Below are 72,089 nucleotides of genomic sequence, written 5' to 3'. Positions count from 1 at the left end.
CTAGCAATAATAAAGCATCTGTTTTGGCCACAACATTTCAAGATAGGTCCAATGTTTTGGCACTTTCAGAAGAGATTGCCTCCAACCAACCAGTAAAATTGTTCAGGGAAAATATTTCTACAACTTACCTAGCGAATAGATGAACTGCAATTCACACAGTTCTGTTTTGTGAGTGTATGTTCACGGAACCTGTTTAAGTGTCCTACCCTTCTAGCAGTTCCATAGAGGACAGTTTTCCTTGCCGCATGAAAACCTAGTTCTGGTATACAGTCAACAATAAAAGTAATAGAAAGCAGTACTGGTTCTGAAACCTGATATGCTGTTCCACTAATATAACGTACTAAAATTGCATCAAATCCATTTTATTGGTTTCCTTCTGCAGAAAATTACTTGCTCGTTCTACCATTACATCTTGCCTAAGAATTCAAAAAATTGCTCAATGAATATCTGCAACTGTGTTAACTTAGATGCAACTGTATTACCTCAATTTAAGGCATGATCACTGTACAATGCCACTTTTACAGAACCAGACGATACTGTAACATAAATTTTCTAGTATAAATGAATATACATTTCCTAGGTGAATAAAGATATATATCTATGTGTGTGTGAAAACATGAAAACGAAGAAACTTAGGAATTCAGATATAGTTCTAAACCCTAGTTGATTAAAAAGCCAGTTGATTAAAAGAAGGTATACTCTTCTGGCAGAACATGTTCTTTGTGTAACCCTTGGCATCAATGATTAGAAGAGAATTTTCAATGCAGAAGTCTGCATAAGCTTCTCTTCTACATAGTTCTGTTCTTTTTTCCATTCTGTTTTCCCTTATCCCTTTCTCTGCCATAATCACTGTAGTAGCTGAGAATCACACTGATTCTGTCATACATGTAGTCTCACTCTTTCCCTGGTGACAAAATATATACAATGCAATGCACTGGATTTAAAAAAAAAAAAAAAAAAAAAAAAAAGACATATACTTTATGTTTGTTTCTGTTATAGGAGGCAAGATCAATCTGAGGTGGAAAGGTTAAATTTTAATGATGATCTTAATTTACTTAGAGTCTTCATGCTAGTTAGTACCTCAATAAAATGTAAGAAGACATTGCATACATGAGCGATGTTTTCTGTTTTCATATAATTTTGTCTTAAACCACAAACCCAAACAAAAACATCAACACAAAATAAAACAAAAAACATATTGCTAGTTTTCTTCACCCTTGCCATTTTAGTCAGTCCTAAGAATTAAAGGCTAGACTACTGAGCTTCTTGAAGATTAAGCCGAAGATTTTGAAATTATTTTAATCTCTCTATCATATTTAGGCAACAGAGAATAAGTATGACACAATCCCTGTATGCACCTATTTGGTCAGGTTCCAATTACTTGTTTCTTTAGTCCTTTGGCTAAAGGACTCATCATCCTTTATATATAGTTACTAAACTTAACATCACCCTTTATATATAGTTACTAAACTTTCATATGTTCTTTCATATGTTCAAACATTTGTATGTACTTACTAAAAATACCAAAGGAAAGTATATCTAAATAAACCAGACAAATTAATACTTTAAAAGTGTTACTAAAAGCCTGAAAATAAATAAATTTAAGAAAGCTCAAACTCAAAAGTGCTAAGTAGGTGTAAGGTAAATCTAAGATATATATACTATAGTTACAACCCAAGTATGTCAGAAACAAAAGGAACAGAAGGCTAGATGGCTAAATGTGTTGTCCTTGGGTATAGGACCCCAAGAAGTATTAACCTTCTTTTCTTATGTTAAGTAATGTTCATATTATTATTTAACAATATATGATATATAGGATCCTTAATAAAGTAGGAATACTATAATCTACTAGTTACTATAGCTTCAAGAACATGTACATCATGGTTATGTTTACTGAATATCGTATTTTGCTATCAAAAGAAGCTACTAGTTTATAACATTCTGACTTGCATATTCACACTACTTTATGTAAACCCAGTCTTGCTAACTTCTTTTCTGTTACAAATACTGATTTTGTTTTGTTTGTGTGATTAAAACAGAAATTTAACTTGAATTGATTTCAGGACTTGCCTCTTCTGGCACATCCTGTTCTCTGGTTAGGAGAAAACCAGTAACTTGTAATTCCCATTTGTTCCTAGTAGAAGTTGAACATTTTATTTTGTCAAACTTACTTATTATTGTTATTACTGGAATACTTACTTTTCCTTTAATTATAATCTAGCCAGACAATATTAAGACAAGAGGACAGATCAGAACTTTTTGAGCATGAATAGCATGAATGCTTCTGGTCACATATATCAGAACTTGCTATGTTCCATCTGAATAGCGGCAAAAGTGTAAGTAATTGACTACAGTCAAAGAGGGAATTGAATGGGATTGTCTCTTGCAGGTAGGGATCTTAAAGAAGGCTGACCTACTTTGTACAACCTTCAGGATATTTCCCTCTTCTTACAAGCCTATTTTCTGTGTAATATGAAAATAGCATCAGTTAGCTATTCATCAATTCATCATCTTTGGAAAGATCTTGTAAAGATTCAGGACAAGTTGATGAAAGTAATATACTCCTATGTATTAAAAAAGAGACGTAGTTTTCTGTCTTCTGCAGTTGCCTGGCATTTAGGTCTCTTCTAAATCATTAATTATTTAGGTAAATACTAAGCAGCATCAAAGTTAAAATTGTTCTGACACTCTACAGTTAAAAAGTCTTTTAGAAGAAGCATGCTTTCTATTCCAAGGTACCGAATGTTTCTTTGAAAGTGTTAACATTCATTCCTGTTTTCTTGCTGTGTAACCCATGTGAGAACAAGTTAGTTTATGATTGATAATGCTTAGTTGGTTGGAGAGATTCAGGAAGATAAGAATGTACACCTTTCCTAAATTTGCGGACGTAAGTCAATCAGCCTGCAGCATGCTAATACTATTTCAAATAGACATCCACACTAGATTTAGATTCTTATGGGGTATGCTACTTCTTTTCTATTAGAAGAGCATGAAGGTTCCCTTTGATTTGCTTCTTTATGGCCATGTTCAAAAATGGAACATTAGATACTGGATTGTACATGGTTAGAGCTAATAATTTAGGCAGTGTGAGTTTGAACTATTATATGCTTGGTTGTAACTTCTTTGTTGATGCCATTGTTGTCTTTATCAACTGGAATGTCAGAGGATTCAACAATTAACCAGAAGATTTGTGAAGACCCATATCTGACCAAAACATATTAATAACTGTGTATTGAGGTAGAATTCCTCTCTCTATTTAGACTGTTATGGCTACAGCAATGACCATAACTGCTGACAGCAATTTTGACAACAGAAAAATAGTAGGGAAAAAAACTTAAAAGGATGTAAATGAGCCAGGACAAATCACTATGCGTATAGTTATCTTATGAAATCTAATCTTAAAATAGAGTCAATGCTGTTACAAAAATGGTGTGGCCAGCTCAAGCAAGAGACAAAAAGTTCTTCAGATTTATTGTGTGAATAGCCTGTCATCTTCTGAAATGCAGCCACACCCACATTAAAAATCCGAATCAAGAAAAAGAAAAGAAAAAATAATAGAATTAATTTGTCAATGTATATGCAGTGATTGCTTCAATAATTGGTTGTTTATATGAATCAAAGGTTCAACATGACAATTCACTATTTACTATTTTGTATAGCTCTGTTTTGTAAAATTTCCCAATGAAATGTCAACAGCACTCAGAAAAACTGGTAATTGAGAGTGCCACAGAAAATTGAAAATTATTCTCTTACAGTAAAAGCTATCCAGCCTCTCACAGACAGGCCTTAACAGCCTAAACAGCAGAACACCAAGCACTACATTACCTGAAAGTGCAAAAGGTGATACACCATGGCTGTAACAAATGATGTAGTCTTAAAAGCACTTAAAAGCACAAAAGGGCTTGCTTGGACATGAAAAATAGATGTCCTCTTCTGAAGAACCATGTATTTCAAAATGTATAACCTACAAGGCAAAGTTTCGGCATTTTTTGTCCCTTAGCTTTTAAAAGGAAGTTAATTGAAATATCCCTGATATTTCAAATCAGTATTGCTTATTTTAAATGCTTTGTTTCAGGTCCAGTTCAAGTATGACAGATTCAGATATGCTGTCCTTTTTACACAGCAGATCATTTGCAAGAAAACCTGTTCAGTAAAAATAACTTCAAAGAACCTGAATGCATTGTAAGCAAAATGTTCTTGTGTAGAAGAAATATGTTTGTTAACGGGTACACACTCAAAATTTTATTTAACTGAGCCATACACCAAGTTAAACACATTATTGTTTTATATTATACTGCCAAGCTCTATAACACATAGATAAACATAGTTTCTTTGAGCCCTTTCATGCATTAAAGACATTTCATCTGGCAACGCATACATTCTTCCACTTTTGTGCTTGCAGGAAAAGGGGAATAGCTGGTCGGAGGGTGAAAAAGCAACAGTGGAATAAATGTCCAGTTATTTGTACCCTAAATGTGTCTTAATGGATGTGCCACCCCTGAGATGTCCTCATAAACGGGATAGTACAGTTCACTGATTAAAATCAGTAAAAATATATTCTCTGAGAATTTCATGGAATGTACATTTTAAGTGCAACTGATTAAATCAATTTCTGTCTTGAAGAGATTAGTTTGTACATTACCAGCCCAGCCTCTGTTATGATTTGCATGAGTCAAAGGAGCCAGGAACTGGAAAAATCTCCTCAGCTGGCTACCATGTCCCTGTCCTTCATTCATAGTTTCAGTACGAAGGAACAGGAAGGATCATTGCTGAAGTGCTACTATTTTCTGGTTAAGATTAACTGAAGAAATGTTTTTTGACTCATAATACTTCTAAAGTAGCAGAAGTAAAGTGCTAACATTTAAGCTTGCTGTAAGGATGCTTGTCTGCATATAAATTCTTTGCCTAAAAGATCTTCTGCCCTTGTACAACTGGCAGGATAGTCCCTCTGAAACTCCAAGTTGGGTTTCTGAATCTGGTAGCATGATGTAAAGTTTCTGTACCAATGTCCTTAGGTTCAGCAAGTACAAGGTTCCTAATAGACACATACGGATGCACAAAAAATATACACACATGACTGGGCTACATGAATTAGCACAGGCAGAGAACAGGGTCTTACCAACACACCCATAAATACATAGCACTCAACAAACACGAATGTCATGGTTGGCCTGTTCCTGTTCCTGTTTTCCAGCTGATCAGGGTTGGAGTCTGCTGGGGGAATGTATCCACACAATATGGAGCACAACTATGGATCTAACCAGTAGCTGGTCCCAAGATGCTGTAGTCTCCCACGTTACTGGCTCCTGGACATATGAACCCCAGAGGTTTACAGTTCCACTGCAGTTGCTACACTTAGACCTCTTAGGCTATTTGCCATCTGTTCCAGCTTGAACTAGCATTGACATGTTTCCATTCAGAACAGAGTAGATATCCACACAGTAGATAGTCAGTAATGGAACTTGATAAAAACATAGATTACGTAGGGTTCATTGAAACAAGCATGCCAACTAACAACACTCAGCCAGCCCCTTTTTATACCCTTATCCCTCCATTTTCCCAATCTTGTTTGTCCCTGATGCACCTCAGTCTCTTCCTTTACTTGTCTTTCCTCTTTACCCAAAACATCCTATAAGTCTTCTACATTCCCACAATGTCCTTAAAACATTCCCCAGTAATTTTTACATAATTCTCAAATGTTATTCCTCCTGTACACTGTAAGTCTGGAACTTTTGTAGGCAATAATACCTCTAGTCTGCAAAGAGTTCTGGGAAGAAAATCTTTTTGGTTGACTAATCCTGTGAGGTTTCACATTGTTGCAGATTATCTTAAAATTTGACTGAATCTTTCTATATTTTGTGTTTATGTAACAGTTAGTTAAAAGAGCGTTTTGATTTTAAGGAGTTAACCTCCATGTTAGAATTGTGTTAGCATTTATTAACTAATGATGTATGAATTGCTGTGCTGCGTGTTATCTGAGACTGTTACTACAGACTTACATAAAACATCAATACAGAAACCAGTAAGCTATCAAAAGGCAATTTCTGCACTGTTTTGCTCTTCAGCTTTTCTTTTGGATCATGTACAAATACAGCGTAACACAGCTTTTGACAGAGTACTGTGGAAAGACAGACTAACTGGCTAAGTAGCAGCTCTGCTGAGAAGGATCTTGGAATCCTGGTGGACAGTATGTTAGACAAGAATCAAAGGTGTGCCTTGGTGGTCATGAAGGAGCAGCATGCCAAGCTGTGACAGCAGAACAAAGGAAATTAGTATTGCCCCTTCTTTGGCACTCATTAGCTGCATTGAGAATACTGCAACCAGCTTTGGATTTACCAATACAAGAAGGATGTTGGTCACCTGCAATGAATTCATTGGAGAGCCACCCACATGGTTAGGGGTTGGAGCACTTGTACAGTGAGGAAATACTACTAAGGGATAAGGCTTAATCTGGAGAAAAGAAGGCTTTGAGAAAACCAGAGAGCAGCTTCCCAGTGTGTAAAAGAAGGTTACTGACAATGCCAGCCTCTTTACTGAAATGCATGGTAAGAGAACAAGAGGCAGTGCCCATAAATTGAAACAGGAGGTTGTCAACGGTTATACTGGGGGGAAAAAAATAAATATCTGTGTGAAGATCATTAAGCACTGGAAAAAGAAGGAGCCTAGCTGAGGCTGGAGGTATAGGTGGGAGAAAATGTTGTTTTAATTTTGAGGGGTTATTTATTTTAATTTATAATAATTTCAATTATTTACCCCAATTTAAGTCTGTTTTGCCTGTGACAGTAATTGGTAAGCAATCTCCCTGTCTTTATGTTTACCCACAAGCTTTTCCATCTTATTTTATCCCCCTGTCCTGTTGAGGAGAGGGAGTGATTAAATGGTGGGTGGCGATCTGGCAGCTGTCCAAGGCTAACCCACCGCATTACATTACATAATTAAAATAGAGAAGTCTGTTTTCCTTACCTCTGCTCACTACTACATTAGATGCTTTCTCTATTGAGTTGGGGGGGGCGGGGGAGGGGGAAGTAAAAGTGGAAAAAACCAAACAAAAACAGGGAAGAAGAAAAATTAATTAAAAAAAAAAAAGTATCACCAAAGTGTTTAGGTGAGGTTGTATCTCTCTTAGGCACATGCATTCATTCTCATTTGTTTTTCAGGGGCTCAAAGGCTATTTTTAACATATTTAAACAAACTTCAATAATTTTTCTCTGAAATCTTTTGATTTAATTGTATGATATTTCTGTCTCACCTGAGACAAAATTACCACAGTCAACCTCTGTCTTTTCTTCAGGACAATCTATCCATGATTTATGTAAATACTTTGGTCTTTGAACAATGACAACTGAGTGCTTTATTGGGAGAGTGCCATGCTGAACGATTGCCAATGTCTAAACTATATGATATTGGAGGGAAGTAGATTGTTCACTTACCTGATGGCTAGCTTATAAAATTTTCAATAGTAACTGTGTTACATGTGAGGGGAATAATCTTTTCCATCACCATTGTTATGCTGACAAATTGAAAATAATACTTGCAGCACTTTGCCTGCTTTTGGTGCTAAAGTAAGGGGGTTTCCTCCCTTTTTAAAGCATCATGAGTTGATTGACTGAGTACTGTGAATCCTTGTTGGTGTAGAAAGTTAGATTCCCTGAGTTCATTCAAATTTTGAACTAGAAGCAGATGATACTACCTCATTTCAGCTCTTGCAAGTTTATATACAGCCTCTGGATTTCGACAGGGCTATTTTTTCTAGTGATTAGTGCTAACTCATCACCAAATGAGAACTCTGGAGACTGGTCAAGACTATAAAAATGGAGAATTCAGAGATCTTCTTGTACCTGATGGGAAGGAACAGAGAAGACTGTGCCAGACTCTTCTGAGTAGTGCCCACTGGTAGGACAAGAAGCAATGAGCAAATATTGGAAAAAACATTAAATTCAATCCGAGTAGAAGTTACTATTTTTTTTTTCCTCTGAGAGTGACAGAGCAGTGGAACAGGCTATCCAGAGAGGCTGTGGAGTCTCTGTCCTTGGAGGAATGTAAAACCCAATTGGATATGGTCTGGGACAACCTGCTTTAGCTGCTCCTGCTCGAGCAGGTGCAATTGAATTAGGTAGTCTCAGGAGGTCACTCCCAGTCTCAATGTTTCTTTGATTCTGTGAATATAATTTTTTGTTACCTGCATACAATTCCTGGGGGAAGGAAGGTAAACAAACTCTTTGACATCTAAGTCAGTTAAATCACTAGGTAGCATCTTTAAATCAGTATTCTAACTTTGTGCTGAGTGAAATATAGATACATAATTTACATTCTGAATCTGGATTTTTATATTATACTGAAATGAAATTATCTATCTTCAAAAAAATTGATATAGAATACTGTCAGAGGAAAATACTGGATGGTATGTATCAAATACTTTGTCTGGGAAAGTCCATTTAAGAATTCACTTCTAGTGAAGCCTTGGAAAATGACAATGACAGAAACAAGTAGCTATTCAAAACGTCACCGTAATGATCATTCAAGTGTGCCACACACAAACCCCTTGTCAGTAATGTAATTATCATGGCCTAAACTGAACTCAAGCTCATACCAAAACTTTTATAGCCTTTCAAATATGCGATTACAGCAAAAAGCAATACCCTGTCAATTAAGGCAAGAAAAAAGGTTTGAAAATATTGCTGGATGGTGAGAAAATATTACAGTATTGACAGGTTTTAATAATGACAATTGTCATAGGAACCAAATTGATTATATTGGCGACAGAGCAATAGTCATTTTTTAAAAAATCATTTGAAAATTTAATGGAGCAAATACTGCTAATGAATGTAGGTTGTTACTATCCTTGTAACTTTTAATAGGTGAAAAGCAATATTAATTTGACCTCAGTAATTTGACCTTCCAGTTGTATCAACTGGATATTAAGGCTGGATTTTATGTACTGGAAATTAACTTTTCTTCTAATCAATGTACTTGTACAGTACTATAGTTAATGGAAAATTGATGTCATTTTCAAAGTGAATCATTGCACAGAACTGCTCTACTTGCAGCTTCAGTATCTTACTCAATCTTATGTGAAGCTCATCAACTAAAGTGCTGGGAGATGAATTTTCTAATTAATACTGTAGTTTCACATATACTTAAAGAGGTTTTGGGTTTCTGGACAAATCTCCAAGTACTAACAGTTCTATTTCTAAATTTTATAATTATCAACTAACCTGTCCATTTTCTTCTTAAGATGGACATTTACATAACATTACCTAATTAAATCTTAGCTGACTGGTTCTTCCTTTCCACTGCCATTGGCTTAGCCTTCTCCAGCATCCCTGATCATACAATATTTATAGTCCTTAATGCCAAAACGGCACAGAGTAACTGCTCAGAGACCAGTTTTGTCTTTAAGCAGCAAAGGTATTTATTTCATGCAACGCTGGGGAGCTAGGTGGTTCACACCGGACAAAAGCTCCCAAGTTTTCATTGAAAAGTTAGGTATTTTATACAGCTTTTGTGAGAGGTTACAACTTCTTTACATACATATTCATTTGATTTTGAGACCTAATCATTCTATTCATAATAGGTGGGATCTAGGTGGAGTAGACCTTTCAGCTTTCTTTGTTCAACTATCTCCTGACTCAGGGTCTCCTTTTCTCTTTCAGGTGTCCACCTTATCTTTTATAATTATTCAGAGTACATTCCTTTACTTTGACATCATCAGAGGTACATTCTTTTAACATTGTCAGTGGAACATTTTCTAATTATTCAGGGTGCATTCCTTTCTCAACACAGAGCATCACCCAGAGCATTGTACCAAACTCATCCTGGCTAATTTTTTTAAGACCTTGTGCTGTGCAATGGAAAACATATTCAGCATTTTTTATGCCTCAACATTACATCTAACGTTTTATCTTCACTGTTATCAAGGAGTAAAATTATACTGGTAGTAAAGTAAGCTATATTTTCCTCTGCTTGAACTGTTTTCAGATGGAAGACCTTCCATTCATCTGGGGCATTTGTGTTTGCTTTCTTGAGTGTAACTTGAGTCTTGAGATAACTCTGAAATGTATTCTGGCTTTTCTGTATGGGATAAAATACTCTTACAGAGGTTATTGGTGTATACTGCATGGGACTGCATACAGATATGAGTCACAGCTTAGAGTCATATTTTATTTTCAGTTTTAAATTCAAGCCCCACCCCAAAATCTCAATAGGGCTTTAATGTTCTTGCTAAATTTTACATGTAACCAAACAGATTTACAGATTTTCAAAAGCATAGTTTGGATTTCTGAACAGTAGAGAGGCCTTAAGATTTACTTTTTTGTTTTGTGAGTATTTTCTGTTGCAGTCTTAATTTACTTCAGACTTTATCTTTTACATGACATTACCAAAATATTCTTTCTGAGGAATATTGGCAAATCACATGGTAATGCCCTTGTATGTATTCACACAATCTTATTCTTGCAGCCTGTGGGATGAACTCCTCAAATATTTACTTGCTTTGGCTCCATGTGCAGTCCCACCTATTTGCCCTTTTAAGCCAGTCATAATTTGTGTTCCTCTTTTCTCACAGTAACATGTTATGTGTGCCCCTTTTTCTCCCTGTCAATAAGTATCTGGTTCAGGATGATCATCTCATAACCTAAATCATTATAACATCATGAAATGTAATAGCAAAGATTTCACCCATGTTTATCTTACTATGCTTAACTTTTTCTTGGGTGTTTCTTCCATTTTTTTCTCTGAGAAGGTGTGAAGAAAGGACAAACATAATAAACAAAAATTAGCATACATGTTGTCTCTGGCTCATTGTAAATCAGCTGTTTCACATATAAGAATTTGCAAGAATACAGTGATTAGTTTGTGGCTTTGGCTCCATAGCCAATAAGGTGAATAATGTTAACAGGTCCCAGTGATGATATCATCTTTAGGAGTGTTTCCTATCTTTAAATTTTCAGTTTTGTATATTGAAAACCCCTTTGGGATGTTGAAATTGAGACCATACTAAGTTCAATAGTAAAATTCCCATGGAATTCACTGGAGGTCAGGCTTTTACTCTATGTATTACCTATTCAGGGATTTTTATAGGATATTTACTGATGCATCAAACTTAAAAATAAGGAGGATGAAACAGTCAGTATTTCTGTCCTAAAGTACTGCACATTGATCTGATATCTAGTTTTTCCAAGGAGTATATATGTCTGCTTTTTCCAGGTCAGATTAGGTTTGCAGGACTATTAGCATTTTTAAAATGCAGTTAAGTTCTTAGTCTCAATATCTTGAGCAAAGGAATTGCACAGACCAATGACAACCCTTAAAAATAATTTAAAAACATCAATAAGCTCTTATTGCAGATAGGTATTAAACACTGAATAAAGAACAAGCAAGTAAAGACTCTCTTTCAAGATATAAGGAAATGAGTTAATGTTTCTGTGGGGTTTTGTTCTCTTTCTCCAGAAGACTTAAATTTGATGATGTTCAGTAGAAAACACCTAGGATGTTAAGTAGTAAAGGACAAAAGAAATAAAGGAATTTTTTTAATTTATTTTTTGGTTTATATTAATTTCCAATATACATATTCATTTCTCAAAATAAGTCTACATATGAAATTTATGAACTTTTAATGAAACTAATTAAATGAAGGATGCAATAAGGAGTTGTTTGCATTCAAATTTGCCTAACTGTAAGATAAAACATGAGATTTAGAGCAAGACATTCTTGGCAATATATATGAGAGAACTGTTCTTAACATAGGGAAATTTGGCCTCCTTTCTCATGTTAGTTTTGTCCTGGAACTGTCAGAAGTCTGCAGAAAAAAAAATACTTTTAATGTGTTTTTTAAAAAAGTCTCAAAATCTAACTCTTTTCAGCTGCAGTGAAACTAGAGTTTTCTCCTCTGTAAAGAACAGTAAAGTTTCATTCAAACTGCCTTTAACTGCCATTAGCAAAAGTTATGCTTGTACTTCGGATTCTTGTCTTATTTTTTATAATACTGCTTCTTGTTAGACTTGTCTTTGACAGTAAAGGAAGCTAGTCAAAGCATACAATGTAAAAATAAAATATTCAGCTGTGAAAATTTCTTTTTGCAGCTTCCCCCCTTTGAATTACGTAGATCAAGTTCCCTAGATCAGATTCTTCTCTGCTTGCTTTATTTTTCTTGCTTGCTTTTTGAATATTCTCAAGCAAAGCCAACCCATAATAATAACAGTTACACATTACTACATCACAACTGTTTGACTTTATTCATCCTAACAAGGCAAAAAGAGTGAATACTAGCAAGGCAAAAAGAGTGAATAGTTTTTCCAAGTATTCATGCCCTCTCGATTAGTTTGTGTGTTGTACAACCGCAGTGTTGGTAGTACTAGTTCACTACTTATATTCTTTGCTAAGATCATTGTGGAGTCAACTCCCACAAAACAAACAAACAAACAAACAAAAAAAACCACCAAACAAAAAACCAACCAGAAACCAAACACACATGGTGAATATATACCTTTCTGCATGCTCATTCTGATGCTAGCAACTCAGTGGAATAAATATTTGTGATATTTGAATATATTATAAGAGCAGCAGAAACTTTCACACTAGTGTGAACCTTGGTGTTACATAAATGATTGTAGTAATTCCATTAGCAAAAATTCTAATTTTTCATAAACCAAGTTCTAAATTATGCAGTTTTAGCATAATCCCAGACGAAAGTGAGATCAGAGTTCCACAGATGACATTTACAGATTTGTTTCAGAGTGAGGGAAATGGGAAGTGAATAATTATCTTTCTTTTCAGTTTCTTTTATCTGGGAAGGGCTTGTCATCAAACAAAAGTTTTATTTTCATTCTGTTCCCTTTAGCCAGCATCAAGTCATGCAACATCAGGAAAATGTCATATCATAGGTGACTTAGTGAAAATTTCATATCTCATTGATCTGTACCAAATTAATGTGTTGCCATCACACATACACACATTCCATTTTATAATTCACTTACCTACATTAATCAAGATTTTTTTGTATTTTTTTTTTTTTTAAGAGTGGAAGATTTTACGAGACTCTTTATGCTCCATTGACTTTATATCTCCAATATATTTTTAAAGTAAATGCATAGGTGGTTCATACTCCTGCCTGGAAATCCTACAATACCATTGAATCAATTATTTTTACCGCAAAGTTTGTCAACTATAATTCAAATGGTCTTTCTTCCCTCATTTTACGTATTGTTATTTGATGTCTATTTACTTGAATACTGTCAGAAAACAATATATATGTGTTCCCTTGTGTGTCCACAGAAATAAAGCAAAAGATCAAAGGCAATGACACAATGACACAATTAGATGATTAATGCTTTTGTAGGAAGCAGGATATTCTACACTACTGTTGAAACTTGTTAACCTGGGAGCTGAAGTTATTGGTCTGAAGTGAAGACATCAAATTGTTATTTCAGGGCAAGCTCATTCATTAATTAATTGAGTGGGTTTTATTTACTCTCTCTCTCCTATTATCAAAACTTCTTATATATGGTAGCTCTGTTTATTACTATGTAGTAACAATTAGGCATAATGTTTTCTGAAAGGATTTTGGAATTTGTGAACAGCAAGGGACATCCAGTTCACTTGAACAGAAGGTAGAGTCACTAGAAACAGTTAAGTGGCTCTCAGTTATGACTGAATAATAATTTCTTTAAGAAGCAGCAAAATACACTTCATAATCTATTTCCTGTTTAGTAGTTCTGTGACATTATGAAGGAAGCATCTGTGGATTTATTTTATGGAATGGTTGCTGCCACCAGGAATTTCACTCACAGTGTTTTATGAACAAGTAGAGTTTCTGGAGTTCATTTGTTCACTTGAAACTGTAGAGCTTTTAGGAGAAATTAAACTAATGAATGCTGACTTATAAATATGTACTCAGATTTGCATAGATTAATAAAATTAGACATAGGAGAGTGATCATTTAGTTTTGAGCTTAGCAACTGTGTAAAATTTAGTATTACACAACAAGTCCCCAGTGTTTTTGATTCCTACAGTCAATTTTTGAGGTCAACATTTTTTTGGTTTATTGCTAGTAAATGATTTTTCCCAAAGGGTTGAATTTGAAAAGAGAATCATGTAATTAATTTAGATTTCTTTTTAAGTGATCAAATGATTCATTAGAATGCCAGGAAAAGCATTCTGAGTAAATTTGGAAAAAAAACCCAAACAAACAACAAAAAAAAATGACCCCTTGAACTATTAATAGTGATGGTGCAGTTTTCTCAGTTACAGGAGTGCAGTATGATTAAACAATCTATAAGTCATAGAATGAATGATAATTTTAAAACAGCAAAATTAATACTTAATTTAAAATACTTTTGAGCGTAATTTGAGATAATGAAGTTTTTATGTTAATACTAGATCATATCCAAAACTTTGTTCTAAATTTCAGCATCTCAATACTTGGAATTAGTAAGATGTGGTATTTTGGTTCAGACCATTATGAAGGCAGGGATCAGATCAAGAATATCATTAGGAGTCACCTGAGTTTTCAGTGGTTTTTATAAGGTCTATTTATTCCATCATTTGTCTTTGCATGCTTTTCTTGAATAAAATGGATTGAAAACAATTTTGATTTAACTCTTAGAAAATTACTTTGTGTTGGGAATATCTTTCAAAAATGTACTTTCATGTGAAAATGATGTTTGTGATGTGGTTTAACTAATACAGAGTCAAGGAAGACTGGAAACTCACTTCAGGAGAAATATTGCAGGTCTTAAATGCAGTGCATGTGTGGAATTACAGTCCATTACACAACACCCTGAATATTAAAATGTCTTGAACAGTTTTAAAATTCTGCAGTTACTCCTTTTGTGTCTGTGTGTGTTTTCTAGTATGCAGGTTAAATTCAAATGTTGCTTTTAAAATGTTCATGTTGATCAAAAGAAAACATAATTTAAAGTAGCTGATAAAAAAAAAAATCATACACTAAATAAATACAATCTGAAGCAGCACCAGTAAAGGACAATTTTATTGAAGATAGCAGAGCTCCCTTTAGTTTACAATACACAGCTAAGATCAGAATTTACCAGACACTCACAGTGATTTGTGATAACATCAAAGTTGGCAGTAATTTTTTCATGTAATTCTGGATTTCAGAGGAGTAGAGTGTAGTTTGGTTAGTGACAGCATAGTTAGATGGAAGGATCATAGAAGTAAAGAACTATTTCCTGTAAGAATTCAGTCACAAAATGGACACAATACACAGTAACACTAGAAAACTGTCAGATTCATATGGTTACGATACCAACATGGTCCTGCCCTCATTGTACCACTGTCAAGCTTAGAACCTATTTCAAACCTACTGTAAATATGTTTCAAATTCTGTTAAAGGAGGTCAAAAGAAGAGAAGAGATTTAAAAGTTTTTATATGAGGTGAACTTAAAGTGCAAAGAATACAATGTGTTTTTACTGCATCTGCTCGCATCTTCTTAAAACTCCCTTATGAATTACAAACTGTAATGCTAATGCAAACCTACTTGGTAGCAAAGCTAACTGAAACTGAAGAATGGAATTTGATCTGCACAAAAATAGCAATTTAGTAATCAGTTACATTTTATCTGAACTTTGAGCTCAAATGAATGGTTTGAATATACCTTTAAAAAATCTATCTCCCACAGCAGGCTGAACATTGTACCTTTCCTCAGATTGATATGGTTTAGGAGATTCCTAAAATGTTGTTAATGTTTGAAGAGCAGATAGAGAGAGCTGAATTTTTACTTGGCTATTTTTCTTTCTGCAGAATATTTAATTCTTTTGGAAGAATAGAAAGTTATAGGTTACCTCAAGAAGCTCGAGAGAGCTTCAAACTAAAATCAATGGGGGATGGGGATACCAACAGGATTGCAGTAGGTAAGCCAAAGGGTGGCAAGGCATTGTCCAAGGATGGCAATGCTAGTGGGAACATTTACACTGTTCCTGGGAGCACGGAGCGCTCAGGAGCATGTCGGAAATGCTTGTACACCACCCACAGAGTATGAGAAACAAACAGGAAGAGCTGGAAGAGTTGGTCAGCTCCCAGAGCTACAATATCATTAGTATTAGTAAGACATGGACTGAATCCCACGATTGCAGTGCTGGGATGGAGGACTACAGGATGTTCAGGAAGGATAGGCAGGGCAGGTGTGGTGGAGGTGTTGCACTATACTTAAGGGAGAGGTTTGACTATACAGCCCTTACAGTAAGTGATGACCTGGTTGAGAACCTCTAGGTGAGGATTAGGGGGATTTAAAACAAAAGATGCTGTAGTGGGTGTCTGCTACTGATCATCCAGCCAGGATGATAGCGCTGATAACTTATTCTATATGCAACTAGGAGGAATTTCAGGACTGGTAGCCCTTGTCCTTACGGGAGTTTTCAACTTTTCAGACATCATTTGGGAATATCATACCACTGAGATGAGCAGGTCTTGGAAACTCCTGAAGTCAGTAGAAGGCATTTAGTTCAGCTGCCTCTGCACTTACATCGTATTATCCCTGGTACTTTCTAAGATATCCAAGACATCCACACAGTACTGACAATATGATACAGGATCTAGAGCAGGGGCAGCTGCAGGTGAGGTGAAATGCCTTAGATTGTCTGGAATGGCACAAGATACTAAATCTATGCAAATATTCGAGCACAAGATTTATCTTGACTATTATGGGAGTTTAAATCTCAAGCACTGAATCAGGTGCTTAAACATAAGAGTCTGTTCACCTCTTACATATTCTAGGTTATCTGAGACAGCTTCAGCTATGTATAGCTGGAAGATAATATTACAGATGTTGTACAAGACATCTTAGTTCAGCTGAATATGCAGCCTGAGCTCAGATAGTACCGTATATCATCTGAAAAAAGCACTAGATGCCTACATTTAGGCGACTGAATAGGTCGCTCTGTATTTAGATGTGTGGGCTGAAATACATTTGTACATTCAAGCACTTAAATATAGGAGTCTTATAACTTAGAGATAAGCTCCATTTATGTTGATTTTGGTGGAATTGATAGTAGATGACCTGAAGCTTCCCAGTGTCAGGAGGAACACATTTCAGAATTTCAGACTTCCAGCATTCCTGTTTATTTCTTTACTTATGTAGCCAAATTCTGGATTTCTTAGACGCTTGTTTCAGGCATCTTAAGAACATGACCCAAACTGTATGAACAGCCTGTATACTAATTAACACCTGACTGAAGAAGTGACTGAATAAATACAATATTATAATATAATTCAGAACATAAGTGGAAATCAGTTTTGCTTGTTGACTCCTTTGTTTTCAACTATCATATCAATCATTAGTACTTCAGGGAGGCACATGACAAGTAATGGAAGTTATCAAAACAATGGTGAAATTGGAAGCATTAAAACATTAAGCAGATTAACCATTGCAACGACAGTATGGGATGGGAGAAGAGTGCTCAGCTGATAGAAAAAGTAACAGCCTTTGAGCGGAGTAGTGAAGTGCAGAACAACTAAGTGAAATCAGTTTTGTGTTTAATCTATGCAACTACTGATAAGCCAGATCCTACAGCTTCCAAGATACAATTAATTACAATTACAGATCTGATTAAAAAAGTCAATAATTGCTTGCTGAAACATTTGAACAATTGGTTTCTGTTTTTAGGACTTCCAGTAATCAATCTCTGTATCATGCTTCAGGGACATTTTTGCTGTTATGCCATGACACATGCTGGAACGCTTTTGCTGGTATCAACAGTACTATGTGGGCTGAATTCTAAGTTACTGCAGTGGTGAAAAAGGGCTCAAATATCTGTTTCATTGTCAGTGAAATAAAACAGTATCTCTGATGAGATGCTTAAAAAGAGAAAAACATTGTTTCCATCCTATTTGTACTGGATGAAAATATCAATAATGACTGCATAATACAATGGAGCAGGTAAGTTGAATGGTAGTCTTTTTAATTCCAGTCCTGAGAGGACCCATCATGGCTACACTCAAGACATGTCAGGAAGGGCCTTTCAAGCTTCCCAACACTTGCCTCCAGTGATTCTTCTGGAATTAAACCTAAGTGTGCAGCAGCATACAGTCATGGAGGAAGCTGAAGTGCTTTCTGTATTGTACCTACTCTATAATACTGTTGTCTGTGGGGCCTGGGCTCTAGGTGGCTTGGTGGTGAAAACCGTACTTAAATATAAACATAAGTATTGGGATCTAAGTTTCAGCCTTTCTTCTCCATCTCTACAGCTAAAGAAAAATAACTCTTCTAGAGTAAAAAGCAGTGATAAAGATGTCCTTTATGATTCTTCTGTGATATAAAGACAGAGAAAAATTATTCTAAATTTTCATGCAAGGCATAATATAAATTCTTGATTTTCTTTAAAATCAAAAAAAAATTGGCAGCTGTTTATCTGCAAAGGAATCCTATAGACTTTTCTCCTAATTCAGAAATCTGAATTAAGAAGTTATTGCAATTTCATAGTGCAAATGGACTGAATGAATTTGAGTTACTGGTCCTAGGTCTCTGTGAGTATACAGATCTATAGCCATACGGGTTTAGAAGTTGAAATAAAACAAATCCAGATTAGAATTACTTCTTCTAGTATCTCAACCACATTCTTAGTTGAGGTAAAAATAGATATCTCATTTATTTAATCATTACAGAATTAGGGTTTTGACCAACATTACAAGACAAGAACAGATTTTTGATAGACAAATGTTCTTTTTGAATGAATAGCATAGCACATCCTCTGTGTGTGTGTATATCTATCTATCTATCTATCTATCTATCTATCTATGCAAAAGTAATTTTTCTTCATAATTTAAGTGGCCTGTGAAAGTTGATAACAAATACAAGACAACAAGAAAATGTTACCCTTGAAAGGTTTGGTCATGCAAAGAACAAAAGGAACCATAACCAGAATGTGAGTTTATATACATCTACCGAGTTTATAAAAGTTTGCTTTTTGAAAGACTATCAACTTTAAAATAATTTACTTATAAAATATTTTACTTTACATCTAGCAGTTACATTACTGTATCATAGATGATAGAAATGACACCAGTAAAATTTTATTTTGACCAGTTTGTGTGCAGAGGTAGCACAACTAGCAGATTACCTGAATATGAACAAGTATGTTATTACCAAGTTCACCACTAGGAAAACTGATAATAATAAGTGCCTATAGAAAGTGTACAAAAATTTTTGAGAATTGTTACTTGGGTTTAGTTTATGTTGCAGTCAACAGATGCTGAATTTGCCTAGCTTTAAGTTACTTTTCTCATTTAAATTTCCCTAGAATTTGATTAGTCAACTGCAGTAATGGCAATGAAACTAAGAAAAATTCTTCTGTTTTCAACAGGGCTGGCATAATGATTTCTAAACTACAATCCCTGAGCCTGCATCATTTCAAATACTTCGGTCCAGAGCGAGGAAACGACCCTCTGGAAATTTTCACTGTTTTTTTTTCTCTTTTCTTTTCTTTTCTTTTCTTTTCTTTTCTTTTCTTTTCTTTTCTTTTCTTTTCTTTTCTTTTCTTTTCTTTTCTTTTCTTTTCTTTTCTTTTCTTTTCTTTTCTTTTCTTTTCTTTTCTTTTCTTTTCTTTTCTTTTCTTTTCTTTTCTTTTCTTTTCTTTTCTTAGAAAAAAGAACCTTTAAGATATGTAGGCTCCGTGGTTATGGTCAAATATATAAACCAACAATGCCTTTTGATATTAGTCTTCAAATCAGCACCACCTCTTGAGTTCTTGAGTAAAAAAAAAAAAAAAAAGAAAAAGAAAAATAAAGAGGAAAAAAATAAAAAAGTGTTGTTTTTATCAACATGTGCAATAGCAGATAATATATTTAAGAAAGTAGATGAAGTTAAGTATTACACCTGAACTGAAAACTGAAAATTATCATTAGCTCCCTGAATCTTGGCAAATAAGAAGAAAACCCGTCATGTTAGGAATGTTTATAATGTAAAAATATAATAAAACCACAAACTATTTACATAATAAGAGAAGATAAAATAAAAGATAATATCATTTTGTACATCATGTGATTATCCATTACTTTCATGTAACTAACATCATTTGAGAAGTTAGTTCAAGAAAATGTTATGCTAGGAAGCTAAGGGAGATATATATATGTACACACGCTCACATATATAAAGTTGATAAATGTAATAATGTGTTACAGATATATAAATTATAAATAGAAATTATATAATAACATCCATATGTGAACAAAATGTTTATTCCTGCAGGTGCCTTATTTTTCAAATTAAGTCAACAAGATGTTTTTATCAGACTCCACTTTGTACTATGAAGATACAGCTATCATAACAAAGTGAAAGAGTGGTGTTGCAATTACCGAAATTTTGCCAAGCAAACATATTGATTTAATTTATAATCAAAACCCTGAACACTGTGGCTGGAAGGAAAATTTCAATGATAACCTGATCTAGTGAAACATGTGTACAATTCTATTTTCTTTAAGTAGAAGTTACTTTTATTAGCTCCATTTGTCCTTGTTTTCAGTAGATTTCCACAGGTACTTTAATTATCATTAATATTATTGTAGAAATAATACAAAGAAAATACATATTCTTACAATCTGTACAAATACAATCTAGAACAAACATTAAATGTGAGTTTCATACAAAGTTATTTATTCAAAGCATTCATATTATAAGCATTGACTGTTATTGATGATTCTTACTGAGTATTGTTAAAGGAGGGAGAAAAAACACTACAAAGAAGCAAAGAGATTACAGCATTTGGTGACTCACCTGTAGTAAAAGGAGCACATATTTTCACCTCTCCAGGCATTATTTGATTTTTTTTTTTTTCAAAGGCAGGTTACTGCAAACAGATCCACAACATATATTACAGAGTTCTGGTGTATAGTTTGTGCAATTGGGATTTTAAAAATAAATTTATATGTTTAAAACTGAGCTAGTCACCCAGTTCTCTTTATGTATTCATCTATGGAGATGCACACATTTTTAAGTAATTCCCATCTCATCATAAAGTGGATGTCTATTTCTGGTTGGGTGAATCATGCATTGAAAGTTCAGAGCTGAACAATGTCCACAGTACAGACCTCTAAAGTTAGCTGCAATTAATTCCATTCTGAGAGTCAACAAATTATTAATTAGGGAATTAGTATGCTTCAGGCTATAAAAAAACCCAGTTGATTTAAAATAATATATTTATCCTTGCAACAACTTCCTGTGTATTTCATGAAGTGACATGAATGAGACAATTTCTCAGCAGTCCAACTGATGTTCATACTTCTCTATACTGAGATAATTTTCTGTTGTATAGGTTACCACTTGCCTCCTTTTCAAGGCATCCTTCTTCTCTTCTTACTGAATTCAAGTAATTATTGAATTCAAGCCTCTTAAGTGAACATCTTTTTTATTGTCAAAATTATTACAAATATTATTAGGCCCTGAGATATTTCTGGGTACTCCATTCATTAGATTATTATTAAAACCAAAGGCACTGATTGTGATTGCTTACATTTCATTGCTTCTGTTGCAGTATGTGCAGTGGTTTAGAGACAGAAAGAACAAATATCTAATACATACACTTCCATTTGATAGTCTATATTGATAGCGTGTTTCATTATAACAAAGAATATTTTTATTTTTTTTTGCTTTGGGAGAAATAGCTTTTATGCTTTAGAAAAAGATACCTCCCACAACATTAATAGACCATTAAAAACCAGTAGCACAAAAGTATATTGGCAAAAAAGCATCACTGATATATCTCACAATATTCTCAGGGAAACATCCTTGTTTGCTGAGAGGTAATTAGGACAGGTAGCTCTGCAAGGAAGGAAACAGCAGGAAAGAAAGAAAGAAGGAAGGAAGGGAGGGAGGGAGGGAGGAAGGAAGGAAGGAAGGAAGGGAGGGAGGGAGGAAGGAGGGGGGAGGGAGGGAGGAAGGAAGGAAGGAAGGGAGGGAGGGAGGGAGGAAGGAAGGAAGGAAGGAGGGGGGAGGGAGGGAGGGAGGGGGAGGCAGGCGGGGAGGCAGGAAGGCAGGCAGGAAGGCAGGCAGGAAGGAAGGAAGGAAGAGAGAGAGAAAATAAGAAATAAAGTGTTTGTCATGTGGTTAATTTAATTCCTGTATAGATGTCTAAAAGTTCAAGTGACCTAAAGGTGTCTGTATGTGTTCAGAAAAGTCCCTCTATTATCTGCTGAGTGGTGTCCATCAAATGAAACAGGTAAAAAGAAATGGGCAAAATGACCTGACATAATTTCTAAGGGTTCAAACATGAACTGAATGGTCTTCCACTTTTCATGTGCTAAAGATCATATACTTTAGTTTTGTAATTTTTCCAAAGTTGGAAAACTTTAATAAATCTTGCATAGGTACTTCATTTTAGTTCATGACTCAGAGAGTTAAGAGATTATATGGTATTTATATGCCATAATCACAAATGTAAATCAACTAAATGGGTTTTTTTTCCCCCCTACTCAGCCCACTTTTAAAGAACTCTATTACACTTTCTTTTTTGAAGCAAAATAAGGACTAGGACCTCTCTCATTCTTTCTTTCATAGTCAGGCTTCAGATCACAAGTACCATATTAAGTGCAACATTTATGATAACTTGTTACTTGAAACTCTGATTTTGTCCCCTAATGACTCCTTGAATTGTCTCCAAAATACTATAATCACTAGTTAGTATCAAAAGGCGTATACAGGAGAAAAAAGTTGCTGGCAAACAGCTCTGTTTCATAGTCTAATCTGCCAAAATTTCTCCTGTGTTCAGTGTTAATTGTCCTGAATAAACATCATTGCAAAGATCCAAGGGACAAAACAATCTTTAAAGGAGCATAAATTACGGAAAATGGGTAATCTAAAATTACCAGATGAATGAATAAAAGATACTACAGTCGTAAATATGCAGTTAAAACTACTTGATTTGCAGCTGCCTTGATAATTTCCAATTAAGCATCTGAAGTCTCTCTAAGATATTAGCATGTCAATAGGAATATAATTATATGTTCATTCTTTATGTAAACTTGTGTTTGTTACATGGCAACCTAATTTGACATTTGTTACCCTTCCTTTAGTTTTCAAGTCTTGTGTGTATTTTCAAGTTCACACCTTTACATGGACCCTTTAATGGTAAAGCTAAAGTATTATCAATAAAGCAAGTATTATTGCCTGTAGATATACAAATACATAGATGGACCAAATGATAGATAGATCAAGTAACAGTGAAGTGCTGCTAGAGCTCCCTGAAGTTAAAATTATTAAGGCATTTAAACTGAAGTTATGAGATGGAATACTGCAATGCTTCAGATATTTTTTTTTAAAAAGGCCTTTAATTGAAGTCCTAAAGAGATTGCTAAGAAGAGTAACAATGTATTTTGGTTAAAATCAGGAATAAAATTGTTACTAGAACATGAATATTGGCAGCAAAGAGAAGATGAAAAACTTGGCTGAGACAAAGCCACCACAGAGAAAGATGGGTAGATTAGAAGGAAGAGTTAGAGTTAAAAATAGTCTAAACATTTTAATAATCAGTCTAGACTTCAAATCATATGCTCTTAAAGTCAATGGAAAACAGACTGGATTTTAGTAACACCCAGATAAAATCTGTATTATACAGATGAAAATGATATCCCAACATGTAATAAATAAATATACAAAGCTGTAATGACACTCCTACATCAAAGCAGACATGTAACTGTGCTCATTTTGGCTGAAATAGAGTCAATTTTCTTCATAGCAGCTAGTATGGGGCTTTGTTTTGGATTTGTGATGAAAAGCGTTGGTAACACACAGATGTTTTATCTATTGCTGAGCAGCGCTTACACTGAGTCAAGACCTTTCCTGCTTCTTACAGCACCCTGCCAGCAAGTAGGCTGGGGCTGCACAAAAAGTTAGGAGGAGGCACCGTTGGGACAGTTGACCCCAACTGACCAAAGGGATATTCCATACCATATGACATCACCCTCACCAATAAAGCTAGGGGAGAGGGTGGCAAGGGGAACACTGCTTGGGGACTGGGTGGACCTCAGTCGGTGATGAGCAACTGTTTTAATTTGTGTTTCTTGTCTTTCTTGGGTTTTATTTCTCTCTTTTTGCTATTTTTTCTTTTAATTATAAACACCCCCACCCCCCCACCCCACCCCATTTAAGTGTTTTTATCTCAGCCTATGAGTTTTCTCTCTTTTACCCTTCTGATTCTCTCCCTCCATCCCTCCTGGGGGGGACTGAGCAAGCAGCTGTGTGGTGCTTAGCTGCCATATGGGTAACAACAGTAACCCATGCATCTAATCCCAGTTTGCCATAGTCTGGTTTTTGGAGGTAATTTACTGGCTTGGAACTCCAAATACTATGGAAAATGAAAGCCCATTACAAACTGGAGCATCTTAATTATGGAAAATAACCTTGATTTTTATACTCTTTAGTAATCTAACAGCACCTGAAGAATTAATTGATGAAGTAAAATTCTATAGTTACTATTAAACAAACACTTGTTCATGGAATCAAAATTATATATATTAGATAAAAAATGCAAATAAAATTATAAATAAGGTTAAACCCGACTTTTATCTGCATGTGTATTGTATTTGTATGGAGACACAGACATGATTGTGCATTTTTATATGCAGGCTTTTGTGCTTAAAGTTTGCAAAGAAATTTGCAAATTTATAATCTTTTTCTTGCGCATCACGAACAATAAAGGGCTTAAGAAAAACATTATAAATCGATATGTGAACAAGCCTGTTTCCTATGAAAAGTGACATAAGGGTCTGAGTCCTCTTTTACTTGATATGAAACTGACAATGAAAGGAAAGAAGTGATGCAACTCTACAACAGCAAGAGAATACAAGATAGAATAATGTCTGTATTGGGAGCCAAAATTTACACCCTTAATTATCAATTCTGGAATGTCCATATGACCACACCAATAACTATAGGTCTGAATAGTCCAACTATTTCAAATTAAAAATTGAAAAATAAAGTAGTAGAACTTCAAGTAGTAGAAGTATTTCAATTCTCATTTTAAAGACGTCAAACCTCTTTTAATCCACCAGCTGCAATGTTTTCCTCTTCCCAGCAGCAGAAAAGATTAAAAACTCATTCAAATTCCCTCAAATGATAAAAAAACCCAACCAAACAACTTTCTCTCTCTCTTTTTTTTTTTTAATTCCCCCAAATGTCCCTTTTGCCAGGAATAGGAAAGCAATGTAAAATCTAATTTACAAGGTTTGCTAATGGTTCACTTCTGGAGTTTTAAGTTATTAACTAAATTTTGATTTATAGTTCTTTCTGTTAATAGAATTATCCACTGTAACAAAGTGGGCAACTCAGATAAAATCTGAAGTGTATTTTCTCTGCTTTCAGTTTTGATGAATGGTAATGAACAACATTATCGATCCATTGAATTCCTTGTATAAAAAAAAATAGTGTTTAGAAACACATAATTCCTTAACAAAATTATTAGAGTTTAGATGTATTACCTGAGTATTCTTAGATTTTAATAATATGAAGAAAAAAGGACATTTTACTTCCTCTGTTAGGAAGACAGTAGTATCCCACACTAAAGAGAGGTTAATGAGAATATAACAGCCAAGGGCATTTCTCTTTTGGTTAGAGATTGTTTTAGTTCAGTAATTTCAGAAGGTCTTATTGCTGTAGCCTTAAATAACATCATTTGAATCAGCATCACAAATATAGTACAAAGCTGTAAAAAAAAAATCTGTCCAAACTAGCAATGCTACACTGAAACATCAAAACTGACCTCTTGGTCAATTAAACATGTTCTATTACAGTATACATAAATCTTCTAAGTAATACCAAGTCAATGCAGATTTTAAATTGAGTCTGACTTCCAAATATTCCTTACCTGTTTATCTTGCCAGGTAAAGAAAAAAAGAGCCTGAGCAGGTATATGATGTACATTTCTCCTAGCCATCCTGAGAAAATATTCTTATTGAAAGTAATATTTCCATTCCATAGCAACTATTTAATTACTACCATGAAGTGGACGTGGTCAGACCTTAAAGTGAAGTTATTTAGTCAAGGGAAATTTGGGGAGTTTTTCCTATCTTTGTCACCTTAAACTAGGGCCTAAACTATAAATGAATCTAGCATCATTTTTCTTTCAAAGTTATATCATAATAAATATCAGTGTAGGGCCTAAACTATAAATGAATCTAGCATCATTTTTCTTTCAAAGTTATATCATAATAAATATCAGTGATTCATATTGCCACAGATCACAAGGTCAAAGAAATACTTAAATATATTGCAATAATCTATGAATCTAACTGTATTGTGTCATAGCAAATACCTACAACTGTTAGGGAAAATTAATAACATATTTATATATGTAGATAAATATAGCTTTTTAGGAGTAACAATATTTTGGGACACAATGTCATGTACAGTAAGACTTCTTTACACAGGATCACTGTATTAGCAAAGCTAGAACCGAAGGGAAAAATTTGGATTCCAAATAAAATATAGCAGAAAGAAAAAGAATCAGAAGCTGAACATTTTACTGTCAGGATGTGTGTTTAGGGTGCAGTGTATCATATTAACATTAAAGTATTAACTTAATTATCCATCGGTCCTGATAAAATTATATTAGATAGCCTTGATTTTTCAGTGCTGTATATTGCAACTTTTTCCTCAAACCAGTTCCCCCCATATCACCATCTATCATTCACAGGTAGTACCAAATACAAACCATCCTGTTCAACCTTTATCAAGATCCTTCATATTTCAAGAAATCTGCAGCACCTTGCTGCAGTTGAAATCGGATGAGCTTGACCTGGCAATGACAGAACAGGGACCAAATTCTAAAAATTAATTTTAATAGTAAACTTCATATTAGAAATCACCACAGTCAAAACCTGTATTTTCCTAGGTCCTTTGTAAAATGATGTAGACCCTCACAGTGCTCCCATTATTATGAAGGTTAGAAACAGGCAGCAAAGTTATTAATTCCTCTAGCAGTTCTATATATTCAGCACCCAATCAGCGAAGAGTAGGTACTAGATAACAGTAAAATACTGACAAGTCCTCTTAACTAACTGGATGTCAGGCCTTTGCCTAAATGACAGGAGATAGTGGAAAATAAAGAAAGGATACAATAAGACCTAGCTTGTGGGTACCTTGTACTATGTTCCTAGCTGGTTTTATCATAGGTATAATTCTGCAGTATCATAAAAGTGCATATAAGTTTGGAATCCAATATTTTCCTCTTATGTAGGTGATAAGAAAAGAGTTAACTTCTGTTAGAGAAGAATTCAGTCCACAGTATCTAATGTTACTGAAATATATTCAACTGTATTTCTAGAAAAGCTGTAAAAGTTGCAGAAGTAAAGTGTAAAGAAGGAATTTTTGTCCATGATAAACAGAAACAGCTTAGTGAAAGGCATTCTATGATACTTGACAATTACATCTGGAAACACTTAGAATAAACATATATTCTTCAAAAAGGCAAAACCTAGTGTTTTCTTCTACAAGCTAACATACATTTACGATCGCTACTGATATTTCCGTCACACAATACAGTGTCATATAACACCTTGCAAACTTTTCCCCATTAGGTGGCTTTTATGTGATGGTTGGAAGGTGCAGTTATAGCCATTATATTAATATCCAATATTTTAGTATATACTAGTTACAGCAGTTATAGTTTTTCAGTGACTGAGAATTTCTCCAGAATAATTTTTTTCACAAGAAACTAATTTTCAGCAAGAATAAAACAATCTTCAAATTGTTTTGTGGTCTATAAGCAGGGTTCAAGCTTCCTAGTTTCTTAAGAACTTAAATGTAGTGCTTTCTCTCCCACATCCATTAATACACACAAAATACACATTCACAGTGTACAAATGCTCACACATCTTTGTTGTAGCTCAAGAAGACAGAGGCAGAAGCAGGAGCAAAATCTTTATATTAAACATCTTATCTACTAAATATATTCAGAAACCTGATTTCAGAATATATCCCAAGAACTCTGTTTAATCTGTTTCTGAGTATGATTATTACATATGTGAATATGTACATAGGCTATACATAGGCTACAGCCTAAGTATATGTTCTATTCTTTTTCCCGTCTTCGCTATGGGATCATCAAAACCAAAAGATGGTGTAATAATGAAACCGTTGTAGCACAGTGTGGCAAGTGTTTTGCTGAAACCAGAAAGAGCTAGGACAGAGCACCCTCCATCCACAATGTGTCTGATTCTTCCATTAGATGACTTTATATATACCTTTCCTTTTTTGCCCAGAAGAATTCAGGGTAGAGAATTAACCACACCTACTTAATCCTTCAATATTTACTTCCTTCTTATTCATGGCTGAAAGCTTATTTCTTTTGTATTTCTCAAATACTTCTCTGAAAACAAAATCACTTGTTTCTTTTGTGGGATTTTTATGGCAATAAGCAGTATGGAATTTGAATAATTCTGATATTAATTAATTAATCTTCAGTGCATTGTATGAGATGAAGTGTCCACTATCCTAATTCCACAGATGGCTATCAGGTATGAAGAAAGGAATGCCACAGAGAATAAATATTTGCAAAATACAGATGTTCAGCCTGATATGCTCTGGATTATATTTTAACATCATCAGTATTTTACTATCTCATTTTGCAGTACTTTTTTTTCTTATTATTCTTCTCCACCCCACCCCTGGAGTTTCCAATAATTTTATTCACTTCCCAGAAAGACTAGCATTGCTGCATAATTTATCCCAGTAATTATATCAGGCATATGAAGTAAGGGTTGTGTAATAAATTGCCACTTGTGAAATGAGAGGATTAAATGACTTGTCTACTGTGATACAGAATCTTTCCTATGGAAGAAGGGATTGAATTTAGTTCTGTATCTGTTCAGGAAGGTATAATCTAAATTGTTTTCTAATAGCATATACTTCTTTCTATATAATCAATAACTTCACCTTGATGTGTTTACATTTTCTGAGTTCTCATTTTATTTAACAGATGAAAAAAGAAGATAGCTGGCTAGCAAGTGAAAATCTTCCAGTTTAGCTGCTGAGGGCTAAGTAACTTAACTTTTCTTAGCAGTTGGACTGGAAGCATCTTGCCAGTACCCTCTTTTGAACCCTTTGCCTTTCATTCAGACAAACTAGGGAAGATGCAGTGATCTTGACTGGAAGACTGCCGTACTTTGAGGAGTTAATGACCCATATAACAACTGACCTAAGCAGGCCTGTGCTGTTCCGTGCTGCATTGCACATATCACTTGACCTCCTGGACTGTGCTGTGCTGCACATACTCCTTCATAGAAGATGAAGCTAGGTAGCTGATAGTAATAGAAGAACCTAAAGACTCAGAGTCAGTACTGGAAAAAAATGGTGTTTCTTTGTTCATTAGTGTTTCATCACAAATCAGCCGTTCAAAAGGTCTCAAGTTCTCTTACTCAAAAGCATCAATAATCAAAGATTTTAGGTAGGATCCAAAGAAATATATTAATCAGAGATGATCCTTGAAGATGTAGGGAGTTTGTATTGTAAACTGAAGACTTGAATAAAAGGGTAGAACTGGGGAAAGGTAAAACGAAGCAAGCAGGACTGGAAACAGGACAAAAAGTCACAGGGAAACACTTCTCATAATAACTTATGTAAACCAAATTAGAATTAAAGAGGGCTATTGACTTGCTAATAACATGTAATCAAGCCACAATTATCCATTCAGGAACAAGAACAGCAATAGGACAGATAAACCCCAGTGGTACATAGTTGCAAAACGTAAATACATGACCAAAATTTTCTGATTACCCTTCTGTAATCCCAAAGTGTTAATAATGTGCATGCTTTTGGAGTTACATGGGTGGAGTTGGAAGTGCATAGCTCCCCAACCTCATCTCTTCCTCCTAGGCTGTAAGAGTTACCATCGCTCCCCTCCCTGGCTCCCTTTGGTGCTGTACACACTTCATGTGTAGCTAAAACCCTTACTAAGCAGAAACCTTACCAGGTTTGTAGTTCAGTTCTTACTCCGATAGAAAATTGTCCAGATGGATCCTGACGTGGATAGGCATCCAAAAGTCATTGTCTTCTTCTTCAGATGACTGTAGTCCTAAATGATGCTTGGTCAAAATAGTCAAGTTTCTTTCATAAATGTATTCTCTAATGTCGAGCACTCTTAATGTATCTTTTACTTATTATTGATTGGAAAGATGTTTCCTGCATCTGCTTGCTTCACTTCTTATAGCATGAAAAACATCTGATAAAGTATAAAACCACCTTCCTTTATCAACTAGAACTGATGCCAGCCAATAGATTCCAAAGTTATTGGGATGGAAAAGGGATATTCATAGTAAAAAATACATATAAACATATATACGTACAGATCCTAACAGTGAGCACATAAATTTTTGTTCTGTTAGGGTCCTGCTGTCCCTGCCCAGCCCACTGGAACCACCCCCCAACCCTATTTCAGTCCCCGGGGCTGTCAGCCCCTGTCCCAGCAGCACCGCAACAGGGCCAGTCTCCAGCTCTACACAGCCCTGCCCTGCCTGGCCACATGGGCCCACCCCCAGCCTGTCCTTCACCTGTTCCCAGCTCCAGGAGATACCGATGGCCTGGACTGGGGCTGTGCCAGTACCCCTTGGCAGCCCTGCTCTTGGCTAGGGTGGTGGGATGGGCCCTGGCTGCCAGGTCTTACGTGATGGACCCCCAAGGAGAGCCCCTGACACTTCCAATGACACAGGCCCAGGGTGCCGCCAGCCCATTCTCTACTATGGCAGTTTCCTATAAAGGAAGGAAGTATAGGGTGATAAAATTATAGAAAATATTCATTAGAAAATATTTCATAAATACAGTCAAGCAAATTGTTCCTCTATAAGTACTTGCTAATTGTTAGAACATTTCTTTATGTTGCTAAATGGGCTAAAAGAGCAACACTTAGCAACACTTGGAAGCAGTATGTTGACATCTACTTCATGGACCACCAACTGGAAGTGTGATTAATCTTTCTAAAAATGCATAATCAACACAGATATTGCTTTCATTTTTGTGACTTCATTATTTTTTTTATCTTAAATATAATAAAAATCAGTAAATTCATTTCAGTCCAGGGCTCCATTTTCTAGCCATTTTCTGGAAGCTTAACACTTTATATTCTGGTCATTGAAACACAACCTTGCTCCTTCCTCTGAGTTGTCCTAATCACCTTCTTGCAATTTTAGCAGCCCCAGTCACCATTCTTAGGCATTTAAACTCAATTCCAAAATCTCAGCCTCAACTCAGTCTTTTGATCAGTCATGCAGATATAATATTATGTTCCAATTACCCTTATTTATTGTACTTTCTACTGCTAAATAAAAGAGGTCCAGGAAGCAATCTCAAGCACTAGGACTCATTTTTCCATTACTTTAATATTACTGCAATTCTTGCTTATGTTTTGGACCACTGCATCTACCACTCTCCAAGACAGGTGTCCTATAAAGAGGAACAGCACTAAGCAATACTGATATGAACTACTTGGCTTTAGACCCACAAATTGGTCTGTCATCCACTTTCATTGTCTGGTTGGTTGGGTTTTTTTTGTTTGTTTTGTTTGTTGTTGTTTTGGTTTTTTTAAGGCCTTTGACCTTTGTTAAGGGAGCCCATTGAGAAGAGAAGAGTTAGGGAAATCTACCCTTTATCTTTAGCAGATTTGGTGTCTAGGGAACTCTTAACAGAGACATTACACACGTCTGTGAAATAGGTTCAGTGTCACTGGTTGTGTAACAGCATGAAAGTGAGTAACAAATGGGTGGTAAGCACAGTGCAAAAGCTCAAAGGAGTTGCATGTGAGCTAGATCAGATCAAAATGGAGTATAACGATAATGGGGTAGCACTGTGCCTTCTATCTTCATCGTTTACAAGTTCAAAAGCAAAATTTAAACCCAGCTGTAAAGCTGAGTAGTGCCACATGATTCAAAAGTATCAGAAACAATAATAAATAAAACCAGGAAAAATTTCTGCTCATTTTAGTAAAGTGTAAACTTTAAGCATTAATATTTAAGAAAAAAAACCCAAACAACAAAACCAACCAAACTCTAAGGCAGATGTCTAAGAAATAGAATTGGTTATAATATTCTATTGAGTTTATCAGAGGTAGATCATAATGGACTAACATGATTTGTTTCTGTGATAAGAGAACTTATTTCTAGCTGCAGGAAAGGCGCTATATCACTTCTTCCCCCAACACAGTAAAATGTTTGCTATAGTGTTGCATGGGATAGGAAAAGATAGCTTGCAGAGTGAATGACAGCTGCCTCATAGGAAGATAGAAACAGGCAATACTGAAAGGAGAAATATAAGCCTGAAGTGAAATAACCAGTAAAAATTAACAGGTATGTCCCTGAATTACATTGGTATAACAACTGGTTATGTTCAATGAAAGTTGCTGCTGAGACAGACTTGAATCTCATTGTCAATACTTGTCAATAGGGAAGACGGAGATACCACATCTAAAGAACTTTGTAAACATGGGTGATAGAATTAAATGAAACAATGTAGGTAGTAAAATTGTTGACCAAGGAACTAATAACACAAATGTCTGATACAAACTAAGACCTTTTTATTAGAAAATTACTAGGGAGGAAAATAGTCTTGCTGTAGTAATTTCATCACAGTGTGACAAAGAGGTCAATTCAGGAGTGAGAAAATCATCTGGAACCTGGTTGGTTTTTGTTGGTTTTTTTTTTTCCAGCAATATAATTTAATCAGATAGCTGAGGTTGTTGCCTCTGTTCAAGTCTGTCTGAACCTTTCTATAGAATAAGTGTATAGTTTTAGTCATCCAGTTCATGAAGGATGAACTCAAACTTCACTAGTACAGAGAAATATTAATAGATTGAAATGGAGTTTTGCAAACAAAATAAAATAATTTGGCTTGTTCAGTTCTGAAAAACAAATGCTAAGCAAGAAGGCGATTGTTGTCTATAGCTATATACAAATACTGTTTAAACTGAAGGACAGCTTTGGTACATATAGAAATAAATTATGTGAAAAACAAACAAAAAAAAAGATTATCAAAAAGTTCTTTCCCATTAAAGAAGTTCTGGAGCAGCCTGGTGAAAGGACTTTTGAGACCTAAAAATAAGCTTCTTTACAAATGCAGATCTGTAAGTGAATTAAAAAAAATAAATATGGTTTCTGTCACAGCAGAAGATCGCCTCCAATGGCCCAAAATCCCTTTTCAGAACTAAAGTTTGATAATACAAAGTACCTCACAAAGTAGAGGGACGCTTAAGCAGTAGTTCAAGCATAGACTGTGAGCATCACTATCTTTTTCCTTTACACTAGCGTTTAATCCTTTTGAAATAAAGCCAGATCCTGAATAATTTCTTGTCTGGATCCTAAGAAAAGCAGTGAGAAAAGAAGACTCTAAAATACATTTCTGCTTTCTTGACCCTGGACCTGACTTGAAATTATGTCCTTCACCGATTACCACTGTAACTGACACTGTGAGAAAACTCATTAATTTCCACTGGTGAAAAGGTAGCCATGGGGCTTTAGAAAATCTCATCAATAATTTTGATTTGGATGAAAATCTCATACGTGGATTGAATTTGTTACAAGCACATTAGATCAAAGACAGTTCTCCACAGCTTAGGAAGCAGCTGAGTAACCAAATCTATGCTTTACAGAAGCATATAGATACAAAATATAATTTTGCCTCAATACATCTTGTTAGTCTGACGTATTTTTAATCCAAATTCCATAAATGTGACACAAACTTTTCATGTCTGCTATTCTATGATAGGAAAATCATAGCAAAATATGTAACAGGGTTGAAATCAACATCAAAACTGAATATCTGAACATCGATCACCGTGCTAAATGTTTTTGTTACTCAACAAATCTCCTTGGGGCTGAGATAGCTATTTCTAGAATGGCAGCTGGAGGACAGATAGGATGAAGTAAAGCCTCTAATATGGCACAAAGTATCTGTATTTACTAATATGGCACAAAGTATCTGTATTTAGGTTCTCAAATCACTTTGAAAATATAATTTTCTTTTAGGTCATTTAATCTTTAATAAAATGTAATGTACCATTAGAAAACCCAAGGTTTTTGATTTCTTTATTAGAAGCTTGTCCTCCTGTCCTTATGTAAACACCTGCAAAGCACTGCAAAAACAAGAAAAGGAATAACAGCGGGGGAAAAAATCAACTTTTTTTGACCAAAGATCACTTCCCCAAATAGCAATCACTAGAAAGAGTATTATTTATAATATATCATCTCATGTTTTATACATAACAATACAGTAAAAAATAAATGATGTATACAATTATCAATATGAAATATGCTATGGTTTTATGATATATTACATGACTGTCTGAGGTAGTGAAATCTGTATGCATATAATAATAGGAAAAAATAGATGATATTAAATTGCTGTGATAGGTTTCATGTACCCTAAGTTTAAATGGCTAATCTGCTTGTTTACATATCATTTTAATACTGTCGGTTGCTTTCTAGTCAGCAAATGGAAACAGATACTTTTTGAACTAGACTAACCTGTGTTCTGACTTGTGCCATTGTAAGATGAATCTATCTCCATAAAAGTAGTTCAGAGATGTCTCGGGTTATGGTATTTGCATTGTAGACTTCTCCATTTAGTCAGACATATATCACATCGAGCAGTCAGATCAATCCCACGCTTCATAATTATATTTCTTCTATTTTGTGCATTTTGCATTTGTGTAAAAATTGGTTTTGTTCTTGTTGCAGTCAATAAGCATTACTAAATTCTGACATTGGACTGGCATGACTGAAGAGGCATCTTTTTTTAAATTCCCCTACATAAGTTTCCTGTTGTGAATTTCCAGTAGTCTGCCTCTTTCAAATGGATTAATACTGTGGAATTGCAGGTAATGAAAATCTCTCTGCTGAATCACACAAATATTAAAACCAACTGTCTGCATTTCACTAATATCAGCAGGGTCACTCAGTTTCAATTTTGTTGAATTAATTCATGCTACTTCAAATTTTATTACAACTTGAACTTTCATTCCATAATTAATTACATGAGCAGCATGAGTATGCCCTGGATACTGAAAGATTAGAGCCTACTTTTTCTACATCTTAGTTCAGACACAGAGGTTTATTTCACAGTACCAAGATGTGCTGAAGCCAATACTTATATCTAATACAGAGAATTTAGTTCAGAAATTTTAGTTCAAGGCATGTCCAGTACCATGTTAAAAATTAATTTACCTGTCTTTCCAGCTGTTTATAACTTAGAGAGGCAGGAACACAAGAGACACCTGAATTCTTCTGGGGCAGCAGCTAGAGGCTAAGAAAGTTGTGCAAGAGTTTTCTGAAATGGTAGTAGACATCTATATTTAGGTAATTGAGTCACACTCAGAATCTGAGCTCACAGTTTGGTTGCTTTTTTATCAATGGAAAGAGACAGACACTTCCAGAGCAATTCATCCTACCTTAAAAGAGTTTTCTAAAAGAGAGTGAATGGCTTCCAACTTGAAGGTACCAAGATCTCGCCATTGACAATAGTGAAAACACCGTTTTTAACTTCAAGTAAGCAACTAGGTTTTGGATGGCTAATTTCATCTGAGATGTTTGTTAATCAAAATAGACAAAAACATGTCTGTCAGCGACTGGCTAGCAAGAACGGATATCTCTGTAGAGAGGTACTACACATGAGAGACATCTGGAAGCCCTCTATCACAGAAGCCAGAGTTTGGCAGTAGGGAGACAGAGGAATTGTACTTACATAGTAATGTGGAGAATTCTACCTCTGCTTTGTAAAAGAGAGTAATGCAGTTGTCAAACTGTAAATAAAAGGTAAATTCAGTCTCCATGTTCTACAGAACCTGGTTCTGTATCTGTGTGTGTGAAAATATGTATGAGATTCTGTGGTGAATAAACTAATAAGACAGTTCTTTTTATTATGGAAATGCTTCCTATTATAAATTGCTTCCATCAAATAGACATTCAACTTGCATTAAAATGTTTGAGTGCCTAATGAATATCCAAAGAAAGAAAATATCTGCAACTGAAACAGACTCTGGAGAGAAATCCTGTCCATTAATTATAGTCCATTTGGGGCCATTGTGACGTTATTAGACATTCAAGCATAATCTCTGAGAAACTTTGACCCATCCCCAGTAGCACATAGACTAGCTCCTATTCTTCTACCTTGGATTTGAACTCTACTGAGTAGTCTTCATGACTTACTTGTTCTGAAGTTGCTCTTTTAGATGTGTAATAGGGAACAAAGGTCCACATGTCCCCTTCTTCTCCATTTCTTATTGTACTATTTATGGCTAGGATAGAGTTAAAATTCTTCATAGTAGCTTGTATGGGGCTACATTTTAGATCTGTGCTTAAAATAGTGTTGATAACAGACTGATTTTTTAGTTATTCCTGAGCAGCACTTACACAGTGTCAAGGTCTTTTCTGCTCCTCACGCTGCCCTGACAGCAAGTAGGCTGGGGGTGGGCAAAAGGTTGAGAGGGGACACAGCCAGGACAGATGACCCCAACTGATGAAAGGGATATCCCATATCATATAATGTCGTGCTCAGCAATAAAAATTGTGGGGATGGAAGTTGACAGGGGCTGTCATTGCTCAGGGACTAGCTGTTCATAGGTTGGTTGGTGGTAAGCAGTTGTTTTCTTTTGCATAATTTGCTTTTCTTGGATTTTATTGTCCTCTCTGGGGTTTTTTTTTTTTTTTTTGTTTGGTGTTTTCCTTACAATTTTTGATTTTTTCCTCTTTCAATTAATTATTAAACTTTTTCTCAACTCATGAGTTTTCTTCCTTCTACTTTTCTGATTCTCCCCTTGATACTCTGTGGGGGTGACTGAGTAGCTGTGTGGGGCTTAGTTGTCAGCAGGGTTAAACCACAACATTTATAATTATATTCACAAATAATCATATTTTATATCTGAATTTCCTTATAATTTTTTTAAGCATACTTTGAGTTCTGTAATAGTGGCAGTTTAATTTTCTCTTTTGCCAAATGAAAATAGATCAATTTCCCTATTTATTTATACAGTTTAAGCTTTTACTCTTGATCCTGTAGCTTTCCTTGAAGTAATAGTGGAGATGTTGTTCCCAGTGTTCTTGCAGTATGCCTGATCTTTCAGGATAGAACAATTCTTAATACAATCCATAACTCTACCTCATACTGTCCAGAAACAATGACATAATATTTCTGACATAATAACTCTCAAATAGCAAAGAAAAGCTGTAGGCTGCCTGAAGGTCACTAAAAAGATGTATCTGGTAACTTTAACTGCTTTCTGTGCATATTAGGGTCACCCATGAAATAGAAATTTAACCATTTTTGCACTGTACATTTAGCAACATATAACAGTATGAGTTGCCCTAGGCAAGGCACTCCATGTATAAGACTTCACTATTAGCATTAGTGTTGTTAGGAGACCAAAGCAAGAAAGCAAGTGCACATAAAAAAAAAATATGCTCTTAAAATACATAGGAAAAAATAATTTTCTTGGGTGGACTTTTCCAATCCTTCATCATTCAGTAAAGACTTACATGGCAGTCACAAAATCCAATTTGAAAGAGAACATTTTTCATTTTGTTTGAGACTATAATAAAAGGATAATTTATTGGTTGGTGTAAAATGTCATTAACTTCAACTAAGACATGAGGATTTATATAAAGCTAAGTAGAAGACCTTGAAACAGACCAATATTCCTTGAGATGGTTTGTTTTCCCTTTAATAATGTTTAAGCATTCTTTTTTCACAATCTGCTGAATAATGGTCGTGCATGTTGATAATCTTTTGATTAATACACCTGAAATACATACATGAGGATAAAAAGTCAGATGAGCCCTTTCTGGTACGTCCATAGAGTTACTGTTATCTGGAAAAACAGGAAACACTCCTAACACTTTTCAATTAAAAATAACTCTATATTAAAACCTTCATGGAAAATGTCTAGGTGTTGGGTCCTTGTGGATTACTACTATTTTAACACGAAAGGGATATAGCTGCCCAAAATTGTCTTATGGAAATCTAGTCAATCGTCCTGCCCTACCAGAACAGTGTGGAAGCTTTACATACACTGATGTTGTAACTTCTATATTTATTTCTGAAGGTGGCAATCTTCTGCTGTGGTGGTGGCAGAAATGTTTCCACTCAACTATGAATTTTAGAGAAAAAAAGCTCATCATCACCATCAGCCTGATATTCCGCCATGACAAAGGATTCAGGATGCTGATGACTCAGCATCCCAATATTGAAGACCTATTAGTATTCCAAGGTGCAGTGGAAGCATAGACATATCAGCAGAAACTGGGTATATACTAGGAAGTATGTTTACACCAAGTTTAACTGCACTGTTACTGCTTGAGACAGTTTTCTGTTTCAATATTTGCTTTCTTTAGTTCTTTTTCTATAATTATTAGGTTTGGACTAACAAGTCTTGGAAGTTCATCAACAAGAGAAATGGGATGTTTTTTTCTCCTTCGTTCCTCTACATGCTTCATATTTTTGTGCTTTTCACTCGCTATCAAAAGCGGGGAGGAGTTAATCTGTTTCCAATACTGTTTGTTAATGATTTTCCCAGCTACCAGCCCCAGAGTGTTTAGCAGGATGCTCTGCCCATTTGGAGTCCCTTGTTATTTTGTTCTTCATCATCTTGAAAATTCTGTTACTCCTCTCGTAGTTTTCCATGCTACTGGAGTAAGCTACAGGAGTCTTTGCTCTTTGGTGGTTATATTGTTCACATAGTTACCTAAAACACTTAGATGTTCTGTGTAGCTATGTCATCACAGTATTATGAGACACTTATATACTTTTGTCAGCTACACTATTTTAGTATATTTGTTTATATTTAAGTTCAAGGCATGCCAGTTAATGTACTTCTGTTACAGGCCTCTGCTTTAGCTACAGCTGAAAAGTGCTTATTTTCCAGAAAAACAAACCAAATAAAAAACTGAACAGGAAAAGCCTGTATTTCTCATAATTTGTGTCTCAGCTTTCTTGAAGAGAGTGTGAGGGTTGGGATTTTTTGTGGGGTTTTTCCCTTCATTTTCTTCCTGTCACAAAGTTCAGCTGGTTAAACAAATTCCAGCTGAGCTGTTTTACAGAAAATTGATATCTCTGGGATTGTCTATTTTGCCCTGTTGTGTTATGCAGGATATGTATTGGTAGATTTAGAAATGTCTCTTGATTGCCTCAAGCAGTCTTCAACGACGAAGAAAGAGTTATTGAATTTTTTAGCATTACCTATGATGGAGATATGATTGATGAGAAGCAGATGTAAGGAGCTTAATTTAAGTCTATTTGATAAATAGATCTCATTTCTTTCTCACCCACGGAAATGTACAGAATTTAAAAAAATAATCTTCACTTGTAAAATATCTAGGAGAAATACTACTCAATACCTTCTTAAATAAGAATATTTCACAGGCTTATTTAGTGATGAACCACAATGTTAAAATCCTGGTTAATTTTGAGTTTTCTTAGAGCAAAATCTATTTTATATATATACTGAAGTTCTGAAGGGAATTCAATTCACATTTTATGCTTAATGAGCTTGTGTAAGTTTTCTGTCTAGAACCATAAATCTTCAAATTGCTGAAGACACATAAAAATGTCTGGACCCATCTGCTGCCTAAACTGAGCTTAGCTGTACAAAGAACAACATATTGGCACAAGACCCTGTGGCAAATCATGGAAAATTTTTATGAGTCAGAACCCAGTTCCTACCTTTTATATCCATACCCTCCCTCTTTGGGGAGGAAAGCAGTCTGAATCAAATCTATACCTGTTATACATTTATCAGCAAAGTTGTGCTGACTGATCCATGTAGGTGGAAAATCCAGGTGGAAAAATGATTTGAAAAGCATCATAGTCTGATTGTTTATTAACAGAAATGTCCATTAATTCATTAATAAGAATATATCCAAGAGGAAAGTCATTCTGTGTATAACTAAAGACAAACTACTAAAGAGACGAAAAATCCCCCCCCACTCCCACCCCCAGATTCCAAACAATCTCAGAGTCTACTTCTTGGTAAATTCTGTGGTAGAGGAGGGAGAGAGTTGATTGCTTGAGTACTTCCTTGCTTTTTTTTTTTTTTTCTTCTACTGACACCTGCTAGTTATTTCATACAAGGGGGGGTTGTGTGTGGTTTTGTTGTTTTCCTGTCATATAACAGAGCATGTATACCCCTTATTCTGTAATCATATACAGGTAAATTATTTGAAATATGACTGAAAACAGAAAAAGTAAAAAGAGTAATAATATTCCAAGACTGGTATCATAATATTATTCCCATGGGACTGGCAGAGGAGCTGTAGAGGAGAAAGAAAATATGGAAGCCAAGGAGTGGAAGAGGAAAAAACTAATGCCAGTGTAATGAGAGGAAAAAGAGGAAAAATAGAAGAAGCCTTGGAGGGAAGAGAAGGATGAGAAGTATACAGTGTCCCCTGGTGTAATACCAGGCTGCAGCTTTTCTGGGCCATTCTTGTGAAGGATAGAAATAAGAACAGCAGAAACTGCTGATCACTGACTTTAACTTAATTTCAGAAACTTTAGTTTCTTTGATCATCTTAGAAACTTTTCTGGTCTTTTTTTACATGTCCTGAAAATTTAATACTGAACTTCACATGTTCATATGTGCTGCAGTCCTGGATAACTGGGGAGGTCCCAGTTAACTGGAGGTTCACCAATGTGATGCCCATCGAAGGGCAAGAGGGAGGATCTGGGAAACTACAGACCTCTCAGCCTGACCTTGGTGCTGGGGAAGGTTATGGAACAGATCATCCTGAGCACCATCACACAGCATATGCAGGACAGCTGGGGTATCAGACCTGGCCAGCAACGGTTTATGAAGGGCAGTTCCTGCTTGACAAACGTGATCTTCTTCTGTGACAAGGTGACCTTCCCTAGTGGATGAGGGAAAGGCTGTGGATGTAAAAGTAAAGCCTTTGATGCTGTCACCCACAGCATTCTTCTGGAGAAACTGGATATTCATGGCTTGGATGGGTATAGTCTTTGATGGGTAAAAAGATGGCTATATGGCCAAGCCCAAAGAGTGGTGGTAAATGAAGTTACTGAAAGATCCAACTGGTGGTCAATCACAAGTGGTGTTCCTGGGGACCAGCTCTGTTTAATATTTTTATCAATGATCTGGACAAGGGGATCAAGTGCACCCTCAGTAAGTCTGCAGATGACACCAAGCTGGGCAGGACCGTTGATCTGATTGAGGGTAGAAAGGCTCTAAAAGGGATCTGGACAGTATGGATCGATGGGCCAAGGTCAATTGTATGAGATCAACAAGGCTAAGTGCCATAACCTGTGCTTGAGTCACAACAATTCCACGCAACCCTACAGGTTTGGAGAAGAGTGGCTGAAAAGCTGCCTGGCAGAAAGGGACCTGTGGATGCTGGTTGATGGCCAGCTGGACATAAGCCAGCAGGGTGCCCGATGTCCAAAAAGGCCAACAGCATCCTGGCTCATATCCAAAACAGTGTGGCTGGCACGACAAGGGCAATGATCATCTCCCTGGGCTCAGCACTGGTGAGGCCGCACCTCAATTACTTTGTTCAGTTTTGGAAAAAGTTCAGTTTTCAGTTCCCTCAGTACAAGAAAGACATTGATGTGCTGGATCAAGTCCAGAGAAGGGCAACGAAGCTGGTGAAGGGTCTGGAGCACAAGTCTTATGAGAAGCGGCTGAGGGAACTGGGGCTGTTCAGCCTGGAGAAAAGGAGGCTCAGGGGGGACCTGCTCTCTACAACTACCAGAAAGAAGATTGTAGACAGGTGTCAGTCTTTCCCAAGTAGCAAATGATTGGATGAGCAGAAACTGCCTCAAGTTTGACCAGGAGAAGTTTAGATTGGGCATTAGGAAAAAGTTCTTCACTGAAAGGATTATCAAGCTAGTTTCACTGAACCGGCTGCCCAAGTTAAGTGGTTGAGTCACCACCCCTAGATGTGGCACTTAGGGACATGGTTTAGTGGTGGATTTGGTAGTGTTAGGTTTACAGTTGGGCCTGATCAGCTTAAAGGTTTTTTCCAACCTAAATGATTCCATGATTCTCTGACTGCTTGGAATTATGTCTTCCTTAATTATTTTGTATTTATCTTATTATGTGATCTGTTCCTAATGATTACTGAAATGTATACATTCTGAATTTTTAATCTGCTTATAAATTACTTGAAAATTACAGGAAATGACAGTATTAAACATTTTTACTTTGTTATTGTGATCAAATGTTTAATTTAATAATTATTTTCAAATTGAATAACAGATTTTGTAGTTAGAAAGTTTTAAATTAAGACATTTTTGTTTCTTAAACATTTTTGTGATTTATTGAGGATTTTTTTAATATTATAAGAGTCCTGAGATTGAAATACAGTTTTTCTAAAGGAAATGTGTAGTTTTGCACTATTTTTATACCTTTTTTCACAGGCATTTTCCTGTGAAAGGATCTGCCTGTAGTTGGGCATCACCATGCTGCTTCATTGCAATGCTTGTGCTTTTTCCACTTTATTATAGGGATGCAGAAGGAGTTCTAAGGCTCCTGAGCTGCCCCTCATGCCAGAGAATGCCCTACAAATGATAGTGTTGGTACAACTAGAGGACTCTAGAGGCTGTCTATGGAACTTCACCAATGTCAAAATCAATCACTGTAGAACAGTAAGTCAAAAGAAGCAGGAACAGAAGACCTTCTGGAATATATATATATACAAAAGGGTTCAGAATTCTCAGGAAAACCTAAGTGAGTGTTCAAGAGGCAATTAAGTTGCAGTCTAGGCTACAGAATCATAGAATCAGAGCACGATATGGGTTGGAAGGGATCTTGAACGATCATATAGTTCCAATGCCATGGGCAGGGACACCTTCCACTAGAACAGCTTGCTTAAAGTTCCATCCTACCTGACCTTGAACATTTCCAATGATGGCGCATCCACAGCTTCTCTGGGCAGCCTTTTCCGGTGCCTCACCACCCTCATCATAAAAAAGTACTTCCTCCTATCCTAGTTAAATCTACCCTTTTTCAGTTTAAAACCCTTGCCTCTTGTCCTATTGCTGCAGTCTCTGGTAAAGTCTTTCTCCATCTTTCTTATAAACCCCCTTTTATTATTGGAAGGCCAAAATAAGGTCTTCCAAGAGCCTTCTCTTCTCAAACCTAGACAACTCCAACTCTCTCAGCTTTTCCTCATAGGAAAAGAGTTCCAATTCTCTGATCATTTTCATGGCCCTCCTCTGAACCTGCTCAAACAGGTCTATGGCCTTTTTGTACTGGATATGCCAGAGCTGGATGCAGTACTCCAGGTGAGGTCTCATGAGAGCAGAGCAGAGGGGGAGAGTCACCTCTCAACCTGCTGGCCATGCTTCATTTTATGCATTCCAGGATATGGTTGGCTTTCTGGGCTGCAAGCACTCACTGCTGGGCTCGTGTCCAATTTTTCATCCACCAGTATCCTGTGTTTCACTAACTGGCTGCTCTCAATCTATTCATCCCCCCAGTCTGTATTGATACTGGGGATTGATGTGACCCAGGTGCAGGACCTTGCACTTAGCTTTGTTGAACTTCATGAGGTTCATACAGGCCCACTCCTCAAGGTTGTCAAGGTCCTTCTGGAGTGCATCCCTTCCCTCAGACATATCAAGTGCACCACTCAGCATGGTGTCACTGCAAACTTGCTGAGGGTGCACTCAGTCTTACTATATATGTAATTAATAAAGATATCAAACAGTACCAGCCCCAATATGGACACCTCAGCCACCTGTACTTGCTTCCACTTAGATATTGAGCCAGTGACTGCAACTCTTTGGATGTGGCTACCAGATTTCAAATCTATGTCTGGAATTTTACCACACTGCTCTCTGTAAAATTAATGTTGTTAAAATACCATTAATGACCAAAACCAGAATTGCCATTCTATGGAAAATTCTGTACAAAATAATAAATGTAACTACAGTCTACAAATTCTGTTTATTTCCTTGCTATACTTTAATTTTCTTCCTAATGTGTAACTTACACTCATTTCAAGCAGTTGTTAAATGCCTGACACTACAAAACCACATTCTCTTTACCACTTGCTTCTTACACTTCTGATGAATTCACAGTTTTAGTACATGTTACTGTTCATTTCATTTATATTGGTCCTTATGATTTTGTGACTGTTGCAGCTGCTTGCCAAAGGAAGGATTTTTTATCTCACAAAGTGTATATTTATTCTAAGAATTGAGAACTGCAAATGCAACAGAACAGCTTTGATTCCAGTTGTCTGAAATAACAGTCTAAAACAGTCTCTCTACTGCAATATCCATAAGTTTGCTGAAGATATGCATGAAATGATGAGTGGGTAATCAAGCTCTGGAAGTTACTATTCCTAAGTATTTATTACTGAAATTTCAGTACATAAGAATTCTAGCATATGACGAGTGGGTACAACCCAAAGAGCATACTGAGAAGCAAATCAAATGGATAACAGGGGGCTCCAGGTGGGATCTACTGTATCTAAGATATTTTTTTTTTGAAGTTATTTCTCTAGTTTTAACAAGTCATCTAAGCATTCTTCACAGACAAAGCAAAGGATAAGTGCTTTGAATAATGATTTATCATACTCAAAACCATGTCTGTAAGACAAATGATCTGATGTATGAGCTGGAGAGAGAGAGGTAAGGAGGTGGCTTTACAACCTTTCTTTGCCTAAGCTTTCTATGGCCTAAGCTTTCTATGGCCCTGAGCTTTCCCTCCTTTTATTCATCCCTTCCCTGCCTATTCTTTCCAGCGACAAGTTCCTTTTTTTTTTTTTTTTTCCTTTACAGGGAAAGGGAACTTTCATCAGACACTCCGAAGTTGATCCAAGTCATAATTGTGTAAACCTATCCCTTTGTTTATTTTTTGTTCGCTTTTGCCCTTTAGATTGTGTTCTGCTGCATTAGTGATTTTACACTGAGGTCTGAAAAATACTAGAGATAGCACAAGACAAGTAGTGAAAATGCACAGCAGAAACTGGGGAATGGAAAGGAGATGACAGGACTATAATTTCAGCTCTTTTGAATACATTTTGAGATAACTGATGGTAGCTGACTTTCATTTTGCTCTCTTTTACCATTATGGTTGCTTCTATTTTATAATTAGACAGTTATGGAAGTATAATAATAAAAAAGCTACAGTAAGGAAAAAGAAAGTAAAATTTGCATATTTAACCTCACGAAAGTTTAAGTTAAACCTGTATTTAATCTCACTGTGTGTTAGCACACAGAGCAAGCTAAAGGTCCAGAGTTCATGGTCTGGAGGTTCTGGTGTCTGTGTTGAATGCAGTCCTGATAAAAAATACCCATATCTGATATACATTTGCAGCATACATGTAAAAACATATGAAATGACACTTAACACTTCTATAAAATAGAATGTAACCTGGCTTGAATGTGTACATGCAGTCTTTTTAAAGTTAATCTTTAACATTCACAAACTCTCATCACTATTTTTATCTGGTAGATGTTTCCAAGGGAAAAACAAACAAAAAAAAAAAAGGTGGGTGGGTAGAGGGAGCAGGAAAGACAAACAAAACAAAACCAAAATAGCACCCATCCTAAATAGATCATAAAGCACACTGGAAAGGTGAGTTACAACTTGTGCTTGCTATGGCATCTGTCTTCCTTCCTTCATGGGGAGGGGGATTTTCATTTGCCAATAATGGCAGTGATGACAGGACTAGACATTTAGACCTGCACAGCCAGATCAGTACACAGAATTAAGTATTCTCACTTTGTTGCTGTATTATAGTTACTGCTTAATATCATTTTATGTGAAGCCAAACCTTTGTGTTTCTTAAATTAATGTGCTCATCAATGTTTTATGTTGGAAAGGTTTTCAGTACAGGATGCAATAGACTTGACATAACTCATAAGAGCTGATAATATAGTAAAGTTGAACTTAATCTTTCTTTCATTAATTTTGCCCATGTACAGTTTGCTCCCATTTTATTAGCAATACAACTATTCTTTGATACAGGCAGAGTATTACAAATACAATAAGTACTGCCAAAACAGGCGCAGAAATGGAGGATGTAGAAATTAAAATCAAGAAAGCTATGAAGTAATGAGCTTTTAGCTATTTTAGCTATTAACCAGGCACTGTATGTCATGAAATGGCTTGCCTAAAACACACTTTTCCCTTGGCAGCTAGGTGTAAGGAAAGGCTTCTTAGGATTATAAATTGTTTAACAACTTTTGAGAGCAAGAGCTGTCTCTTCATATGGCACCATCACAATCTTTATTTAGGATCTAACATTATTGTAATATAAACCGAAGAGAAAACCAAACCGAACAAATGAAAAAAACCCCACCCAAACCCAACAAAAAAGCCCAAACACCTTTCCTAAACTATGCAGAGCTGAATTAGTTTCTGAGTGATACAGAGAATAAACACCTTATTCTAATGAATTCCCAGTGCATCAATTATATTTTTTAACCAAGAAAGGTCTGTCTTGATCTTAAAAACATCACACAATTTTGCAGAAGACAAAGCCATTGAAATTGTAGGAGAGATCACAGGCAGTAAATAAGTAAATAATATTTATTTAGATATGCTTGAAGAAGGACTTCCAAATAATTTATTCTGCTGTGGCTATAATATGAAAATGGAGTTAAAATCAAGGCTGATTTCTCTTTCCAAAGCTCAGAACATTTGTATTTTTTCAAGTATATATGAAGCTTTCCATGGAATTAGGCTTTTGATTACAGAGCTTGCAAATTGCCGAGTTCATTACTATGTAAAGAAGTCAATTTATAACGCTGATGGGAAAAGATACCAATACCCATGTGTATTTGGAAGCATTACTTGAATGAGACCAGCTTTACTCCAATTTAATCTGCCAAAATAATTCTGTCTGTGGTAGCATGTACAGATCAATCAATTTAGCAAAGTATAGTGGTGAATTTGTTTATGACTAAATCACACATAGTCATATACTTTTGCATATGTCTTGTGTATCTCCACTGAGTACACAGGGAGTCTGTATGATATGCTTAGATTAGAGAACTAGCCTTCAAACAGCACAAACCCCAAGGAAAAATCTTTCCAAGTGTCTAGGTATCATGGCAATAAACAATGTGTATATTGTCACAGAAATACATGAAACTTGTGATTTGGGCATTCATATCATCTCTTTGAATTTGGTGGGCAGCATTGTAACAGATAAACTTAACTGTGACTAGAAATGCTTGAAAATATGGAGAATTAACATTAGTAAAAAGGCTTGGGAAGTAATTGGCATTAAGGTCCAAACTGTTCCAAGGAGTTTCATAGCAAGAGAACACAGAGCTGACAGGGACTAATAACTTTAAGTTCAGCTTTCTGCTGTTGCAGAAACATCCTCTAAATACACCATTCAGAACCATTTACAAAACAATTTTTAATATAATGCTCTTCATCACATGTAAGAAGACAATTTTAATGCATCAACAGCAAACAAAAGTTGTCATAAAAACTAAAGGCTTCATTATATGCCTAAGAGTACTTAAAGTTTTCCAGATCTTTGAGATGGATTGTCTCCATCTTTTTCTTAATGTGGACACCCAGAAGCATGCAATAGCTCTTGGGCCAGTCTGGATGGGGCAAGATGTGAAAAATATGCTCTGCATGGCAGCTGAGGAGAATGGCCCTACTTGGAGCCTCTGGTAGAAAGCACCAGGGGAGACTCAAGGTCAGTTCCCAGGCTTTTGGAGTTAGGGATACATGGTATGTGAGTCTTCCGATATTTCAGCTGAAAGACAGGTACTGGCAGCTTATAAAGGGGTTCAACCTGCTTTGGAAGTGATTAGTGCTGAAGCATAGCTCCTCCTGGCATGCCCATTGCTGGTGCTCAGGGTGTGGGTCCCCTCAACACATCATGCAGCTGATGCTACATGGAGTAAGTGGGTCACACAATGAGCTCAAATATGAAAACCCAGTCATCCAGGAATTTTGGAAGTGATCATAGACTGGCCAGAAGGCAAAGATTTCAGAATGTCACGGGGGGAGGAAGTGACATGCTGAAGAACCCCCATTGTACAATAAATAACCGGAAAGTAGGAAGCAATATGCCTTGTTTACTGATGGATCCTGTCGTATTTTAGGAAAGTATTGGAGATAGAAGGCAGCGGTATGGAGCCCCCTATGACAAGTTGCAGAAACTGCTGAAGGAGAACGTGAATTGAGTCAGTTTGCAGAGGTGAAAGCTATCCAGTTGGTTCTGGACACTGCTGAATGATAAAAATGGAAAATATTTCACCTCTATACTGACTCACGGATGGTGGCAAATGCTCTGTGAGGGTGGCTGCAGCAAGGAGAGTAACTAGCAGTGCAAAGGTAAACCCATCTGAGCTGCTGCATTGCAGCAAGGTATCGCTGCCCAGGTGGAGAAGCTGGTTGTTAAGATCTGTCATGTGGATGCTCATGTACCTTAGAGTCAGGCCACTGAAGAATATCAAAACAATCAGCAGGTAGATGAGGCTGCTAAGACTGCAGTGGCTCAAGTGGATCTGGATTGGAAACATAAGGGAAACATCCTGGTTTCAGCTGGGATAGAGTTAATTTTCTTTTCAGTAGCTGGTGCAGTGCTGTGTTTTGGATTTGGTGTGAGAACAACGTTGATAACACATTGATGGTTTTGGTTGTTGCCAAGTAGTGTTTATACCAAGTCAAGGACTTTTCAGCTTCTCATGCCCTGCCAGCAAAGAAGGCTGGATGGACACAAGAAATTGGGGGGGGACACAGGCAGGACAGTTGACCCAAACTGGCTAAAGGGGTATTCCATACCATATGACATCATGGTCAGTAGATACACTAGGGGAAGATAGCCGGGGCACAGGAGGATCATTACTTGGGGACTGGCTGGGCATCAGCCAGCAGGTGGTGAGCAATTGTATTGTGCATCACTTGTTTTGTTTTCTGCCTTAAATTTTCTCTTTCTTTTTTTGTACCTCCCTCACACTGTACTTTAGTTTTATAGTTCTATATAATTGCTTTCAATCTAAGAATGCTGAAGGCCAATTAATATGGACAATTACTGAGGTTTCATTAGTTCAGTTACAGCTATATAAGCTTTGAAATTTCCAGACTTGAACAACAAAATATGCCTGAAGCTATGCTTAGAAACTTCCATGTACCTTGATTTATGCCTTTGTCTCTGGTAAAATAAACATTTTTTTTTAATTATATAATTAAGGAAACAATGTCAAGCACTGCTGAGGGGACCAGCAAAAAAAGACTGTATAGTTGCTAATAACTGTTTAGCATAAGGCAGGGTTTCAAAAGCATCTATACATTGTCGTAAAGAAGCAGGAATCAATGTGTTTGAGTCAAGTGGTATTCAAGAACACAGAGTGAAATTTAGGTACCTGTACTTTACAGATAGTTCAGTTTTCAAAATCAGACTCCTCCAGGCAAGTACGTATCTGTTTCCACATATAAAGTGACGGAGTAATGACAGTCTGTGTAGCTCAGCATTTACATTTTTCTAAACTCCAATTGTTCCTAAATTAGGAACTTTGCTACCCATTTCCTTGAGACATTAGTCCAACAGGATTTTGGAGATCTTATACAATCCTCAAGATGATCATACATGCAGCTTGTCTTCTGCTTTACCCTAGTTGCAGCTAGTAAGACTTTTAAACTTTTTTACTTGAAAAGACAGATAAATGTCACAATTACCACTGGTTTCCTCTGCACCTTCATCTAGAAACCACTGTCTTCCTTCTCACTCCCTTCTCCAGCTTTCTTACATGAATACCTTCAATCTTTCACTAAATGAACTAAGACAGATTTGTAAATGGTTAAGTGTTTACAAATAATGTTTTGCATTACACCATCTGTTTGCCTAGAGCTCAAGCTGGAATGAAGAGATGTAGCAAACTACACAGGGAAGAAAATCTCTATAGATAGAGTGGCAGTTCCCTGAGCAGTGAAATGTTTGAGGTGGATCTACCTGCCCATTTTCCTTACAGTGAGTAGTCCAGTAATATCAACAAGTCATTGGATTTCTACAGACATTTATCAGAGTTTGAATTTGAATAAGGTGACTTTTGATATAGTGACAATTCAAATTACCTATCTGATATCTATTTTAAAAAATAATTTGTAAACAAATCTTCCCCTTTCCTGCAGTCTATACACAAGAGCAAACTTGATTTTAGTCCACCAGCTTTCACTGTCTTCTTGTTCACAACAAACTCCATTTAGCCCTCCCTGGGTCCTCAGGACATGCCATTGTGTCTCCATCACATCTCTAAGCTAGCACTGAGTCTTTGGGTCTCTGCTGAGGCACTGTACTTGCAGCTTCTCTCATTCCTGTGTGAACCACTTGCACCCAGCTGAACACCCAGCTGAACAATCTTGTAGCCCTCTGTTTCATCTGTTGAACATGGGAAAAAAATAAACCCACTCACATTATAGAACGTAAAAGAAAGACTTCCCCATTCCTTCTCACTTTCAAAGATGCAATTTCAAGAAGTCTTGTTTATACAAAAGTGTTACAACGAACAAAGATTTCAGGGTTTTACCTTTCCACAGAGAGGAGTCTTTCCTGTGCTTTACTCTTCAGCCTGTTATACAAATCAAAACCAGATATGATGCACAACCATTCTTTTTTCTCCCTAATGAAACAGCTTCATCAACATATTTATAGCTCAGACACCTGTTATAATAAAATGTTCTAGACAGAGTTATTTTTTGGCTGTGTTATTTTTTATAGACTGTGTAGTGATTATGCTTGCCTTTAAACAACAAATGTAACAATCAGGAGTAAGAATAGCAAGGTGGCATGTTCTGCTGAGATGCATGTCTTGGAATTTTCTTTTACATTTACTTGCAGTTGTCTTCTAAATAGAAACTTCTTTTCCTGAAAATTTCTGTGTATAAGATGACATTAAATTATCTTACGTAAAATTTTTACGCAGAAGGATTTTGAAAATTGTAAAATTAGGGGGAAAAAAAGTATGATTTCTTTTGTTAGCTGATTTTTATTCTGTAATATTTTTTTGGATTGGGTTTGGTTTTTTGTTGTTGGGTTTTTTTCATGACTAGAAAAGGCATAATGACTTCAAATAATGACAATGGAAGTGTTTACCTAGCATTTGAAATTTCACAAAAGTTAATTGCCTTATTCCTTTTTTTAAATCAAAAGTTAGAAAAACTATATGAAATGGCTGTCCTCTATGGTGAAAAAGATTGACAAGAATGCAATTGTCTTTTTTTTTAATGTTTTCTCAGAATCTGATGCTACAAAACGGGACCGAATTGATGTAATTTCCTGTTCAGCAACTTAGAACATAAAAAGCAAAAGAATTTTGAAAAAACTATTATTAAATAACTTTATCCGTATTACTGAAATTTAAATACTTTTGCCTTAAACTTCTTTGATAAGATTTGGTTAACAATTTGGAAAGTTCACTGTAAACACCCTCCTCTCTCTCTCTCTCTTTCATTGTATGTGTCATGTGAAGATCAGTGAATAATGAACTTCAGCTATCAAAGATCTGTCAAACTAATTCAGAACATATTGGTAGGATTCTTATTGCTAATATTAAAAAAAAATAATAAAATAAAACCAAACCAAAAATAGATCAGTGAACCTGAAAGAATTATTCACTTTCTTCTAATAGTGTCCTTTTTTTTCATTCACGACATCAACTAAAGTACATTATCTTCCATGAAATGTTGGCAGGGAGGGACAGGAAAAATCTAAATGACAGAGTCTGCCCATCAAGCCAGAGTCCAAGTCTAGGTCTCGGGTCTTGGTAAGGACATTTACTTCAGGGTGAAGAGGGAAGCCAGAATCCTGAATGCTTGATTTCTGGTAAAATCTTAAAGTATATTACCCAACCCCTGGAAAATGGGAATGGGAGAGGAGAAAATCAGAACTGTATTAGTCCTGATAAACATCATCCATACTGTAGGTATTTGAAGCCAAAGGTGTTTTGGTCAAGCAAATGCCTTGGTCCTGTAAGACCATGGGGCTCAGCAGGGCTGTATCAGAAAAAAAAAAAAAAAAAAAAAAAAAGAGTTAAAAAAAATATGGATGTAGGAAAGCAGGCTGCCAAAGTTAGCATTTTGTGGTCCTCACAGGGTCACCAGTTCTTCATTCCTCAAGATTTAAGTCAAGGTTGTTCATTTTACTTTCTTCATGGCTCCCAAAAATGAGTGTCTCCTTGGCAAGTTTGACTTATGATTCAGGACTTTCTACCTCAAAATTTTTCTGAGCTTTCTTCTTGCTGCTTTATTTATAGCTATAAATATTGTTTATTTATACAACAATAGAAGTAGTTTTAGATGTTTGACTAAGACAGAAACCTTAGCAGTTTGGGCTGATGCTTTATTCAAGCATGGTAATAAAATTTCTTAGGCCATTAACAGAGCTGTACAGTCTGCCTAACATTCAAGTATATTATTCATAGCTGACATACTGTCTGCCTGCTTAAGAAGCCTACAGAGTGCATCTCCGGCTCTGATGTTTACTCCTCAAACCACAGAATGTTTTCCATCTGTTAAATTAATGTAAGCTTTGCATATATAAGCACCTCTGTGAAATGAACCATTCTGTGAGTCAGAGAGATGTAAAGCCAATTTTCTGTAGCATGTAGAAGTTAACGTTTATGTCTTTATGAAAAAGAATTTTAATACATTTTAAAGGAGCTCAGTCAACCATGTTATCTGGTATTACATATACATCTAAAAAATAGTATAGTGAAAAATATATTTGTCAAAACCACTACCAAAGTCAAGATGGGAAGATAGTTATAATCAGATCAACTTCAGGATTTGAAGAAGAGATAGACTTTTGCAATTTCCTAGTCCAAATGAACTCTTCTGAAAGTCAGAGTTAGGTTAATAATGTGATAAAGAGTGAGATATTACATTGTAGCATATTTCTGACGCCTACAGATCACATATTTTAAAGGATGTGATTTTAACATTAGCTTTCTCTGGTTTACTTTATTAACACCCTTGAAAAGAGAAGTGTTGCTTCTTTTGCAATGATAATTTAATTAAACCAGATATTTAGGTGATATCACCATCTTACAAGGTGTAAGATTTTACAAAAAACCTAGTTTTGTTGCTAAATTTCCTTGTGATTTTGCCTAGATGGTTTAATTCTGAACCATGATAATGATACTTCCATCTTTACTAGGAGAAGGTAAATAAATTAGAGAGTAGAAAAATGGTGACAAGAAGGGTATTGTAAATAGCTTTGAGAAAATTGATGTTGTTTTTATCTAGAGATGACAAAAATATTATTCTAGGCTCATGCATTTTGGACTACTCTCTGTAATGGCTTATCACATGAAAAATAGACACTGTTAAATATGAGTACTATGCAAGAAATTCAGAAGATCAGTATTTGCTTTTGTTTCATGTATTTGCTAACTGAATCCTCAAATCATTCTGCTTATTCTGGGCTAAACTGATTCATTTCTCTTTATGAATAGGTCACCTTCCCTTTAACAGGGGAACAGAAGCTATGTGAATTCTAAAGCTTACCTACTAAATTCACATGAAAGAGGAAAAAAAAGTACTGGATGAAGAAGGAAAACAGTTACAGATATGACAGTTCTTCAGGTTGCATTGTTCCTCCTGTGTTATTCCCTGTGCATTGATTAGTTATTTATATTACAAGCTCTTCTGTCAAAAGGATTAATTTTACAGGCATACTACAGAATTATTGTAGAAAGTCTTCTATGAGGACAGTGATTCAGCCTATAACTTGTACATAAGCAAAGCCATTTCCTGTAATATACAAAGAACCCCATTCATTTGTATTATCAATACTGCCAATTGAATTAATGAAGCTGATAATTTTAGCCATTTTGGTTATTTATTGAGTAGTGTACTTTCCATTGCTGTTGGTTCTTAGTTTACAGAACTTTCCTTGGATGATCGATACATGTATTTTCTCTACTGAAGAGAGGGAGAAACAGAAGCTATTTGAAACTTTTGAAGGAGACCAGTTAAATGCTTTGTTCACTTTCTCAGGGGAGAATTCTAGACAGCCAAGTCCATTCAAGACATCCCTTGTCACAACGATGACTTCCCTTTCACATGAATCATTATAATTTTAACAGATTTCAGCAATAAATAACAGGAAACAGTAAAACATTTGTTTTCTGTAGTGAACAAAGCAGGAAATGTAACAATTGTTCCACACCAATGAAATATTGTTCCCTCTATTGAACACTTCAATTCAGAGACCTTTGACTACATGTGCCTATATTTCTGAAATGCCATCATGTTGATAAACAAACAAACAAACAAAAAAACCCCAAACCAACAAAAACCAACAAAAAACATTCCTGATGGAAGTCAAGGTATATTAATGCTTTCATCACATTTGCCTTTTCTTCCCTTTTCTGGTGTTAAAACTCAACTTTTCCATTCAATTTACCATCTAACAGAATGAGCTCTTTATAGCTGCATGAGGACTACTAGTATGCATATTTATATAAAGATGAAGAGATACATTCTTTATAACTTGGAATGACATTTCTCAAGGCTTTTGTTTGTATTAAAAAGAACAGTCAAAACCACTATGAGATGGTATTCACATGTTACACAAAGAAACTAAAATAAGAAATTGCTGAGTCACCACATTTGATTTATTATTTAATTTTGATTTATTATTTAATTTTGATTTATTATTTAATTAGCCTCAGTCTCAAAAGGATTGGAGACAGAACTGTTTTTTTATTTTTGTGCTAAGTGTGATCAGACAACTACAAAAAAGCCCTTGTTTAAATTATACTGTCATAAATTTAGTAGAGACAATGATAAATATGCTGTGGTAGGGATGACCCACTGTCTTTGTTTTCTTTTTTAGAGGACAGTCAGATTAGGACATACGTGGGTCTTTTGAAGCAGTCAATAACTATGCTAATCATGGTGATTCAGTCAAGGTGGTATCAGTTTCCAAACAAGGTCTTGCAAAAGAAAAGTTAAGGTTCTAGGAAATAAATTACACAAATAAAGGCTCAGGTTTCTCAATGGAAACAGAAATTCATAGGCCTCTACAAAGACATAAACAAATTTCTGGACTATTTAGAGTATTCAAATATAAAAAAGACAAAACTTGCAGTTGATAAAAAATTATTTAGGGCAGTCAAAAGTAAAACAAAACACAATGAAATACAGAAGGATGTAATTATTTTGAATGCACATGTTAACAGTGAAAGATGAAATTCAATGCTGACCAGCAAAAGTTAATGAATAGTGAAAAATATAACTTACAAGGAAGATTTCAAATTTAGTTGTTGCCACTTGGTTTCCATATTAAGGACTAAGAAATGCTGAATAAACTAAAACTCTCAACTTGAAAAAGTGCTAAATAAGGTGGGTTATGGCATATGAATACAGAGAAAATGAATAGGGAAGTTGGACTTGATCTTACAGTTGGACATGATGATCTTAAAGGTCTTTTCCAACTTAAACAACTCTATGATTTACTGTTTCTCCTAACGTAAAACTTTCTGATACAATTCCCAGATATCTTGCTTGAAATAAATGAAGGGAAGCAAGTTTTACACACTGCACTTAAATTAGGGAACTCTTTTCCACCAGATAGCATAGAGCCCAAAAGCATAAATGTGTTAAAAAAAGAACAGGATAAATTAATGGAAAGTAGATCCATCAAAAGTTATTAAGTACAATGGTGTGAGTGAAACCTCCAGCTCCAGAATTCCCTAACCTCTAAATTGCTGGAATATCTGAGGATACACGAATATTTTTTTTTTCTTTTTCTTTAATTCTTTAGCTTATTTTTTAGAATTATCCCTTAGCCAAGCTTTTTTGCAACTGTCAGACAGGGGGTTGGTTGACTGCCTAGACCTTTGAACTGACTCAGATTAGTCCTCTTTACCTTTTTATGTATAATTCAATTCATAATGTTCTTAGCAAATATGTTTTCTTAGTGTTGTTAGGACATTTTTATAATATTTACACTATTTATAATAATCGTTTCTACATCACTCACTTTTTATAAAATTGCATATAAATCCCAGGTCTGAATAAACAAAAACATTAAGTGTCTTACTTTGTCAATGAAGTTAATTGAATAAACACTTAAAAAATATATATTACAATTAATGTCTCTTTTCCAACTATTAGTCATTCTTCAAACAGTAATGAATGCATTTCTCATCCACAAGGATGATTCAAAGAGAATTCCCAGTAAATTGATTCTTCATAAATACATCTCTAATTATTTCATTACATGCTATTCTGTTATGCCTAGGTCACTTAACTTACCTACAAGATTGGTTTTGCTCTCTTGAGGGTTTTCTCATATGCTTTCTGCATTTCCAAGTGGCAGCAACTAGAATCTTTACTGCAGTGTTAATTTTTTTTTCACAACATATGCCATGCCCTGGAGGACAAGAAACACCAGAGAGGCTGCTTCAGAGCTGGGGCTGCCAGCCACCCCATGGCTCTCCTATACATCTGCCATTTCAGTGAAGTCTCTGAGGCGTGCTACTTCAGCAGAGGTGCTCTGAAGTAGATGATCACACGGTGGGACCATGGCGAGCTTTCTGTGAACCAACGAAACCGAGAAGGGAGGGCAGAGGGGGTGGAGGGGTGTGTGCCCCAGCCCCCCAAGCACAAAGCCTTGAGGCCCTGACAGGTGGCAGTACTGACCCAGCACAGGTGGGGCCGGGAGTGAAGGCACTCGAACCCCCACACATACCAAAGCAGCCCGGGCCTCATCGAGCAGGGCAGGAACAGGGTGTGGTGTGGCAGTTGGCACAGGGTGGGTGCGTGGTAAAGGCATCATCCCCACAACAGCTGTAAGAGGTGGGCACCAAGAGTGGTCATCGCCCCCACACCAAAGAACTCTAGTCATGGTTTCCACTCAGACAAATGCCAGTGCCAGGAGGCATGTGTTGACCCAGATGGAGCTCCCGTGTGAACATGATGCTGTCCAGGTCACGGGCTGCAGGGGGTGCCTGAGGCTGTCCCTGCTACAGGAGGGCAGCAGGGCTAACAACTGTGTGAGGTATGACCAGGTGGGTGATCTGCTCAGCCTGGTGGCACAGCTGAAAGGGGAAGTAGAAGGGTTAAGGACTATCAGGGAGAGAGGAGACAGACTGGTGGAGCCACTCTCTACCATCACTGAGATAAATGCACTGGATGGATGCATCGCAAGAAGTGGAGACTCCCCTATGTGCTCACCAGCGGACAGATGGAGGGGTTGTAAGTGACAGTGATGGGAATGAATGAAAACAGGTCATAGTCTTCCTACTGCACGATGGTTTCCTGTTCCTCCTGTTTGTTGCCCATGCTTCGGACATTAGCATAGATGCACATCAGCTGTGCTATCAAGCTCACCTCCAACCCTGGTATGTCACTCACAGGCACATCTCTAAGGAGCTTGGGTTTATTCCCTTCTCCCTTCACATCTAGTTTAAAGCTCTCTCAATGAGCCCTGCTAACTCCTGACTTAGGATCCTTTGAGACAGATGAACCTCATTTGTTGCCAGCAGGCCTGCTGCCATGTAAACTGACCCATGATCAAAACCCCTGAAATTTAGCTGTTGACACCAAGCATGGAGCCAGCTATTGATCTATGTGACCCTTCAGTTACATGCTCCTTTACTCCTTGCAACTGGCAGGACAGAAGAAAACACTGCTTGTGCTCCTGATCCCTCAACCAGTTGCCCCAAGGCCGTGAGGTCTCTTGATTGCCCTCAGACTTCTTGTCATTTTGACTTCATCATTGCCCACTTGGAGGACCAGTAATGGATAGTAACGAGAGGGCTGTACCACACAAGGGGGTTTTCTAGTAACATCCCTTACCCAGCCCCCAGGGAGGCAGCAGGCTTCCCAGTGGATTGGGTCTGGTCAGCATATCAGGCACTCTGTTCCTCTCAGAGTGGAGTTACTGATGACAACCACCTTTCTTTTCTTCCTAGCAGAGCTGGTCTTGATGTATGGGGTTGACTGACTCTCCCTAGGCAACTCCTCCAACCTGGACAGGCTTTCGTCCACATCATCTTTTTCCTGACCTTCAGATTCCAAAGCCGCATACCTATTGTATAGGGGTATCTGGGAACGTCCCAGTTGACTGGAGATTAGCTAGTGTGATGCCCACATACAAGAAGGACAAGAAGGGAGGATCTGGGAATCTACAGGCCAGCCTGACTTCAGTGCCAGGGAGGATTATGAACAGATCTTCTTGAGTGCTGTCACACAGCATGTGCAGGATGACTAGGAGATCAGGCCCATCCAGCAGGGGTTTATGAAAAGCAGATCCTGCTTGACAATCCTGATCTCCTTCTATGACAAGGTGACCCTGCCAGCGGATGAGGGAAAGGCTGTGGATGTTGTCTGCCTGGATCTCAGTAAAGCCTTTGACACCATTTCGCACAGCATTTTCCTGGACAGTATGGTTGCTCATGGCTTGAACGGGTGCACTGTACACTGGGTAAAAAACTGTCTGGACGGCCAAGCCCAAAGAGTGGTGGTGAATGAAGTTGCATCCAGCTGGCACCCAGTCACAAGTGGGCTCAGTATTCGAGCCAGTTCTATTTAATATCTTTATCAGTGATCTGGAGAAGGGGATTGAGTGCACCCTCAGTAAGTTTGTAGATGACACCAAGTTGGGCAGGACTGTTGATCTGCTTGAGGGTAGGAAGGCTCTACAGAGGGGTCTGGAAAGGCTGGATCAATGGTCTGAGGTTGATTGTATGAGGTTCAACAAGGCTCAGTGCTGGGTCCTGCACTTGAATCACAACAAGCCCATGCAATGCTACAGGCTTGGGGAAGAGTGGCTGGAAAGCTGCCTGCCAGATAAAGACCTGTAGGTGCTGCTTGACCACCAGCTGAACATGAGCCAGTAGTGTGCCCAGGTGGCCAAGAGGGCCAACAGCACCCTGGCTTGTATCAGAAACAGTGTGACCAGCAGGGCAAGGGAAGGGATCACCTCCCTGTACTTGGCACTGGTGAGGCTGCACCTCAAATACTGTTTTTAATTTTGGGTCCCTCATTTCAAGAGGGATATAGAGGAGCTTGTCCAGAGAAGGGCAACAAAGCTGGTGAATGGTCAGGAGCACAAGTTGTATGAGGAGTGGCTGAAGGAACTGTGGTTGTTTAGCCTGGAGGAAACTCAAGAGGGACCCTATTGCTCTCTACAACTACTTGTATGGAGGCTGTAGATAGGTAGGGGTAGGCCTCTTCTCAGATAAGAAGTGCCAGGACAAGATGAAACAGCCTTAAGCATCCCTGACCCTGAAGTGTTCAGCTGCTAGTGCCCAAGGCTGTCTCTGACAAGGGGCAGCTGGGTGACCTGGGATCAGTTTGCAGTCGTGATGAAAATATGAGTGAAGTTTTATTTGAGCCTTCCATGTCTGTGCTCAGAAGCTGCGTTCAAGCTCAGGCTCTGGCCCTTGGTCCTTACCTGTGCTGTATTTCCCTTGAATACTTATGAAAGCCAAACAACTCAGCTCTTTCCTACAATTAAAAGTTAATACCTTCCACAAAAATATTTCTAAAAGAATCTAGAAACACAGCGGTGTTTTGCCCTTAGGTGTTTTTTGTGCTTTCTGTATTGTGTGAGATTTCTTCTATTTGCATTAATGTAGGAAGAAGAACCAGCAACAAAAATAAAAATCAGTAAAATCAAGACGAGAGTGATCTGCAAGTCTTGAAAGAGTTCACTTCCTTCATATTTTGTACATGCTGGCAAATAATAATTCCAGTTTCCTATCATCTTTAGCATTCATGATAATTTTCTTGACTGTGTTCTAGCACAGCATGATTTCTTTATTTTATATATGATTCATACCCTCCCAAAGTCATCTGTTGCCTATAGCAGAGGTTACTTGAACTGTAATTTGCAGCACTGTATTCTCACCATAATTTTTCATCAGTTCAAACACAGTAATTCTACAGTCTGATGTCCCCATGACCTTTCCATCTTCTGCTCTTTATTCCCCATTTACTGATGATTTCCATGCACTTTGGTATAGTTTAGACTTCATTATTCTACTTGATAGCTCTACTTCATTACACGTTTTTGTTCCCATGTTGAATGGAAATTGTATGTAACTCAAGATTTGACCACGGTATGCAATTGTTTGCTACAGACTAACTACAGTACACATGGTGACAAAGAAAGGAAGGAAGACTGTGGTAATACTTCCAAGTGTACTTACTTTTTCACATACAGAGCAAAGTTGAAGGTGCAGGCAGTATCATTTACCTCAGGGGTCCTCAAACTTTTTAAACAGGGGGCTGGTGTGCAGATTAAGTGGCAGGCAGTCATCTGCGGCTGCTTGGTTTCCCCTCCCAACCCCTGGCGGGGGGGGGGGGAGCAGGGGGGTTCTGTAAATACCGGGGGCCGGACTGAGGACCCTGGGGGGCCGTATCCGGCCTGCGGGCCGTAGTTTGAGGACCCCTGATTTGCCTGCTCATGTTCATATGAAACAGGCTTATGTTTCTTTCAAAGGGGCTATTGCATAAGTGAGTCATCAACAATGCAAGTAAGGTTGAAATTTCTATTGAAAAATTTAAATAAAGGTCAGTAAACACTGTATGATGTGTTACAGATAAATGTGGAGGGTAGAGTAAGGTAAAAAAAAAGAAAGGCAATTTAAATGAAATTATTCCAAGTATTAGGCATAATTATACTGCTAATGTTTCCTTCTCTTTCAAAAATGGCAAACTATTTGAAAATCTTTGAAATTAGTGCTCTTAACTCACAAAGGCACTTTCAAGATGTCTGCAGTAAGATGCACAGTATGTTACATTGAAAATTTTAAAGGTTAAACTAATAAATATATATTTGTAATACAGTCTTGATGGTCTTGAATTGGGAAAGTTTATTCCATTCCCAACTTTGAAGTGTTTAGCTACTTTTGCAATTTTGAAATAAGATACATTTGGGTGCACAATACTTCCTCCTACATTTCCTCCTCTACTCTCCCCCAAAGAACAAAGCAGCTGACACCAGCTACTACTTTTTGAGATTATACTGTTTTGGAAAGATAAAGGAACAATGAGAACTTGAGCCCTTGCTTTCTATTGGATTGGAATTTAGATGGGCTTAAATCCTAGAGGTAGCCAGGTCTGGGCTTCATAGCTGAATGGTTCAATAAGTAGCTTTTTCTAGTGCACTGCGGTAATTACCTCTTACATGAACTATCTGCTCTTGGAAGAATTTTACTTTAATCTACTCTATATAGATCCCGAGGTTTGAGGTTCCCTGTGGTTTTCTGTTGTATGAATTTGGGTGTTAATTTTTTTTTATTTTTACTCTTCAGCTTTTTAATTTCTTATTGCTTATAGTTGGTATTAAAGGAAAGATGTTTGGATGGGGGTAATTACTGAGTAATAGTGCCATAGTAGATTATACAGCTTCAAGAGTTTGCCTTTTAAGATAATTTAATACAGAAAAATATAGTCAAGAGCCTTTATGCATTGAAATCTTTTAGCATTTGGAAGTTTTGGTAATTTTTACACTGAATTTTTATGTATGTTGTCCTTGGAAATCTGGTAATGCACTACATACATAGACTTCTGTACATAAAGATTTCAATGAAATCTTTCTGCATTCAGTAGCTACTTTGTTGGTGGCAGTTATGTCAGATGAGACATTTGCTTCACTCAGGTTTAAATTAGAAGTCAGTCAGTCAGAACCAATAAGAGTTTCTCTGGCATAAAATAGAGAAAGATGAGAGTCCCAGAGAAGTAAACAGAAGAATCACCTACCAATGCAGGTAAAAATAAGAGACAAAGATAAGATTTAGGAGGGATTTTCCAAACAGCATAAAGCTTTTCTTGGCACTTTATTATACCTAATCTAGATAGACTCTGAGACTCAGTCAGCAGACTGGACCCTTGTGATCCTGAAAAACAGTAAACAAAATATGGTGAGATGTAGGTAAAAACCTCAACATGCTTTCTTTATTCTCATGTTACTCACTGAGCAGAGATATTAAGTGGCACTGATGCCAGATCGAGACATCTGTATTTCTCCTAGGTTGCTGATGATTCCGTGGGCAACAAGAGTCATATAGACAAGGAAGCTTTTTTATTATTATTAGTTTTGTGCCATTCAGCCTTTAGAGTTAAACTCTATTCCCATTTGTATTTATGCATTTTTGAAATAAGCATGAGAACTCCTTAATGAATTCAATACATTTCTTCCGGGGAACAGCTTATTTATTGCAGTTCATATTTCTATGTTGATGAGAGAGTGGAGAGCCAGATGTTTTAAACATCCAAACTTTATAACACTTACAGGCCAGTGAGCAGGTATTTCTAAATTTTTCAAAACCATCTAGAACTACAGGGATCAGTGATTGACATTTTAGTTTCAAAGAAAAAAATAATAATATGTAAACACACAACAGCAGTGTTTTGTAATGAAAAGTAGCATTAAATATATCAAAAAAATTATATTATACTGATTCATAAATGCAAGTGTAATTCACAGAAATTTGTAGATTGCTTGTCAAAAGAGTAAAAATCATAATTTCACTGAGAATATGCCATGATATAATCTACAATATGGGAGCTGGCCATGCAAACTAAAAACTGTATATCAATAGATAAACTAAAAGCTATGTATCAATAGATATCAATCTGGGTAGATAATGAAAACATTCATTAAGAAACAATAAGGTGATTTTCAGTCATTGCTAAATGCCATTCCATCCTTTACAAAATAGGTACCTGAATAAACTACAAAGTGTGTTTACTTGATTAAAAATGCCAATATGTAGATATTTTTTCACAATAAATGTGAGCAACTATTCTGTTTTTTGCGAGAGAAGATGCAAGCTTAAGGAAACCTTAACAGATGATAATTGCTTTTAAAATAAACTTTTTCAACTTTTTTTTTTTTTCTGAAAGTGTTTTGAAATATCTTTAATATAGTGTACAGCATCTAACAGATCTGTTCATTCAAAGTTTTTTCATATATTAAACTCAAAGGAAAAAGTGGCTTCCAACAAATTAATCTATTTATCTTCTCAAACACATAAACACTGACTACAGTCAGTATGAATGCATTCAGGCAGCTAAAAAATGTCTTTCTTGACATGTTCATTTCATAATTGTGTCTTATGTCCATTCAGCAGTAAAAGCTCTCAACCAATCTGGCAAAATAAACATTGTAACAGCAAATTTGCACAGTTCTATATTTATACAGCTTCAAAACACATATTTCTATACACATTCATTTTGTCATTTATAATATTGCCAATAGTAAAAAATGAAAAGGCTATTTATGTTGTTTACAGAAATCGTATTTTTAGATCAATAAAATTATTAATAATAGAACTATACATTTTTGCATCCTGTTCTTCACAGAAAGTACTTCTAAGGAAAAAGATATAACTCAGTAAACTACTATTAGCATCTTATTTAATTTCATTCATATCTTAGCTTCTTAGACTCTTCAGTTATAAAATACTAAAGTGGCTAATGTGTATAGGTTTCTATAGGTTTTGTAGATTAATAGGTTAATCTGTGTATATGAAACTGTGACAGAACAGATGACAAGTGACAATTGCTTTTGTTTAAATTGAAGATTATATGTAACTTAAGTTGTGACTATCTAAAAAATTATGAACTGGTTGCTCATTACAATTTTAATTTGCTTAATATCAAGACTGAAAATGACATAAATTACTTCTGTAGTTAACTTGTTTACTTTGATTGGAAGCTGACTAGGAACACAAGCAAACTCTCTTGCAATGGTTTGGCTGTGGAGTTGTAACTTCCCACGAGAAGCATTAACAAATAGTTGTCTTTTTTTTTTTTTTTTTCCCATATTCTACTCCAAGCAGTTATTTGTGGATAAAAGGACTATATTCCAGGAGTTAAAATGATTTAAAAAAAAAAAAAAAATAGAACAAAGAAATATTTGACATGCTTTAACAGAATTAAAATACATCAAACTTCTCAAGGTGAGTACCAGACCATTGTACGTATTATCCCTTTCCAAATTACTTTTTGGGTGTGTTTGTACTGCTGAGTAACCGGAATTAGGGAATGAGTTTAAGCATTAGTTCCCTTATCTCATCAAAGTTGTTTAGATGTTAGGTCACTCCTTATGTTTATCTTGGATTGTTCCCGAGTATATTTGTCCAAGAGAAATCTATATTACAAGTGTCCATCCCAAAGCATTGTGAGCACAATCAGTCTGTGCCACTTAGTCATGGGGGAGGGTATGACTATGATGCTTTCTTATTTTGCGGTATAGATACATCCTAAAACAGTTGTATTAGATCATGATTTTCATAGATGTTATAAGGAAAAGCAGTGATGCTATAGCTGTTCTATGCTGAATTCTGATGAGGTCCATTAAAACACATTTTAGAACAAAGATATAACAAAGACTGGGAGGAAAAAAAGGTCACAAGATATGCTGGAAACATGTCAAGAGGAAACAGTAAAGCAGAGTGACTACCACTTGGACAATGCAAAGGAAAGCACAGTTCCCTCAATTTAGTTGGGTTTTTTTATCCATGCTTTAACAAAGCCAAGTAGATAAGATTTGTGTTTCCTGGAGAGTATCAGATTGTTTCATGACTTATTGAAGGCCCTTATATATGATCACAATATTGATGAAATATTATTTCCTGTCCAACTCCAGGTATGGACTGCTCAAGCCAAAAAGATGAGTCAGAAAGCTTCTACATTTCTAGATGGCAACTTTTACAGAAACAGCAGCATTTTTTCTTATGGCAATAGCATCTGGTCTGAGCAAACTGACTGCTGTCCATTTCTAAGGTGAAACTCAACTAAACAAGTGTAGGTTTTTATAATGTAGACATCTATATTTGAGCTTGCTATCTAGTTAGTGAAGAAAGATAAGAATATCTACAAAAGAGTTCCTTCTTTTGATGTCTAAAATATATCAGTGAAATACGTGTTCTGAAATTCCCTATTTCTCCACTTTAAATCGAAAAGGATCTAAACAAAAGTTGTTCAGATGTAGCCATGCTCACTCATATACTGTAGGTGAAAGCAATCCTCCAGGTCTCATCAACAGTCTTTGCTATGTCAAGGTCCTGTCAACTTAAGGAAGTCCTTAAGGGAGCTGCTCATTTGTATCCCCATGAAGTCTCTGAGTGCGTTGTGCTCAGCTATATGGATGATGAGTGTCTGCTTTGTCCTTTCTCTTTAAAAGACATTACACAGGCCTGTGTCCATGTCAAGCCCCTGGGCATACCCCACACCTGCAATCAGTGCCTGTTCATCTCTGTCAGCTTCCTGGACACAGTTTGCAAGGCCTCTGAAAAACAAGGTCTCTTTCAGCATCAGCATCCTTCAGACCATCTGCATATTGCTTCTCCCTTGTCTCATCAGAGAAAAATCCCTCTTATTATTCTCAATATCAATGAATCTTGCAATGTTAGTAACAAGGTTTAAAAATATATGGAAGAATGCTTAGTAGAGACATCATAATTTACAAAGAATTTTTTGTAAATAGACACAATCTGTACGCTGTGTATTTAGGCATTTGTTTACATCAAAGGAGTAATCTCCTCCCTTAGGAGTGAAGAGGTTCTTGGAAAAAAAAAAAAAAATCATGTTCTTGACTGTTTTATAAATAGGTAGAGGAAAAGAGCATTTTATTCCAAAACAATGAAATAATTAGAGGATGGATACGTCGTGTTATGAGTCTGATGCATGGCCGGGGGAAGAAAGACCTTCTGCAGAGCCATGAGCTTCAGAAAAGATCCCGTTGCTTACTAAACTCCTTCTCAGAGACGAATCTAGGTATGTCTAGATCCAATCCTGGTCTCAGACTTGGTCACGGTGTTTAATTCTAAAGGTTTATATGTACAACTACTCATCAGAGTCAACACTGGCCTGTCAGAGTCCAGTCTAAGAACTTTCATTGAAAGAGTTTCACAAAGTTGAAAAAAATAGATGATTTATTAAGGCAACAGAAACAGATACAAGTTTGGAATTGCTGTTCATGAATGCACTTACTGCAGAAATTGAGCTCGAGTTAAGAGTTCAGCAAAGTGAGTAAGTTTTGTTAACAATACTGTCCTGGGTAACATCCCACGTAGTCAGAGGCACAAATCTTACCAAAGGGGAGGCCCTACTTGGGAAGGAGAGAGGTCTAGGCCTGTCAACCCACCCAGTACCTGGAGTTCTCATTTTCAAAATAGAGGATTTTAAAATACCAGATTTATACTTATGGTGAGGTGAGACTAAGTCAATTATTTTGTGCCAATTGGCTCTTAACAAGGATTATCAGTTCTGGAAGGTCAGCAAGGCCTGATGCTTCAGTGTGGAGAGGGAGGGGTTAAATACACATAGATTTAGGTACAGATTTACAGTTACAGATGTGCAAGGGTTTTCCTGGCTTTTACAGAGGCAACACCAGGCTGTGAGGCCCCCACCTCACCCCAGGCATCACTCAGTCAGTCTGCTTGTTAGATCTTATCCGTTATGTGTTTTGTGAGATGAGCTTGGTGCTCATGAATCCACTTTGAGTCATTGTTACAAACATTGTTGGTTCATTGTTAGGTCAGGATGGGGTCAGGGTGAGCACACCACCACAAGCTACATAGAAAATTAATGCTGGACAACATAGCTCATAAACTTTAGCAAAACAAATCGTGAAGTTCTTCAGTACAAAACTAAGTACTCACAAAGAAAGCAGAGGAACAAAGAGAGGACCCCACAGAGTATATCTTATCCCCTGACACTAGTAGCTATGGCATCACCCTGGGAACTTGCACAGTGCAGAAGTGTATAAAACTCAGCTCCAGTTAGATCTCATTGACAATCCTCTACGGTACTTAAGTTTTCAGTGAAGGAGCTCTGAAGAGTCTCTTAATATTATTTTCATTGTCCATTGACGCTTCCTGAATTCCTGAATACAGCTTTTTATACATGACCTAAATGTCTAAGCTTTATCACAGAAAATGGCAGGCAGGGCTATAATTTGCTTTCATAAAAACAGTTGTCCATTGCATTTGAAGTGTTTTATGATATGCCTTCCAGTCCCAGCACCCCTCTAGAAAGGCATCTATGTCCCATAGATCTTTTGCCTTATTTTCTTGCCTCCTACAGTCATGTCAAATTCTCTGGGACTTCTCAGATCATGCAAGACATCAGTTATTTGGTAACTTCACAGAGGATGCCTTTAATGGCATCTTACATATCTAGACAGGTACACACCTAAACTGATGAGTCTTTCATTTGGTGCTGAATCTCACATTAAGATTTGTCTGAAACTTGACTCCAGTGTTCCTTCAATGTCTTTTGAGTGACACCAACTACTTTTGACTAATATAATGATATGGCATGGTTCTAGGAACAGCTCACTTAATGGATTACTCCCCAAAACCTGCATACACAAGCACCAAACTTTCCTTTCTCTGCCAGCTCAGCTAGCTTGCATCTTATCATTGTACTTTGAAATGGCAGCATCCTTACACAGACTCATACCACACTTCAAAACATAAAACACATGCCCTCCATTTCATACAATAGAACACTACTCTGATAGCTATCACAAAGCCCTCAGATTATTTCAGATACTTTTAACATAGGAAAAAATATTTTTTAGAAAAAGACATTCATGTGAAATGTGAATTTAGCCTTGATTCCCTCACCAGATGAGAAACAAGCCCAAGAACGATGTAATATGGACAGCTAGTTTGTGTGAGGGGGATCTAGCCCTCTGAATTAGGGATGTAAACCAACTGGCTTGAGAATCTGTCCCTTGATTACTTAGTGGTATAGAAAGTCAGATGGCTTATCATATCTCACTGGTTAATAAACAATAACCAATATCAAGATCCTAAAACTTTAATTCCCTTCACCTAGTTTAAAATGTAGAAGTTCATTATTAATTGATACTAGAGAAAATAATTTTACTTTCCAGATCTACAGGCAAGTTGTGAGGATGCTTAATCTCTCTACAGTAACCCAAATTACCAGTTGATGATCCTAGCAATAGGTTTTAATTGCATTCTTAACAGATTGGAGTAAACTTAATGAGTATGATTAATTCTTCATTCTATTACTTGTTGCTTCTTTTACATAGAATCACAGAATGATTTGGGTTGGAAGGGACTTTAAAGATCATCTAGTTCCAATCCCCCTGACATGGGCAGGGACACCTTCCACTATAACAGGTTGATTAAAGCCCCATCCAACCTGGCCTTGAACACTCCCACAGATGAGGCATCCACAGCTTCCCTGGGCAACATCTTCCAGTGTCTCACCACCCTCACAGTAAAGAATTTCTTCCTAATACCTAATCTAGCTGTAATGTCTTTTAGTTTAAAACCATCACCCCTTGTCCTGTTGCTACATGCCCTACTGAAAAGTCTGTCCACATCTTTCTTGTAGGACCCCTTTAGGTACTGGAAGGCTGCTGTAAGGTCTCCCTAGAGCCTTCCCTTCTCCACATTGAACAACCCCAGCTCTCTCAGCTTTTCTTCAGAGATGTGCTCCAGCCCTCTGATCATCTTTGTGGCCCTCCTCTGGACTTAGTTCAACAGGTCCACGTCCTTCTTATATTGGGAACTCCACAGCTCAACACAGGTGGGGTCTCATGAGAGCAGAGTAGAGGGGGAGAATCACCTCTCTTGACCTGTTGGTCACATGTCTTTTGATACAACCCAGGATTTGGTTGGTTTTCTGAGCTGCAAGCACACATTGTTGAGCCATATTGAGCTTTTTGTCCAGCACCACCCCCAAGTCCTTCTCCTCAGGACTGCTCTCATCCATTCGTCTCCCAGCATGTACTGATACTGGGGGTTGCCCTGACCCAGGTGCAAGACCTTTCACTTGGCTTTGTTGAACTTCATGAGGTTCGCCCTGGCCCACTCTCAAGCCTGTCAAGGTGCCTGTGTATGGCATCACTTCCTGCCAGTGTGTCAACAGCACCACTCACCTTCGTGTCACTGGCAGACTTGCTGAGGGTGCACTCGATTCCACTGCCCATGTTGCTGACAAAGACGTGGAACAGCACTGGTCCCAGTACCAACCCCTGAGGAACACCACTCATCACTGGTCTTCACTTGGACATTGAGCTATCAACCACAACTGTTTGAGTGTGACTATCCAGTCAATTCTTTATCCACCAGGTGGTCCACCTGTCAAATCCATGCCTTTCCAGTTTAGAGACAAAGATGTTATGCAGGACAGTGTCAAAAGCTTTGCACGTGTCCAGGTAGATGGTATCTGTCCCTCTTCCTTGATCTGTCAGCACTGTAACCCCATCATAGAAGGCCACCAAATTTGTCAGGAATGATTTGCCCTGTTGGCTGTCACCAATCACCTCCTTATTTTACATGTGCCTTAACTTAGTTTCCAGGGAGATCTGCTTCATGATCTTGGTAAGCATTGAGGTGAGACTGACCAGCCTATAGTTTCACAGGATCTAGTCACTTAAGTCATGGACAACCTTTTTGCAGGGAAAGAGAGCCACAATGCCCATTCTACTCCAAACCCATAAAGCTCCATGTAGGAGTATACTTTTCTACAGAGAAATGTTGATTTACAGACTTTGACTTCTGATGGGAAATATCATGGGGGTGGAATGATCCTGGGTGTGGGAGGGGCAAGGTAAGGCAAGGTAATGGAAGGCAAAAAAAGGCAAGAGACAAGGCAAGACAAGGCAAGGTGCTGGAATGTGAGGCGAGGCAAGTCAAGGTATGGTGAGGTCAGGCAAGGCAAGGCAAGGTGAGGCAAGGAAAGGAAAAGAAAAAGGAAAGGAGAGATTCTGTTCCTCATACTGGAAAAAACCCAGAGTTTAGTAATATTTTGGTGATTTAAAAATCTAAGTCAAAAATCTGGAATCAAAATAAGATATTTTTGGTATGCCATAGGTTTCCTTTGGGGTTTCAATGATTTATTTGTTATCATAATATTTCTAGTATTTATACTGTGTGGTCAACCCTTAAAGAAAAGGTGGTTTTAAAGTTATATTCAACACTCTTGCAAGTAGATGTCATTGCCAAAGAAATGCATACTTCATGCACTTTGATTTTGTTTTTCTCAAAAAGGATTGATTGTGACTTGATTTAGCTTTTCATACATCTAGCTGATTTATTTCCCACTGATAGTGATCATTATCAAAAGCACAAATAAATATGCAAGTATATACATCTGAGGGTGTGTGTTTTCAGGAAAGTTACCTGTTTCTGAGCGTTATTGATTGTTTTGATAAAAGCTGTTTTGCATAGGGATTCTGTGTTGTTACATTTATGTAATTTCATTACTCACAGAAGTACTTTTTATGATTACTAAGTGTATTTAGCTATCAAAAATACTCATTTTTTGTTTAAGAGTAGAGGGTATGTTTATTTGCTAGTCTATAAATAAGGAAAACCTGAAAGATCCTGTGATCTAGTAAACGTAGAAGTATAAACAGAATTAAAACATTAAATTGTTTATTCAAAAGAAACTATTTTATTTAGAAAGCCCAATTAAAGAGCATGATTTTATAAAGCCTTGCTTAGAAGGAGTATGACTACTTAAAACTCTTTCTTGAAGGTTAACAAAACAGATGAGCACTAATCAACACAGACTTCCAACTTTTCTTTGTCCCATTAATTACTGGAGTAAGAATAGATTGCTTTGGTTAAAAGTTGATCAATACAATGTTAAGTAAAAAACATGCAGTCAAACAAATGGAAAACTAAGCAGACTGAAACTATGGGAAGCTGAGCATTTTAAAAGCAATCTAAGTTTTTTCTGAGTTCTGTATTTAATCACTTGTTTCTTGTAGTCTTATAGTGTCAGCATTTTCCAAGCAGTTCGGGGCAAACCCCATACTCAGAAAAGCTCATATTAATCACTGCCTCAGCAAAACAGCAAATGATAATATTTCATTTCAGAAAATGTTTATAAATGATTCACCCATACAGTTTTGTCCTTCTTAGGGGCTATCAGTTTAATTTTCCTCTTTCATACTCATTCTTACAACTGTATAGAACAGCGGCTTCCATTACAAAAAAAATACAAAATATTTTTTAATACAGCAGAGGAAAACTACTCTTTCAGTTCACTTACACAACTTAACAAAAGCTGTACATTCAGTAGCAAAACTAATAGATATTGTTTATCTGTTCCATATGTGTTACATAAATGTGACTTTTTGCAATAATTCAAGAAAAAATACTTCCTGTAGTCTTGTAAATCAACTTACATTTAAGAAAGGCAACATATTTCTGAAAAAATAGTTTTGACATGCCAGCAGTCATGCTTACAACTACCAAGACAATTATTTGCAAGTTTTTCAAGTTTGCAGACTACAAGTCCTAACCTTTCAGGTGTTATTTCTACATGCTGCATAAATAGAAACGATCTCAAGCTTTTAAGAATTTAATCTTAATATTTGGTTGGTTTTTTTTAAATGAATAGAAGTATCCACAACTGAGGCATATCAACATAAGCAGAGTTAAATCAGAAATTACTTACATTACAAATATATACATATATATACATATATATTGCATTATATATATATATGTGCATATATATTATTGAGGAAAGAAGCAGGAAGGCCCAGCAGATCAATACGTGGCTCCGAGTCTGGTGTCACCAGCAGAATTTTGGGGTTTTTGATCATAGGTCAGTTTACATGACATCAAGCCTGCTGGCAACGGATGGTGTACATCTGTCTCAAAGTGGGAAAAGGATCTTTGCATAGGTGTTAGCAGGGCTCACTGAAAGAGCTTTAAACTAGATTTGAAGGGGGAAAAGCTTAAAACCAGGCTTGCTAAATATACATAAGCTTGAGGGTGGCATGCCAATGTTTGAGGACAGCGTGCTAGTGAGGTCCTTTGGTCTGTCGCTTCAGTGGAGGTAGGGGATGGAGATCCATGTGACAGCAAAGACACAAGGGTTATTGATGTGTTAGAAAATGCAGAACTGCCTCAGAACGGTGATGTAAGAATTAGGATTTCTTCTTCCAAAAAGGTGGCAGGTTCAATAGCCTAACTGAAGTGCATCTACACCAATGCACACAGCATGGGCAACAAACAGGAGCTGGAAATCATCGTGCAGCTGGAAAAGTATGACATAGTTGCCATCACAGAACCATGGTGGGATGACTTGCACAGCTATACTGCTGAAATGGGTGGCTATAAACTTTTCAGAAGGGATAGGCAAGGAAGTAGATAGGCAGTGGGGTAGCCCTGTATCTTGAAGTGTTTTGACTGTCTAGAGCTTGGTAATGGTGACAA

The sequence above is a fragment of the Falco biarmicus genome, chromosome 2, assembly GCF_023638135.1.
Source record: "Falco biarmicus isolate bFalBia1 chromosome 2, bFalBia1.pri, whole genome shotgun sequence".
NCBI classification, from domain to species: domain Eukaryota; kingdom Metazoa; phylum Chordata; class Aves; order Falconiformes; family Falconidae; genus Falco; species Falco biarmicus.
Note: the sequence above shows the minus strand (reverse complement) of the source record.